At 34.9% G+C, this 66,805-nt stretch overlaps 1 long non-coding RNA gene and 1 pseudogene across 2 annotated transcripts; one reads left to right on the top strand and one right to left on the bottom strand.

The window, feature by feature from the left end:
• The first annotated feature begins 17,239 nt into the window (after window positions 1–17,239).
• Window positions 17,240–27,625, top strand: LOC149055421 (uncharacterized). The gene is made up of 3 exons (XR_016192210.1): window positions 17,240–17,470; window positions 26,831–26,959; window positions 27,323–27,625. It is a non-coding gene; the product is annotated as an uncharacterized LOC149055421 (long non-coding RNA).
• A 2,074-nt stretch (window positions 27,626–29,699) lies between these two features.
• LOC107164217 (toll-like receptor Tollo pseudogene) lies at window positions 29,700–56,200 on the bottom strand (annotated as a pseudogene). Its single transcript, XR_016191862.1, has 2 exons — window positions 51,919–56,200; window positions 29,700–30,696 (listed from the first exon to the last, which is right to left on the bottom strand). The product of XR_016191862.1 is annotated as a toll-like receptor Tollo pseudogene (transcript).
• Between the last annotated feature and the right edge of the window lie 10,605 nt (window positions 56,201–66,805).

The following is a 66,805-nucleotide window of genomic DNA, read 5'->3' on the forward strand; positions in this document are numbered from 1 at the left end:
AAAAGCCTTGAGAAATTCATGAAAATTGTTAGTTTTCAATGTAGGTACATTTAATTAGTACGCTCGCTGTTGTATACACGAAGAGCATTATATCAGATTTTTAATTTATTCACGCGATTCGGTTTGTCTGTATACATAGTAGTATAAAGTATAAAGTATGATGTACACTAGCGGACGTGTAGTTCCTGAAATCATATAATTTCCTACTGGTACGATATTTTAATGGATCACGGTGTAGACAAATTTTTCAGTAGGTTTTTTTCACTAAATTTTTTCAATATTGTCTCCAATTTGTGTCGTATTTAGAGTGAGAGTATCGTTTTTGATTTACTTCGCGTTCATGTGTTTTTCAAATGAATTAAACTTAAATCGTATTATATTTTATAGGCGTAACTGTTCGGAAGCGCATTGCGAGAGGACTTTAACGACCCCTCAAAGTCAGGAAAAGAGGGTTAAGCCCCATAAAATTACAAGGCGAGTTTAAAAGTTCATCCGCTTACCTACATATAGTAATTGTTTTGAAAACTTAACCTTTTTCTAAAAATGAAATACATACAGTTGTATATAATGCAATAACATGTATACCTCTATACCTAATAAATAATGTTCATTTCTATTCGACGAGTTTATTATGTCATAATAGAATTGTTTGGTGCATTTTAAAATTTATTATTTTTCTATTACATTACATTATGTTTGTTGAATATTGATTCAATTTACCTACCTACCGTGCATAGTGTTGGTCCCATTATAACGTGGTGCAGGCCCTCAGCTAAATTTTTTGTGGTTTGTGGATACCTATAGTATATATTAATGAACATAAAATAGTATAATAAAATAAGATAAAATATTAATGCCACCGTGTCAAACCTCATTTCCATCTTATCTTATCTTCTGATAAACTAATCGAATAAGAATTTTTTTTTTTTATTAAATTTTTATCTGCAGCCCTCATAGTTATAGTTTTTCAATATATTTGGCCCGCTCTATACTTTGAGTTTGACATGTCTGACGTAGTGGGTGTAGTGTATATTATTATCGCAATTAAATATCGTAGTCGCAATTAAATTACACACATCACGTTCGTTAAATAACTCAAGAGATCGTGACGTCATAGTACGACTTAACCTCGCGTATATAACACACTTTCCGTATATTATAAAATATCTCATAGGTATCTACGAGAAATTTATCGTTGGAACAACGAAAAACGCAATAAAAAACCGTAATAATATTATGGTTTATATATAGATTGAATTCTGTATTATTATACATTATATATATATATATATAGGTCATATAGGATAAGATAGCTCTCGAAACGTTGCGTTGTAATAAAAGTATACATTTTAGATTACCTATTATATTATATACCTACGTACGGTGATCAATTATTCATTTATTCCCGAAAATCGGTAGTGCTCAATATACGTACATTGAACGGAAATTAATGTAATATATTTATTGTGCACGATATGTATGCCCGACCACCGGCAATCGAACAGAGCGCATTGTTTATTATTTAACGAATCCGCGCGATCGGTTTTAACAGCTCATGAAGTTTATTTCGTTGGAGGGGTATTTCGTTGCTGCTCAGTGCTCACCCGTCCGATAATCCTGCACAGGTATACTGCAGTAACTGTTGTATATAGCAGTTGTAGACTGTAGTGCGCCACAGTGTTGTAAAACTATAAACTCGCAGCGCTTTATACATTGTGTGTGGGCACGTTTTTCGGGTTGGCCGGCGCACGACATTTACACGGAAGTGTGGATTTTAATTCAGAATAACTACGATACGATGGCGGGACGTGTGTGCGCCGTGTGCGTGTGCGGGTGCGGTTCTGGTTTTATTTTATTCTATTTATTTACTTTTTTTTTTGTTCCCTGAAAGATGTCGATTTGACGGACGGTCGGACTCAAAGGGTTGACCGCGTCCGTGCGGTATTATGTTATTATTGTGGTGACGCGATTGACGCTCGATACCGGAATAACAGATACATATAAATATGTTTTGTTGAAAGGAAAGAGGTGTCAGGTCCAACACGATGGTCATCGCATGAATATATATATAGTAGGTAAAACCGCAACGCTGCAGGATCACCCGCGTGGTTGAGAGGAAAAAAATATAACAAAATAAACGAAATAATAGAAAATAATAATGCAACCATTGTGTGTGCCCGCCACAGCGATTCTACAATATGACACGCTTGGTTATACTTTTCCCAGTTCCCAGTGTGCGCGCGCGCGTGTGTGTGTGTGTGTGCTAAGTCTACCACGTGCTTCACGTGCACATCTCTTGGCTTTTATGGTCAAAGCGGTTTTTTTTATTTTTATAATAATAATCTATTTGTTCAAATTCAAATCAGTATTAGAAATTTTTAAGTAGGTAAGATATATTATAATTTATATTTCAGCTACAATTGAATATCAAATGCCTCTAACAACTATAGAGATTTTGATGCGTATTTAGTTTTTGTTAAGTTGCGATTTTACCAAATCAGAACTTTCTTCCTTATTATTAAAAATTGTTAAGTATAGTTTTTAAGTTAGTTGTTGAAAAAATGTTGATGTATAAAAGTATCGAAACTCAAAGAACTTCTTGAATTATTCAAATGTTTGAGTACTTTAACGATATATGTATAAAATAGTCCATGATGATAATATAGGTTTGAAAATATATGGAGAATACGAATAATAACAAAATGATCCGAAAATTATGATAATTCATATTAATGTAATAATGTAATATTAAATTTGTATCGATCGTAAAAACTGTATACGTCGTATACATTTTCAAATTACCTACAATTTAAGTATTATACTATATGTATAGCTTTGAATATTACATCATATAATTTATATTCTTATGTACAACCATGTTATTATCAAGAATTATTAGTGATATAGCTTAAATTTAGATTTAGGTTCATCAATAAGGACAATACTTAAACGATGGTATAGAAAAATCTAAGTGTCTGAAAATATAATTTTTATAACATATAATAGATTCCAAAAATCAAATACAGTTTACATTATTGAAGTAAAAATAGGGGTATACCCGGTGAATCGCTCTGTATAATATTTACTATGTACATTGGGTCCACGATTCGTTCGATTCCCATCGAGTTGTTATAATTCTCTATGGCCGAGTGCTGCAGTAAATGTGGGAACCATTGTAAAGGCGATTCGCGGGGTTCAAGCGATTTCGCTTATTATTCGATAATCTGACAACATGGGAAAACATCCATAGTATAGTGTACGATATCAGAATGTAGATGCACCCAATTATTTAAGCTCACTAATCTATTGTATTTTATTCATGCAAAATTAGCGGACGCAGGTTTTGAAAAAAAAAATAATCTGCAAGCTACGTTCGCTTAAAAATCGTTTAATGCATTTTGATGACGTGGTTATTATTATTTTTTTTTAACTGATTTTCTCCCCCCCTCCCCCATCCAATAAACTAGCCGTCATTATGCAGTTTTATAATATTATTTTTTTCGTATATATATTGCAGGTCGTGCGCTCCTCCCCGAACCGTTCCTCCGGACCACGACTTTAGGTGTTTTATTAAATTTTCTCATTAAACATCTATCAGGTGACGGTCGACGGTACGCCCAAGTCTTATGCATATCATACATTTTTTTCATTCCTTGAAATCACATCTAAACGAGCCACGGGTATATAAAACTCGGCGGCGACATCTCCTCTGCAGGTCTTCATACTTCATTAACTCGTTATGTATTTATATAGCTAATACCCGCCGTTACAGTGTGCGACACTTTCCGCAACTCGATAACAACTAAAGCTATATGTGAGCGTTAAAAAAAAAAACGTTTTGACGATTCTCGCGAAATGAGAGTAAAAAAAAAAAAAAACTTTTACAACCGTCTCCGTACAGCGACGGAAAAATCGAAATCAAAATTGCCAACGACTTCGCAGGGTATATCTGCTGCAGCAGTTATTAATATGCACTTCAAAAAGATGATGAGAAACGAGTTTTGTCGATGATTTCTATTCCACTCCGTTATACGATATAATATTATAGTATGTATATATGTATTGTATTTATATATATATATATATATATATATATATATATATATATATATATATATATATATACGCTGCTTACATAGCGTAGTAGTATCCTATATATTGTCAAGGACGAACGTTAATTATAAACGATGCGATGATTTTCGATCCATAATTATACAAATAATGTAATACATGACTGAAATCGATAATTTTGATCAAATATTACGAGTATATTGACTCGTCGACTGCTGTTATTATAATGAGACTATAGCTATTATCGGAATACTTTTACTTATACAACTATCGTAGTCCGACCGTACAAACCTACAGCACATTTCTTTCTTATATTCATATAGTTATAAATGTTATATATTTATCTCGAAAACTAAAACCATTCAATGAAAAAAAAACCTCATTAAAGCGGACGTATAGATTTTTTGTATAGTTTTTATGACTTGGAAACATATACCCATACAATAATAATTTATACGCTCATCTCCCGACATGCATAATATTGACATTATAATACTTACTTTTCCAACACATAACCGTTAATGACTTTGTAAACACTGCGCCTATAGGTCACAGGTGCTGAGGTGCATTTATATACATACATACAAAGTACCTATACGAGCGTTGTTTTTTAATCTTATCGAACAATATTATTATTTCGTTTCAAATTTTATAATTTTTTTCCTCACACCGTTTCAACAGCGTATGTAGTGTTGCGTACCGGTGTTTTATTATACCACCATATAATACCTAAATCACAATATGTACGTCAGCGTTTTTATATATTTCTGAACGTTTTGATATATACGGGCGGAATTTATAACGATGCATTTTTGATTTCGCTAAGGACTTGTTTTTAGCAAATGCGTTCTAAAAGTCGATATACCAATAAACTTTAATATGAGACAATTCAAAAATCAATCGAATTAATGATCTAAAAAATGCTCAAATGTTTTATTTTCATACCGATGAACCGCAAACAGCAATGCTCATGTAATATCCATTTATAAATGACATGCATTAACGGTTAAGAGTCACAACAACAAAATTGTGAGTACCGAAATTCGAACCATTTTTGAAACTCATTTGTTAATTAATCGTATTTTTTTGAATTTCACAAGACCACGGCGTCCAGACTGTATTCAGCCGCGCAGTGAAGCAGCCACAGTGACCCACTCAAATTAAAAATACATAATATAGGTACAAAGACACTATGCATAGGTGACACTAAGTGAAGGTATTTCTAAACAATTGTATAGGTACTGTCAAAAACAAAACATACTATTATACAGAGGTTAAAGTGAGAAAAAATTCCAGAGGGGACTAATGTCTCCATAAAGTTTTAAGCGTTCCATATATAATTTTATGTATAAAATCCTAATTTGTTAAAGGGGACGCTTTTTAACCATCGTCAGAGGTAAGGGGACTGAGTCCTCCTGCGTCCCCCCACTTTAACCCCTGCTATTATAATGTCGAAAGTTTTCTGAAAATTAAGACTTAGAACCTTACCACCACCCAAAACCATGACTCTGGAGTCACCTCAGACTCTATATTAGACACAAGTGTGAGTAAGACATACAATATACATATTATATAATATAAAAAATGTATACATTGTATACTCATATATAATATATATTACAGCAAATATATGTAATTAAAACAATATAATATTGTTTGAGCACGGCCAGCGTGTTCGAGCCATATCGTATGATATAAGTGTAATATATTATAATATTATCATACCAGTAGTGTCAGTAAGCTTACTATCTGTACCAGTGTACACATAATATAATATACTTTCCAATATAATATATTATTATACTTTATATGTGTACATTATTATAATGTATTGGAAATAATCTATAAACATTGAACGTATTATAATATAATATACAGTTTGATCTAATCTTTTTTTTTCGTAAAATTGAATTTATTACCATTTAAAGCATTGACGTTGTGTGTTATGTATTCAAAAAATTATTCATTATTAAATGATTATTTTATAGCGCACGTGTACACACACGCACACACACACTCACTCGTTTTTGTGTACGAACCGTATATTACCATTAATTTTTATTGCGTCCTATCTCATAAAATTAAATACACCTACCAAATTCCAAATAATAAAATGCAAATTTCCAATATTTTAACTTTTACAATAAATTTAAATATTCGGTTTATCTAAATAAATATAGTCCATGCCTTATAACAACGTTCTGTGGAGTTAATTAATACGTCGTCGTTGTTGTTAGTTAACAACCATCATTCGGTGGAGCGAGTTGTTCTAAATTATTGGTGTCATTGATGGGGAAAAAAACCAGTTCTTGTGATTGGACTGCAGGTTACAATGAGTCGAGGAAACACAAGAGGACACACTTTTAAATAAGGTGAAAGAATTGAATTTTAATTAGACTTGTCAATCAGCTCGGAGTGCGTATGTATTCACACTATATTCACATCCGTTTATCCACACTACGTATACAAAACGTAAAGGAATAAAATAAGGAATAATAACATTTTTTTAAAACTTCAATCGTATCACGTATACCTATAAATTGTATACATATTATTATTATTATTGAGTCAAACGTACGAGAATATCGCTTTTATGCATAATCGGTGAGCACATCAAAACAAATATGTGTTCAGCTCGTCATTAATAAATTAAAAATTTCAAATAGTCATTTATTACAACCACGTGGTGTAAGTATAAAAGAGAACGGACGTATTATCATGATAATGGTACTATATTATACCAAACGAAACGCGTCGTACACAATTAAATATTCATATTTTACGGCGTTCAAAAGTCGATAAACGGACTAAATAAAATTATGGTACCTATTGTGCTCGATAACTTTTTCGTCCGTTTTGTCTGATACATCAACACCATAATATTGTATATTATTAAAAATTATTGTTTTTAACGTCTAAAATAACATACAAATTTCAACACATGTTTGTTTAACCTGCAGTACATGATGTTACTATATGTTATAATTATATATTAAGTAATGTTTCATAGTGCCCGCGAGGCGTTTGTGCATTTTCCGTGAAATATGAACATTAAAACCCCTGCTCGAATGGATCCCGTCAAAAAAAAAATCGAAAAACTTCATGGGCGACCGGAGGTCAATCGGATATTCGAAGTTCAAACGTTCAAAGGTGGGATCGGCCGGAATTCAATAGTATGTATATAACTAACTCGCCGCCGTGTGCTGGTCGACATCCCATCGCGTTGATTTTTTTGATTAGTTATTTTGACTTTATTGACCCACCACCGGGTGACTCAATTTCCCACAGTCCCAACCTGTAAAACTAACTATACCTCATCACCCCGGACCAATCTAACATAATCTAACTCGAACCAGAGGAGGATAAAACAAACACACAGAAAATCGTGCCTAATTGCGCTAGACAAATTATATTTTAGACACAAACATACGCGTTGCACACACACGCATAATATACTCTGTGTGTGTGTGTGTGTGTGTGTGTGTGTGTGTGTGTGTGCGTATATATGCAACCTGGTAGGTAGGCTCCCCCCAAACGAAAAATTAAAATTGTTTGGGCACGATTCCGGTCTGTGCACTTGACCGTCTACATCGTCGTCGTGCCCAGTGCAATTACCGCGTGGAGACCGCGACGTAGGTACCTACATAATATTTATATATACATAAATGTATGTATGTACATTGTACAATGTACATAATATATACCTATATAATACATACAATATTATATGTATACATTTTTTATTCATTCTCTTTATTTTAAGGATCTCATTTCAGACGAGTAACGATAATAACAGGTCAGTGACGGGATAATATCCTCAAGTCTATATACGATGATTCAATGTGTATGTGTGTGTGTATGTGTGTGAGTATGTGTATGTGTGTGTGCTCGCGCGTATACATACCTTGTTAGCGTACCGCCCACAGCCGGTCAGGATTTTTAGGCCACACGTCGCAGTCTTGTTACTTTTTTTTCTGTTTTATAATATAATGATTCCCTGCCCTCATCACATACTTAAATTGGTAAAGGTTTTTTATTTTTTATTTTTTTCTTACAATATTTTTTCTCCGTTTATATTATCTATACTATGTGTGGTGCACACAGGTACACATCACAGCGAAGGACACGATTCGAATTCAATAATCGATTACTCTTGATTGAGCTCAGGTATATATGGTTTTATATATATATATATAATACGTATACGTATATATACGTATGCCGCAGGGTGGCGGTGGTGGACTATATTAACGTAACACATCATGATGACGACTTCCCCGCCGACTCGAGTATATCATATACATCATAATATCATAGTTAAGTATATACACTACACAAACAATGCGCAATTGGAATCGAATCGAAACCGCGGTGTTATTATCATTATCGTCATTACCGCATTATTATTGTTTATTATTATTATTACGGCGGTTTGGATGACGAACGTCAGTTTTGTATATTATTCCGCATTCAACGCGTGTCGTGGTAAACTATCATACTCATAATTCACCTATGGACGTATAGTTAAATAGCATATAGATATATATATATAAATATAATATGTACATAAATATTATACATGGTCGGTCATCGAATATTGCTTGTTATAATATTATTATTATATTAACTATATACAAATATTATAGGCGCGACGCTGCCGGGCCCCGGGCCCCCAACCCCACAGCGATATATTGAATTATTATGCATAATATACGTTAAGAAATAGTATGCACTATGCAGCGCGTAGTATTTGTATAGGTATTAAACGCATTACTATATTTATTATTAAATATTGTATATTACTTTATAAATATAACGTAGTACCTAATCGATAAAGATAGATTTTTTGTTCGGTATACCTATACCGAGAGGATACCATTTTTTTTTTCGAACGCGCTTATAATAGCCCCCGAAAACCCGTATCAAATAAAGTATTATTTTTATGTAAATCGTTCTGCTGTGTAAATTCTTCGGACGTCGTTTGCATAAAATTAGACGACTCTATATGGACACTTATTATATTATATTATGCGAGAATCGTTTAAAAAAAAAATAATAATAATCAACGACTTGAAGTGTTATCGGTAAAGCATTATGTATTATATATATCTGTGATGCCCAATAAAGCAGTGCCATAAAATAAAATTTAAATACAACAATGACATTATTATACAATATTTTGTATAATAAGTAGCTGGTATAATATGATGTAATATTATTATTATATTCGTGTCATCGGTATTTTTCGATATTGTTTTTGATTTTTTATCGGATATCCAGTACATTTTATAATGTTAATATTATTAGTTATTACTTATTATATTATTATAGGTACTTATGTATATGTAGAAGTCGTTTGCATTTCACGAAGCTCCGTCAAGAAAATCGTGGGACGGTTTTATTTTTTAATCGAAATGGCCAGTTTTTCGGAAGATATAATTTCAGACAGATGTCTGCTAAGGGCTTACCGCGGGTATCATTATTAAGTCATTAATATGTATCTCTTTGCTGCGTATATGAGCGAGCGGTATAATAGTATACCATTACAGCCGGCAGTGTAATAACAAAAACGCAATTGAAAAGCCCACCAAGAAGTAGTAATGTCTACATTTTTGAAAAATTAAAAAAATTAAAATAAAGTAAAGGAGAAGATGAAAATTAAAGGAGGGTAGTGGATTACACGCTGTCAACAATTACGATATCAAAATGCAGATGGTGTCTGCGGACGTGTGCAGCGTAGTATAGTCAGTAATTTATATTAATATAGTATGTATGTGTACAGTGTAAAACTCTATCGATTAGACACGTACCTATATATACGAAGGTATTATTATTAGGTATTGGACTATTAGATACATCATCAGGTATATATAGTTAGGAATATATGCATAAAATATGACGTGTCGATCTGTTGTTTAAAGATTTAAGATTTACATTTTTTTTTTTTTTTACCCGGGTAAATTGAGAACGTCGTCCGATACGATCGTTTCGGCGGGTTTAGGAAAAAAAAATTAACTAGACAAACACTACATTATGATGTGTACATGCACAATGTATGAACGTATTAGTTCAAGGTTGCAGTTAGTCAATTTCTGATCACTAACGCGGGTGGTCATAATATTATTATCATCCATTGCGGACGTAACTCGTTATTTCAAATAATAATTAAACCATAGGTAGGTAGGTACTATGCGTATAATATATATATATATATATATGTATAATGTAGCTTTACCTACCTCTTAATTCGAATATATATATATATTACATAGTCTCGACCCTAAAATTATCTGCTGGTTAAAAAAAAAAAAAACACCCAGTTGTATTTTTCTATGTAATTTGAAATTGGTATTTTAGACGATTGGGCGTCGTATAACAAAACGTCATACCCATATTTTACTCGACTGTATGTCCCTTCATCAGAATAACAAAATCACATTGTTTTATTTAGTTTCGCTTGAGAACATTATATCTTTGGTATAACTCATATATATTCCTGTGCAGTACATTGCATAGGTATCTATATATATATATACATACCTACCTATATACATTTATAGACAATGATTTTTAAGTACTATGTACGCGGTTAAACGATTTTGAGTACATTTATTATGTCCATCGTTAAAGGTACTGAATGTTATTATTGTTATTTTTTTTTTTTGTTTTTGTTTTCCAGAAATTTACAATGACCGTAAAATCCAATGAACTGTGTAATTTCGAATGGCGCCGGGATTCTTGTATCTATACTTGTATGTGGAAAAAAACATGCAAAACAACGTCGGACAGAAAAACGGTTTAAATATATATATATTTTTTATTTTTCATCCTAAGTCGTGAGACATTATGTGAACACAAAAATTATTGGTTTGGCTTCTATCCAGACGGTCCCTATATAGTGTGCTCCCAAACTTGACTTTTTTTTCGCATACCTATAAGAAAAAGGAGGTGCTAAAAATTTACGACCGTTTACAGGCAGTGATTTTTGTGTTTTTATTTTTATTCCGCAACCGAAACCGTATATCGATAACATATTCATGCGGCATCGCACGCAACACTTAAAATATAAAGGAATAACTAAGGATAAAGGAACACTTCGAAACGTTTCGAAAATAATGTCGGGAAAATATTCACCTCGTAAGAAATTTAAGTCAATTTTTCTCCGTGGTGGAACATAACCACTATTAGTTAGTTATCGAATACATTAAATGCAAACCGTGAGTTTTACCATTTAGGAAAACTTTCAAAAGTGCTCACACTTATTATGGCAAACTTTCTAAGCGCGTCGCATGTACTAAATGTTTTTTTTAAATTTTCATTCTATGTTAAATTTATGAGGTTTTCATTAAACAATAAAATTTCGAAAAGTATTTTGTATAAAAAATATTATTTACCAACTATACTGCAAATAGTCTACGAGATTTTTTTTTATAAATTTCACATTCATCTTATGATGTATATCAAAAACGACCCATTTTGAAACGTTCAACCATATATAATGCACGTTTACAGATTACAGACTAGATGTATTATATATATACCTAACATATCGATTTCCAGGTAACTATATAACGGTTTCAAAATAAATTTGACTAATTTTAAATAATTTTATAATACATACTATATATAGGTATTAATACCTACAGTTATTATGTTTTTATACAGATACCTACCTCCAAATATAGCGTAGAAACAATATTGCATTAGTCGTTTAATAATTATTATTTTACCAACTCGTTTTCATTCTCGCAATCAGTATAGTATTACCCAAGGCAAAAATGCGTTTGTAAATAGTAGGTACGAATATGTAAATATGAAATATAAATCAAACGTATATTTACAACTTTTACTAATACTTAATAGCATGTACGTATTTAATGTATTATTATTTATTAACGTTTTCCTATTTAATATTTTTGTCAGTATACCTAATAATAATAATACGTTTTCAATGCATCACTTTTGACGTGTAATATTAGGTTAAACAAATTGAAGTAGGTAGTTATTGAATACATTTTTATAATTACTTAAAATTTTAATTTGATAAATAAGGTTTTTTTTTAAAAACGTTTTTCTAGCCCACCTTTTAAGTAAATAAACTTTATAATAACATAGTAGGATTGAATTTAATTTAAAAATAAATAAACAAACCAACTGTACATAAAGTAGAAATTAACTATTTAATTTAATTTTGTGTACGTTGGTAGTTGGTGAAATTATTTATTCAAACCTAAATTTTTTATATATATATATATATATATACAAGTAATTAATTTATTCTATATCGTGTATATATCGTCGCAGAGTCTGATACATCAATCACGTTCCGAATAGTTTTAGATATCACTCTTTTTACTCACTAATTTGGGCAAATATAATCGAAAATATTATAGTTGTTACACTTAAGAGATTTTTTTTAATTATTAGTAATTTAATTAATACATTTTAATAATTTCATAAATATTTAATAACATACTATAGGTGGGCTCATCTGAAAATCAGTCAAATTCAAATCTGGATATTCGAACAATTCTCAGCATATTATCATACACAGACGAAGTACTTGCTTATAATACTTACATATTATATTATATATATATAGGAAATAAGTAACAGCTATTATTGTGAGTGGTAAGAACTAAGAGTTACTGTACGTATACGATATAAATACTGCAGCCATACATATTAAATATATATCAAATTCTGTTTTCTGTGTATATAATATTGTTGTATACTCTTCGTTTTGTATAACTGCCCCGTCAGAAATCAGGTGATTTAATGTTTGACATGGTTTTCATCTATAATAACACCGATTTTCGATAATTACTAATTAGTCGACATCGATGAGCTCCCGGGGGTCTCGGTTATACACGACGATGGTTGGCGCCGAACAAGGGAAGATTAGAAAATACAATACCTATAAAGAGAACACGGTCGTCGTTTAGGACTACTACTATTGGTTTTGGACGGGGGAAAAAATTCAAAATCACGCCCATTAAAATAGGGATTACATATTATATGCGTACATTCATGTAACGAAACTTAATGTGAAGATTCACGTCAGCGGTGAGTCGTAAAAAGGTATAGCTGATGTGTATGCTGCAATCGTGCACTAAATAGTACTAGAAACTCTTATGGTATACGGTAATGTCAATCAAAAAAAAAAAAAAACTTAAATTAAAACGATAACAAGAATCACGAAGCAAACAAATTATGAGGATATCGTTTTTCATTATGGACGATAAAAATTTATTGCGGGATACGCATCATAATATCATGTCTTATAATAATTATAATGTAAATGATACTTATTATAGTGAGAGACGCTGCAGAGTATAACCAATACAAATAATATTTATTTTTATTACGATATTCTTATCAGGAAACAAATTTCACACGGTAAACGTGACCAATTGATTTTAAAAAGTAAGATTCGATTTATATTCATAGATAGGTTTATCGAAATCGATGTTCGGTCATTGTGAGTACCTGTATTATGTATTAGGCACACGTGTTCATAATTATAATTCGTTACATAATTTCTTATAAGTGGCCCCCGCGGCTCGCACCTGCAGGATATTTTGTGGAACATGATGCGCCTTTAAGTTTTTTCCCCGGATTGTTCCGGAAATCGAAAAGTTATTATATAATACATTAATATAATAGTCACTGCCCACAGTGCCACGGTGCCAATCATGTGCCCAAAAATTTGGATCCACTGTCTGGTCGATTGTAGGTATACACTATAAAACGTGATATGTAATGAATTATTTGATTCTAGCGTGAGTCAACCGTCATTAAATTTTGCAGTGAAGCGCACTAATATTATTAATTAATTAAATTTATATATACAACACATATTGGTTTAATCCAGACGACACACATGCCATGGGAAAGCGAAATAAATGCAAAATTTGTCCGTTTTATAATATAATCAGTTCGTTAACTTCATGCAGTCCAGTATATACATATGTAATATTAGGTGTTGTAAAAGAATGGTCAACATACCGCGGTGCAGTCAGTGATGGCACTTACATACATTACATTTTTTATGTCGAGAGTTCGTGGACAAATATCCAACTCTAGTACAAACAAACGGTGTTTTAAAGCATATAATATGTATGATAAAATTCAAAAACGATCATTTGTGCACGAAAAAATAATTTAAGAAAAGAATCAAGCCCCCTCCCCCAAATGCAAAGTCCTATAGTCACATGCGCACTTACGCCTACGTTTATCAAGTTAAATAGAACTACACAAACCTATAATAATAAAAATCTACTATATCATTAAATTGTCACAACTATCTCATTTTATTATCATCATATATGGACCCTGTTTAGCACGTAAGTACCTGTACAATGACCGGACGGCGAAACTGCTGCAGGCAATTAAATTATGTTATTAATAGATTGGATCAATAATTTTATCTTCCATCTTGTGTGCTATAAAAAATAACATAATATACAATATATATATTAGTGTCAATAATACATAATATTTTGTCAATAATTTTGCGAATTTTCTAAAAAAACGAAAAAATATCAAACAAAAACAAGCTCGTGGATCTCACTCCCCGTCATCCATTTTGTGTGTCCGATATGATGCGTGCACACATTATATACACAGCTTTATTAGTACGCGACGCATCGATTCGTCGATAAACGATCACGAAACGTCGTTGCGAACACTCTGTATATATCTTTATACGGCTATTCGGTGGAAAACAGATTTTGGTGTATATCTACCTGTGTACATGTTACTGCTGTGTGATACACAATATCGACTAATTACGTGGATGTAATAAATTAACGTGCACGTTCTTTAAGAACCTAACCTTACCACTCGCATATTATATTATCGCCACTATCAGACAGTCATTACTGTTCCCGGTTACATAATTATTACCGTTTTCCAATTGAAACTCGGGGACCTATATACATACGAGCATTATGTTATCATAATATGTATATTATTATTCTTTTTTATCGATTTCTCATATCACACATGATGTTTCAATGGTAAACACACTAAACGGTATATTAATATTTTAATACACTACTACGTAAGCCCACTTATATTGCTGCTATTGCCCATTATGCGTTCGAACATTGAACGAATGGCTTTTTAAAAAATATGTCTTTATAAGTTTCTATTTTACACGACAATAATATACGCGAGCAGTTGGAGATAAATTATTAGTAAAACGAGTAAGTATTGTATAAGAAAAAATAGGACTGTTGACGTATACTTTAGTGTTCAGACCTTCTATGCTCTATAGTGGGGTGGGTGCATGTGCATTTTTTAAGTTGCTGAAATATCACCGGCACGGCCGTACATATTACGTTTTTAGGGCGTAAATAATTTCTGAAAAATTGCACACGTTTTGTATGATATTTGTTTTGGTATTCGGTTAGACAAATGGGAATTCCCGTTTTTACATTTATAAAGAAAGCATTTTACGGAAAAAGTAATTCCAAACGTATTTTTCTACCGTAAAAAAAAACCAATCTACATGTTGGGTATTTATAAACAATTAATTTTTGTCATACCTATATAATATAATAATTATGACCAAACTCAATTTTTATTCACCATTGTTGTTTTCGCTTTTCAATTTACTATAAGCCCCCATTAAAAAAAAATATTATTTACAAGCCACCTATTGTATTTAGCTGGTTAACCTTTCAGTGCACTATGTAGTGAAGTGTATTGTTTTTTTTAAGCCTAAAATATTCTGTAACATTCATGATATTATATTATAATGTTGAATAACATACATGAATAATGCATTGTTTACTGCTACAGTGTCATGAAGCGAATATTGGTCGTTTCACCTACTTGTTCGATCATTTTTAAGTGTTCTCGAGTGTTCTAGGAAAAGATTATTACTTAATATCCCGATTAAACAACATATTATTACCCAAATATTTATTGTTCAGTAACGGATAAGAATATAAGATAACGCCATATTATGTTAGTTAAACGCATTCGTCTATTGACCTTCTCTAGCTATTTTCTGATATTTATTTTCTAATATAATTTTATTTTTAATATTGTTATTACTTATTAGTAAACCCGACTGCAGTAAGATATTACTCATATACCTAGTTATATACTCGGGAACTTTCCTCGTACTACGTTTTTCATTGTGTCGAACATTAAAAAGATTAACTCCGTGAGTTCGAGTGTCGATTTAAGCATCAGACGATTCCGAACGTTTTCAAATACGATGCTTATATTTGCTTCATGAAGTTTTCAGGGTGTACGCTCGAAGTATTTCGTATATTTGAATATCAAAAATGCAAAATTAATTTTTTTTCCAAACTCGTGTTTGCGGGTTGTTGAAAGTGTTGATAATAATATAATGTGTTTATCGCATCTCATCGTTAGTCATCTCGGGCATATCGCCTCCACCGTCCCTGGCTTTTAATTTTTTTCTTTTCTGTAGGCAACCTAACTTTCACATCGATTTATGTACCTATAATATAAAAGTCATTGCAAATACAATATATTATAATTCACCGTCAGTCGCACACGAAAACAAACTCATACACACGAACGAAACATGCAATAATAATATACGTAAATACTAAATTCGGACGAACACGAGCCTTCAGGATATGCGTATTATCACATCATATAATAAAATAATAATAACATAATAAAACATTCCGCGATTTTCGTGTCGCGCCGTAATTCATATGAATTATTTAGTATAAGGTACCTTGTAATAACATCGCACATGTATTAGGAGGTAGGTAGGTTACCTATACGTAATAATAGTAAAATGTTGAATGTTTTAATATGCGTTTACGTGCAGGCAAGCGAGCAGGCTGTAGACGAGTAGAGTGATTTTGTACGAGAAAACGTTTGCGTCGTCGCACATTGTAATAATATATTATTATTTATTACTTAACTACATGTATACACATACGTCTTAGAAATTCGACGATCGTTTTAGTTAGTATTCAACGCGGCAGATAAAAACATGTGCAGTGTGTACGTTACAATATAAGATATAGGTACCTAATATAATAATATTATATTAAACACAAAACAAAAATCGATTTATCGCTTAGGTATATGTATAGCACACTGCCGATACTGCGCCTATATTTTCGGTATATGGAATTGATAACCGAAAATAATATAGGTCATATTAATTTAGGTATATGTTGGTACCACTCTGGAAACCTCATGTAGAATTATATGTATAAAATAGTGTGTGTGTGTGTACAATTGCAGTATATACAAGTACCTCCTATAAACCGATGCGCGATGTGGTCGATAGGGGAAAACGTCAAAACACAAGTGATTGATAATCAAAAATCGAAATGCGACCAGAACAGTTTTTTTGTCCAATCGATACAACACAAGTATACGTCGTAACTAATACGTAAGCTCCATATAGTTTATAATATTGTTAAAACGGATTTGGAAGGATTTCGGAAATAACTTCCTTTTTCTTTTCACCTATCCGAACAATCTCCCATCATAGGAACTGTTCACAAATCACGAATAATTATATGTATGTATATTATTATAAAAGGTGATGGATGGAAGCTCAACTAAATTTTCCATTTGAATAATGATTTTTTTTCAAATATCTACTCATTTTTCGAATTTTAAGTATGCCTACCTACTTAAATATCATAATATTGTAAATTATTTACATTTTAAACATTTTAAGGAGGCGTGTCTTGTGTCGGAACCAAATTATTATTTTTTTTTTCAAATTAGAACAACCTTTTTTTCTATAAATTACAGTAAGTTAATAAGCTGTTTTGACCGTTTTTAAGTTGTCTATATATTATATGTATAGTAAGATAGAAAATTCGAACGGGTAGTTTTTGAATTATTTAAGTTTATGTAATAAGACTAATACCTAGTACGTTAGGTTAGTATAGGTCCATCATGATAATAGGTTTTAGAAGATTTGAAAATTATATGGTATTTAATACCTATCAACCATCGATATTTTATAGTTTGTAAAAACTATATATACCCTTATGGTGGTCTGTATACCTTATACCTATATAAAAAAAACCGTATATAGATTCCATGTTAAATTTATTTTATTATTTTAAATTATCTTTAAGGACTATTAATTGACCTTGATTAATTTTAATTATTCGGAAACCACTAGGCACTCATAAGAATTTTGATTTAATTATACATTCAAGTTTTCAATAAAATTATCAGCTTATATAATATTAATGTTGGTACAGAAGGTAAAACCTGAATTAATAAATTAATATGATTCTTAAGTGTAGGTACCCACTTGAAATTTTCAAAAGTCAGAATTCGAATTAGTTCACTATATATTAAAGGAAAAATGAGGTGAGCATGTTTATTGGTTAGCTATTGTAATCAGCTTGTACATTTAATGATAGATTCTTGATTATTCGGTTATAAAATAAGAACATAAGTAGTAATAAATTAAAGCCAACACAGTTTTTTGACGTACCATACATAAAAAATAACGGCTCAATTGAAAATTGAGAAATACGCATCCGAACTTCCCGCCGAATTCCAATCCGGATGTCATTGTACCAATAATAATGACATTATGTTTTATGGTTACGTCTCCGTTGGACGCGTTTACCTATACATATAGGTATAATGTATAACATTATATTATAGACAGAGTATATATTATAATTTGGTAAATAACGACGAACCGTTTATTATTATTTCTACTATGGACGTGCGATTTTTCATTTTATTTACACGCGGAGCATACGACACGACGAAAAAAAAAATACCGTACTCGGCGTGTATAGCCCGGTAAAATATTGCATTTTCCAAATAGCAATTTGTACGACGGGGCACCACAGTCACCGAGTGTACGACACGCGCGGCACCGATGGGGGGTAAAAGACAAATTGATAGACGAAAATGGAAATGTCACCGACAACATATTATTATTATTATTTTACTCGCTACAACCGTATGTGTAGTTATATGTATGTGTGACGTTCGTCTTCTATTTCAACGCTGCCAATAATATTTAATATGAAATTTTAATAACGTTTTACGCATACTTGCTTAGGCTTTGAAATCGATTTCAAAACCGATTTTAAATATCAATAGAATCGTAAAAATCATCATCTAAGAAATCAAAAGTAATGTTAAATTCAAACATTTTTTTCACGTTATTCAAAATGCATATTTAAATCGAAAACTATTTATACCAAAATAATAATCGTTTTGTTTTTTTAATAATATATACAAATCAATTAAAAATTAAAAAAAATATATTTAAGTTTAAAATTGTAGATAATATATGAATCGTACACTATGTAGGTATAATGAATGATGATAAATAATTAATGTTTCGTTTTCTTAGAACTGTAACACAGCCGTTGAAGCGATAACGGGTCTCTCTAAGTTAGAAAATCGTAAAAAAGTAAAATTAATATTTTAGATTAAAAAAAAAAGAGAAATTATACCCAAAATCTAATTAAAAATCACAAAATCATATAATATCAATGTAATGTTTTAAATTTTAATATTGATATATCGCTTTGTGATTGGGACTTATTGATATTGAAAAAAGTAACTGGCTGGTAGGGTATTACAACTTAAGATTTCAAATTTCTCATAGTTATAATATTATCTACTTCACTTTTAATATAAATATATAATAATTGTTCTAAATATAAAAATTATTGTGACATAATTATAGTTGTACAGTCAATTTTCTATTTAAGAAATTCTTCGGATTTAACCAGACTCACTGGGTTCACTCCTTAGTTAACATTTAAATGTTTCTTTTAATTCACCCTCGAGTAGGTATATATTGTCCTAATATTATACTAAATATAGCTTAATTTTAGCATACCTACTCGTATATGCAGTGATGTTCACAGGGGAGGGGGGGGGCGATGAAAAAGATCACGAATTCATGTATATTATGACACCTCCTCCCACTTGAAAAAATCACAATATGTACGCCACTGCTATTACATATGTATTATAATTATTATACTAAACTTTCGAACGTGTACAGCTGTAACGTTGCCATTTCCATACATTTATTTCTTCAATCTTATTCGATACACGATTGGTGCAGAGGATTTTGTTAACTGATTTATACAGCATTGATGTTTTATACCACCTAAATTGTATTGTTGAGTAGAAAGAGTCGTTTCATTCACCACATTCGCGATATACATATAAGATCATCCCACGATTTGGTTTACATCACTGAACGTCCGCGTGAATATACCTATATAATATACATGCGTATACTCTAGGAAAAGCAATCAATCGACTCCGGTTTGCGGTTAAACCTTTCTGCTGTTTAAAGACTTTAAGTGCACATCGAACCGATAACTATATTCGAGATATATTTAGCAGATAACCCGGTCTTATTTATATAGATACTGAGTGTAACAAAACGATAATAGTGGACAAAATGTGTTGTTAACTGTATTATAAATCGCGATAACTTTTTTTTAATCCATACGGCAATTTTTTTTTAAATATATTTTTAACAATATTATCATAACATTTTATAATATATATATATATATATATATATAAATTTAAAAATGAATTAAATAATTAAAGTCAAGAATACTGTACAATTATAGTAAATTACATTAACGATTATATATCGGTGTTTTTCTATTACATCCTGTATATAATTTATATTATAATAATAATAAAAATTATATATATATATATATATGCGAGTACCTATATAATACAGTTCACCGATATTGTTCGGATTGGTTTAATAATAATAAAAAATCTTTTGTTCATCTTGCCAGCAGTCTGGTTGGCCGCGCCCGTTACAATGACGACTATGTATTTTAATATATGATTATGATACCTATGAATATTCGATTATCGACAATACTAAAATATACTATTTAGTCTCCGAACAAATCATTTATACAATGTCCAAATACATATATTATAGTGTAACACGAAATTATACGCCAAACAGCTTTTATAACATGTATCGGGTATACCTATGCGCAGCGTATACATTGGACATTTAACTGTTTATATTATTAAAATGTATATTATGTACGCAGTCGATGTATATGAATATGTTATAAAAAAAACATCGTTATTTTATTAAGAAAATACCTAAACAGTATTGCCAAATTCATACAATTAATCTTTTATTATTATAATATTATGTGTATTATTGCAGTTTGTATAATCCTAAGTCTAAGTGTTTAGGTAATGTACGGACAAAAAAACAAAATCAATACTCATGGTTTTTACCTTTATTATTATTATTATTATTATTATTTTGTAGCGACGTGTCATGCCGTCACGGACATATTTACTGTGTTTACAAATAAATAATTTATTTCGAAAAAGCCATCGGGTCATAGATTTCTATTTTGGGCACACTCGTTTGTATTGTATATTTTAGCTCGTTATTCCGGCGCCACATATCATCATTGGCGGTTCAGGATTGTCTTTAATTGGGACGGACTGCATAAACAATTATAATATTATAATACGGTAAACGATCCAGAGCTCAATATTATAATATCAGATTTGCTATAGAAAGTTTACTTGGTTTAAAGATGAGCTTTTAAAGTTTGATGTATAGATGATAGTATTTAATTTAAAAGTTTACACACGAAACTATACCTATAGGTATATTGGAGCAGTCAAAGTGTTTTCTACAAAAATGTAAAATATATATATATATATATATATATATATATATATTGGGTAGGTATACCTAAACATAAAACACATCATCATATTTGTTAAGTCAACAGCTCTGCTCTACAGCTCTCTTTCTCTCGCTCTCTATGGTCCTCTTTCCTCTCTCCCAGAATCTTAAACGACGAGTCGTTAAAAGTTCAACAACAGGTTGTCAAGTAGTGAAATGACATTGTTCTTTTGAAATTCAAACCGAAATTCAAAAAAAAAAAAATTTTAAATTAACAAACAGGCGGACATCTCTGCAGCGAACGATATATTATATTTCTCGTGTTCTTATAATATTCGGCGATAGCGTCGAAAACACGAAAAGAGCACTGCCGCAGCTGCACTAGTGATCGTCGTATATACATATATATTTTATATAAACGAACGTATACGCAATATTAATATATATATTAAACGCGAGCTCGCAGTATGGCACTGTACGTGTCTCAAGTGTGTTGGCAGCTTATTGACGCGTATAGTACACGCAGACAACTATTATACAGCTAGTAAATTGGCAATGGAACAGAAAAAAAAAAATTAGAGGAGCGAAAAACCACTAGTCCCAATTATCCCGGCAGCGGTGGCTGCGCCGTGTGCCACGTCGTAATTGGCTGAAAATGACTTAACCAGACAGTACATAACATGACGCGGCCTGCAGGAGCATGTATATATATATATACATCAGCAATAAATATATATATATATATATTGATGTGAGAAACGAGAATACATCATCACGGCGATTGCGTGTAGTAATAATATAATATAAACACTAAATATATATGTATAAATGTATATTTGCATCGTCTGGCACGGACGAGCAATGATGTTTTACAGCCGACCCCCTCCCCCCCAGGGGAAGAAAAAATAACGATATCCATATACACCTATGTAGTCCTTTTTGTATGTATATAATTATTAAGATCAGATGTATATAATATATATACACATAATATGTGTGTATATGTGTAAATCTGTATGTGTTTATTAAGTACCTATATTATTCGAGCAATGGCCATCATACAATAACTATATTGATAACTTTGATAAATCTTGTTTGTTATTTGCATTTTTATACATATACAAATTAAATATTTCTGACGTTATGTATCTACAGATATAAAATAGTTCTGAATAATAATAATACGATATCCATAGTCTCAAAATAACCAGAGGATAATATGTTTAAAAAAAAACATGTAAATAGTAATTGGGTATATTTTTATTTTGAGATGTCTGCGATGGTCGTGCAGGTTTTGTTTTTCCATCCGCAAACGCTGTGTGTCATATATACACGTTTCGCTAATTGCAGGCCAAACATATACGTTATCGATCCAGGTCGGTATGCGGATGGTCTAGGGAATTATTATTATAGTGAGACATTTTGGATATTGCCCAAATTTATCGGAAATTAAATTATGTGCAGTGCTGTGAGACCCTAGCTTGTGAACAAGTCCGAAACTTCCTAAACTTAATAATATTATTATGTCAATATGTCATTTGATAATAAATTGTATTGATTTATTCTGTACATTTATAATACAGACGATGCCGCTTAATAAGGACAACCAATTAATCGCGACAATTCTTCAATTACGAAAACAAATATATAGTTGTACACAGTGTGAACGTTCACCGCTTATTTGGGCCAAAAATCCGGACATATTCATCCCATTTTATCGCATATATACTTTTTATGGGACAATTGTTTTAAATAAGATGAAAAATATTTTATTAAATAATTAATGTAGGCATACCATATTTCCATGTATTAATAAATAGTTTATATAATATGTATGTATATGTATACATAAAAAATCAGTTTTTCTACAAATTTGTATGTTCTTTTTTTATTCTCGTGGTTTATTGGGACAACCGCTTATTTGGGACAAATTAACACTATATCGTCTATAACCAATGTGTCCTAATAAAACGGAGTCGACTGTATATGTAACCTATATAAGGATTGTTTATTATCGTGCAGTATTTAATATTCAACGAGTAATATATTTTCTAGACACCGAATTTATCCTTGTGGACTAATGGTATAATTATAAATGAAAAACTGAATAAAAGGAGATTAAGAAGATTTTGTGTTGGTAATATTATAGTGTTATACAATTCAAAAATTAATATCCTGTTCCGGAATTAACTGCTGATTAGGCCACAGTTTAGTGCTTATATTATTTAACTATAAGCCAAATCAGATAAAGCTTTCCTGCAGATATCCTCATCAATTATCACTGCTTTTCGAAACGCAATTAAGAAACAAATCAACTATATCAATATGCCCGAGAATAATACCGCCGTTACAAAAAAATAAATACCAAAAAGGGGATGGGCAATGCATACGTCACAACCCTCCCCACTGGTCTCGAGTACCCTAACAGGTCATCAACAGAGGTATATAGTTACCATTTAATATTATACATATTTTTTTTAAATATATTTTCCTTCGTTGCATTGTTATCAATTAACAGCGGCATTTCTAAAAAATCTGAGTACCTACTTCCTCGCGATAATGCTACGCTTTTGACTCGGTGGTCATAAATAACTGGCGACGATTATTGTCGGAACAATAATTATAAAGTGATCAAGAGTGCGGACCGGAATGTCCGGAATATTATTGTTGCCCATGCGAAGTGCATATATAGTTACACAATATACGTATTACGTATAGAAACCTATAACTGCAGCACCGGACGAGAATCCATGAGAACTGTCTCGACCGAACGAGTTACGTTTTTTTCTTCTTTTTTATCATATACTATAGATAATCGAGTTTCTGCGCCGATATTCGCACAAACGCCGACAAAAAAAAATAAATCTAAAACGTAACTCGTATCGTAATATATTAATAATAATCATAATAATAATAGTAATATTGTATGATTATGTACGCATCTAACATTTGACGAAATTTTATTACGAAATGGTTACTTCTGCGGTACCTAATAATAATAATTAATAATAATGATAAGTGATAACATACGTTTGCAGGTGTATTATACACCAGTTATAGGTATACGGATAATAGAAAAGTTTACCTATTACGTTTACGTTATTATAGCATCTTTTAAGAACATTAACCTTCGTAAATATACTACGTATATTATATTTTTAATATTATATTATATGAATCATATCGAAAGAGATAAATACAAATATTTATACATGTCTTAACAAAGAAATACGTCTACTATTACTACAACAGTCTACAGTAGAATTCAAGTAATATCGCCTGGTGGAACGTGTTAACATGAAATATACCTATACTTTTTTTGTACCTACTCGAAAAGCCGTCGTGTATAAGTATTTTTTATTTTTTATTCAGATACGATTTTCGCGTTTAACGTTTAATCAAGTATTAATTAATCATTATTTAAGCGAATTATTATTACCTGTCAATCGAATGCTTAATAGTAATACGTCAAACTTTAATCCACACTGCAGTGACGTCCGTCGCCTCCCGCGCATAAAAGTGGGTAAAATAAAACATTTTTCCACAATCATATTATTATGACAAACGATAAAATAATAGGCTAGCCCAGTCATATTATGTTGACGATGACGACGTTGACGTTAAATAGTACATCATCAAATTTATTAGAAAATATTGTACGATATAAATATCATATATTACGTCGACTCCAATGTAATATCACGTTGCGACATCGTCTGAACGTTTCACCATATTTTAATATTCCAAACCGATGAAGGGTCTAAAAGTCGCACGATAAAACATTTACCTTTGAGCATTTTTTTTTCGCCTTTCGTGTATCATTATGTATAGTAGTAGTATTATCAATCAATTACGAATAACAATTTGTTATTTATTGCGAGTAATAAATTCAACCCAAAACGGTATATTGATGGGTTCGTCACTTTTGTATCGAGTCAACAAAATGTGACGAGAAAACGTAATTATTATATCATTATTTTGTTTTTATTAAAAATGCGTAGGTATATGGTAGGTACCCAACCATTATGCAGGTAATTGGTATACTTATTATTATTATTAAATATAATTGAAATGTATATGGCCACCATCACGTGCTGTCGTCAAATAATATTATTATATGTCCAAACTGTCGGCGTAAAAAATTGAAAAACTAATCATTGTACCTTAATGACGATCTTGACATTTGTGCTAGTATATTTTTTCCGGGTTAATTCGAGTTTGTCCGTTCGTTAACGTTAATTATTATAATAAAATATCGCGTTTTTTCACGTTGTAATCATCGTCGTCGTACTTACCGAGAAATTATATTATACTATAAGGATGATCCTCAAAATACATACCTATACACAATCACAACAAGGTTGAACAAATATAGTACAATTCCGTTATATTGATGTATAGACGTGGGTAATACACTAATACCCGCTGTAAATCATACCATATAGATATAGTCTATAATTAGGTAGGTAATAAGCCGGTCGTTTCAATCTGATTTTCAAGATCAAAAAACCGTGCAATAGGTTTTTGCATCGTTTAAAAATAATGCCGCCGGAACGTTAGCCAAGAATAATTTTACCGTCTCAGGAATACTATATATGCGATAGTGTCTCGTAGAAAAAGCAAACATTATGGGTATAAATCAATCGGATGCGATAACAATAAGCAGATGTTATAATATGCGCAGGGACTGGCGACTAAGGGCGGGATACTTAAATAAAAGTGGCATTTTGATACTAGCAAGGTAGATTCATTTTTATCTTTAAAATACAAGATACATTCAACATTTTTTTTTTTTTTTTTTTTGAAAAGCCACCAACTATATAAATACCTACTTATTTTTTACCTTTGAGTATAATAATAAGGTATATACAAGATACGTTTTTATAAATTATTTAGTAGTTATTTAGTATAAGTAGATTATTGCCAATATGTAAAATATTCTTCAATATTAGATAAGTATTTACAAAACTTGAAGGAAACTTATAGATCTGAACCGAATCCTCTCCTAACACCTTAATCCGGCAGGCTTGCCAATACCTAAATGGCCATCTCTTAAACGGCTATTTTTGCGTTTATCGATAATACACCATGCACGGTTTTCTTTAGTGTTACAGATTCAAAAATGTACGCAATACTGGCATACTGCAGTGCTCTGAAAAGTGAAAACTATTTTTAAATGGTTTACTGTTTAGTTTTGTGATTCAGTCAATCTGCCATGTACAGGAATCACACGAGGTAATTTTATAAACTAATTGACATGATATGATAATGATGCTTTGAAAAAAAAAATCCTCCTTTATACCTATATAACCTATTCGATAGAAAACAAAAAACAGAAAAAAAATATTTAGATATGCAAGAAAAACCTATGCTATATTATACATAGTAACAACTGTATATCGACAAAAAATGTCAAAAGATCGAAAAATACGTACCAAGGACAAATTATTATTTCAAACACTGAATCATATCGTATAATGATCTGTCGAACTCATTTCGTATCAAATAATAGATAATAATATAGGAGACAAGCATAAACATGACATATTATTATTAATAATGAGCTTTCGTTAATCTTTGAATCTTTCCTTTTTGCAGCTAACCCCGCCCCGAGGGTCACGCTCGTTTTAGGCCTATTATAAGAGGTTACAAAAAAACACGAATCGCTAAGTATTCACATCTTCTCCGGAGCACATCGTCGTCGTCATGACCTCATCAATTCCATCGGTCCGATTGCAGCAGCTGCGACCTATATAAACCGAGACGAAGCACAGGAGCTATAATATGTGCGCTGGCCGTTGCGAAACTCGGAGACTTTTTTTTTTTTTAAGTAGCTGAAACAGAAACTTTTTACATTGAAGGCTTATTGGACTACACTGCGGCACGTGTAAACCCGCCACGGCCTACAACCTACCTATATATAATAATAATAATATAATACATTATTATGACGGCCGTTTGTATAAATATTACGTGTTTATGTAACATGCCAATATTGTGTACCCACCGTGGCGTTATAATATGTACCCACTATCTATAAAGTGGACATTACAATAATGATAATAATAATAATATATTGTACATTTTTTCATCATAATGTCAATCTCCGTACTACACTTACTTGTATACGACTCGTTCTCAAACATAATATTATCCGTATTTTAATATACACCTAACATAATATAATCGTAGGTGAAACGGTCACGGCAATATTTTATAAACAACGATATAACAATATTGTAATACAGTAATATCGTTAATTGCGCCGCAGGGTCGTATATAATATAGTGGCCGGCTGATGTACATATTATTATTAATATATTACACACACACACACACGTGTTTTATTATATTACGTATAAGATTCGTTATTGCATCGTTGTTATAAAGCCGCGTTAACTCCGCCGGAGGCCAACCCCCGGACAATGATACAGCAATAATAACGCTCGTGTAATAACATTGTATATGTAATATTATTATTAAATGCGTGTGTTCACAAATCAAAAAAAAAAAAAAAAAAAAACGCCCGGAAGCCGAAGAATCGACGATTGTTATGTAGTTGGGCTTATACACCCAAGTACAGTGTTCTACGGGCATTATATAGTGCATGCGCGACTGATGAGATACGACGTCCAATATCGGTGAGAAACACGGCTCCCGGTCCCCTTGGGCTCCGAGACTGATATTACGACTGTCGCGACGAATAACCTCTGCTGCAGGATACAAAAAAAAAATGGAATTATAATATTATTATTATGGCGAGGATATAGTTTTTAATGTCACGGACGGACACGCCGATAATCTCCTGCACGTATACAGGGTGATATTTTAAACATGCTCACCATCATTATATCACATATAATATGTATGCTCTTATATACCTACTATAATATGCATATTGTTCTGATTTTTTGGAATTTTTAAATACACTCTTGATCACCATCATATTTTCGAATACTTGAAATTTGCTTTTACCAATTAAGGATCATGCCAGCAGGTGTCCTTGCAACCTTTTGTTTTTCAAATAGGAACCTCCTTTTTAAATTTTGATTACTTAATAGCAGATATTTTGACGTACCTAAATCGAAATTTGCACGAGTAGTTTTTGAGTTGTAAAACTTAGTGTACTATATAAGGATTATAGGTCCATGATAGTAATGGATTAAGTAGGTAGACCATTTAGGGCGATATATTATTTTAAAACGTTAGTTATTACTATCAATATAAGCAATCTGTAAAAATTATCCGAGTTACTGTCCGAGTTAATAAATACTGCATCTAATAATAGGTGTATGAGATTGGTATAGTTTATATTTTTGTAAAACCATTTTAAGGACTGCTATCCTCAGTAAAAATATTTTAATCACTCGGAAACTACTTATTAAAATTTCGATTTAAAATGTTTTAAACATAAAAACATTTTGAAAAAATCATCCACTTAACTATTTACAGAAAAACGGAGCATTCTTATTTGAAAAATAGAAGTTGGTAACGCCACAGGACACTCATCCTTGACTCTTATGTGTCTTATGTATTACGAAAAACCGGAAAAACATCAAAAATTGGAAAAACAATGATTTTTGAGGTATATCTTAAAAATTCTAAAAATCAGATTTTGAATAAAAAAAAAAAAAAATGAAAGCGAGGATGCTCAAAAATCATCCTGTATACTGTTGTAGCAATTTTCCTTAACACCCGCCATCATGATATATACATAGTAAATTTTTTAGGTATCATTGACCATTGTATACCATGAACATTCTTCAAGTGTCATCTCTGCTCAGTCGGTACAACCGCGTGAATCGGTAAATCGTTTTTTTTTTGCCTTTGGTGTGATGACACTGTATATGATAGAAACAAAGCCCAATTGGATGAGGATTGTGAGGGGGAGGAGCAGGAGAAGGTCAATTTTTCAAATCTGCCCAAAAGACCAAAATGACGTAGTGATAATTTAAGTAAAAATGCAAACACAAACTTTGAGCATTATAAATTATGACTTTTTATTAAAGCTATTGTTTTTTTGTACACATCATTAAATACATCATTAAATGTGCGTCTAATATATATAATACAAAATAAATCACATAAAGACTAAACACTTATAATACAATAACAGAGGGAAATATAGTTACACGAGGGGAGAATAGGTTTCCCATATCTGTTAAGCATTTAGAGCCAGTCTGTTCTTTTTAAGTACACGCTGGGTTAGTATAAAAAAATGTACAAAAAAATTCGATAACAGTATAATAATAATAATAATGATTTAATAATAATAATAATAATAATAATAATTACACAACGTCGAGCTATAGTTTTAGGTCGCTAGACTCTAAAAAGCACCGGTTTATGTTTAAATGTTTAATTTTAAATTTTTTTTTCAAATATTTTTTACTATTATAGAAGATATTAAAATTACAGGAACTTTTCAACGCCGACAATCCGGCCGAGCCTATACATTAACATCATCAAAATAACAGACGAACAGGATAAATAATTGAAAATTTAACCGACGACGGTTAACCTATCGAGTGCATCATATTAAGCGCTAACAATTTTATATAATACAAAAAAAAAGGATAATGTCCCCCGAATACATTGTATTTTTTTTTCATTATAAAAATATGGCTTATTATTAGCTACAAGGAAAAATGAAACCCCTCAAGGCCATTTCAGTCTTTTAAAAAAATGTCTCTAGCCTGTATGTCATTTTTAACGAAGGTTATTAAAAAAAAATATTAAATGAATATTTTTTGAAAAAAAATAGGCTTGTATAAAATCTATATAAAATTAAAACAAAACGTAAATGAAATAACAACGGAGGTTATTTACAAAATAATTCGATTTACACAATACATTATAATTACACGTGGTATTTATCGTTTAAAATTACAGACAAGAAGAAGCAGATGGGTGTCGTACAGCATTTGCACTCCACTACGATTGCGGCGGCAGTTGGTAATTTTCTGGTTTATCTGTAACAATAAATAAATAAAAATTCGTAATTAGTACAAACGAATCGGAAGAGAGCGCGTTAATAAAACAACAGCAAAACAAATATTATAAAATATGGCTAATAAGATTTTATGGTCGAAGGGAGGCGGGCGACGTGATGATGCAGTTAGTCAGTAGTTATATAGTAGTGTAATTTTTTCCCCCAATTTCACTATATATTCTAATATACAATATAATGTATTTAGCATATATACAATAAACGGTTTGCAAATAAGATAACGGGCTGTGATAATATTATTATACGATCATTAAGAAGAAGACGGCAATTTTCGCGGGCGTCTCTTATTATGTATATCATTCATTATACATATATTATACCTATAGATATGTAATAATATAAAATACGACAATTGGGCGTGGTGGGAGGACAAACGGTATAAATATGGGGAGAATATTTTAAAATTGCGGAGACGCCGTCGGTATTAATAATAAATTCCCATCGGGTATTCAAGAGGCGGAAAAAGTAGTTTTCTTCTTGTGGAAAACAGGCGGAATCGGCGAGGGGCGACAGCGGCGCGGTGGCGGAATGAGACGATTTGTATGAAAAACAACGACGGCTCGTAAGAAGAACCCCGTCCTGCTGCACCTCGTCTCATCCTATAAATCTCTCTCGTTTCCCCTACTCTTCTATCCTTTTCTTTCACCGTCACTGTCTCTCTTTCTCAATCATTTTTTCTCTTTTTATAAAATATCTCTATCTATAGTACACCGACTCTTGTCGATGCAGTCTCTCGCTCGCCCGTTCACACGTCGACTGACACTCCACTCCTTTCTTTTCACCCCCTCAGCAGGTAGCGGGGGAACGTACGTACATAACACAACGACGACGTGGTGGCGAAAACAAACACAACACCATAAAGCGAAGATAGGTGCGGTAAGTTTATGTAGGTTTTCGTTTATAATATATTATATAGGCAAGCGTATAAGCATAATATAATAATACACCTCTATTATTATATAAATAAATGTATACGCAGAGGGGGCAAAATAAGACTATATTATAGTAATATTATTATAGTATAAAGACCGCCGTTTCGTATCGGTTTCTCGAGTGAAACACAACACCACTTATGTATATATAATTTAAGACAGTGCCTATATAGACAACCGACAATGTAAAGCATATACCTATCTAGGGGAGCAATTGTGGTTTAACGGCGGTGTCATAACGTGCCGAGAGTATACGTGATTCGTATTTTTTTCAAGAAATTTTTTTTTAATAGTGAAATAAAATCGTTTTCGAATATGTTTTGCGAAACGGAAATTTGACCGGAGCGCGTGATACGCGTATAGGTGCTCTTGCGGCGACCACCACAGGGGAGGGGACACCCACTCGGAGACGGCAGCCATGGCCGGACTTCCGGTCGGTGCACCATTGGCGGACACCATTTTGCCGTGGAAACGACGAAAGCAAAAACAACACAAAATATACCGACAAAAAGGTCTAAATTAAATTTATTTTAATATGTCTGTCTTAATGGATGTTTTCCCATGGGCCGGCGAAGACGACGCTGGTTCCCGCACGCTTTTTTTTTTGTTGGCAACTGAGGGCTAAAAAAGTTTCCCTTCCGAATTTCTATTACGCGCTCTGCACTGTTATGAACGATGCTGGTAAATCACCCGCCGTTGAGAGCTATGTATAACAACAATATTTTGCGCACCACAACCATGGTATGAGGGACATTTATTTTAACACAACAGTCGAATAAACGTATAGGTACTGTACAACAATATTACCTATGACATTAATAAATTCAACAAGTCCGAGACAGACAACGAATAACAATAATAAAACTCCATACGATTATACCGTATTAATGCAATTATGTATAATATTATAATATTACGTTATCCAGAACTATATATATAGATATATACGAATAATTTATGTAAATATATTGATAGCGCGTTATTATTTCAGTGACTCGTGTAACACGCCGACCAAAAAATAAAAGAAGAGAACGCGACATTTGTCACCTGGGTGCAAGGTGTTCGTGCCGAGTAATAAAATTTTAGAATAATAATCATTATACATCTATGGAAACGAAAAATACGTGAAAAAAATATTCTTGATCATTGTTATTGTATAGGGGCTAAGCAGAACGAGTCCATCAAAGACGAGGGGGAGGGGTGAATGGGGAGACGGTCACCTCTCGTATATAGCGCGACGATAAACACTCTGTGTGTCACGCGTAGAGAAGACAAAAATAATATTTAAAATCGTACCACAGTTAAGGGACACAATAGTGATAATAATATGACGTGTGACGTGTTTTACCCAAGTCGTCTAACCGCGTGTCTTTATATTTTATAATATTATTATTATTATGGTAAACAGTAAGCACGTTCGTACCGTGGTAGCTGTCCTCGAAACCGTTATCCATCTATACGACATATTATTATTAAACCAACGATAAAACTCCGTCTTGCTAGTCTATGCGCGTGCGTAATCATAAATCGACTTAATGTTATTATTACGTCAACACTGCCGCCGATAAGTCTATTCGTACCAGTCCGTTTAGGATCTGGAACTCTGATAAATTTAGGATTAAAACCTTAAAACTGTCTATATTATTATTATTATTATTATTATTGTTGTTGCACCAATATTTCTGTCCCAGAGATTAGAACGATTTAATTTAAATAATTTAATTTTGTGACCGTTGTGATTAGCATATTTGTGTACGCTGGAGATTAAATAAGTCGGATAATTTCGTAAAAACGAATATCTAACACAATAACGGGCTGAAAAAAAGACTAAACCGCTTACTTAAAACTTCTTATGTGTATAATATTATTATTATAACATGTATTTCAATTAAAATTAAATTTTTTTTTTATTTCAACAGATCTAATGACAGACTCGAGTGCATAAATGCGTATATAACATATTACAGTATATTATGCATTATAATATTATTGTATAGGTGCACGTTCGTCGACTACTATTATTTTTTATGTGGCTTTTGTGTGCATATAGTACGTAGTTCTTACCTATTTTTTTTTAATTTTTTTTTTACAACCCAATCGTTCTACAAACGTATTATATTATATTATACGGGTACCATCCTACGACAGCGGCGGTGGCGGCGGCGGCGGCGAAGGCGCCATCATGGGCTTTTATAATAATATTATATACATAGAATAATAACGCGTCGTCGGATAAAATACTAGAAAACTAGTTATGCGTACCTACGATAATATAATTCACCGTCGTAAACTGTGTTCAATGGCAAGTTGTGTGTGTGTGTGTATTAAATCTCCTCTTCCCATTGAAGTGTACTGCTACGGAATTTTTACCGTAGTCGGCCGCAGCAGCACAATAATAATGTAATAATAATAATATATTATAAGGTAGGTGTATATTATATACATCGCACACACGATATTGTTAAAACGAAATGCGCGCTCCTACCGTCGGCGTAACTCGCGTTCGTGTGCATTAAATAATATTTATATGTATATCGTATGCGAGCGGGAATAATGTGAGGTGAAGTAGATAAATCGGACGTTTGGCATTTCCGTGAGCAGCATATGAAGCAGCAACGAAGATCCGTATAGGTACAGGTAAATAAAACGTTTCTGCTCCCGCGGACGTCGATGACGTTTAAAAAATACCACCGAATATAATCAGATAATATACCTATTACCTAATAACATATTGTGCGTCGGACGGATTTACACAATTAATAGTGAAACATTTCGTTAATACGCTACAAAAGTACGCCGCCGCCGGTCAAAATAATGTGATGTCCGATAAAATTAAACAAACAATGTCCAAGCCAAGAGAAAGCGCATTCTAATTTTAGAGTCCGGAACGAGTGAAAAACCAATGTTATTGTATGATGTAAACTAGACAACACGTGTCCACAAAGACACCTATACTTAAAAGATAATAATTTATATGAGGCGCAATAATTCGAGTGGACCGTTCGCCAAATCTGTTGAAGAAGAACGCGGCAACAAACTAAAATGCACGCAATATAAATCCAAGCCAATGTGATGGTTTTTAACCACGGGTGAGGGGGGGAGGGAGGGGGGAGCACTTTAACCCTATAACGCGACCGGGGTGTCGTTGAGCTGGTAAAGTCGGAAAAGGTCGACCGTGACGGGCGTCGTGGTTTATTAGTAAAACGGCAGAAAAAAAAAAAAAACAATAAAAACTTCGACGACAACAATGAACTATCATAACGTTAATAATGATAATTATTATCAGTACCTATTATTATTATTATTATCATTGTTATTTATTACCATACCTCGTCGTCGATTCAGCGTTTACGGTACTCGTGATAATCGGAAAGGAAAGTCCACAGGTATAATAATAATATTATATTATTTTCAGGCGTAACATGGTTGTAACGCGGCAAGAAGCGTACACACAGTCGGACAATATTATATTATTATACTCGCGAACCATTTTACGATATTTTTTTGTCGGTTTGCCTCAGAAAGTAATAATATTATTCTCTGACGACTCGGCAACGTGTTGTAAATCGGTATATTATGTTTGAATTCGTAGACGGACTAAAGCACAAGATGTCAACCCTTTTATCAACCATTTCGGTGCGAGCTATTTCGAAAACGTTTTTTTATCGAAATGATAATGTTTCATATTGTTGTTATTCGGACGTAATGTCAGACGACGATTCGTCAAATCGGCATTCGTTCACATGGAGTACGTAGATAATATAATATTATGGATTAAATCACATTATTTTCTCCCCGACGTACAGCAGCAGTTCGAGAGTGCTCAGCAGCAACAGCAACGACGGCGGAATTACACTCCACTCGAACGGGGAAGTTACCTTCCTACCACCGGCGCGCGGGGAGGGGGGGGCGGAGTGTACCTATGCTGATTTCGAAAAAAAGGTCAAGTGCATGTGTCGTACAAACCAAACGAACGTGTACAAACGCATTCGATTAATTCGAACGTAAAAAAAAGAAATAATAATAAAATAGCTTATATTTCTATATATGTTTTTTCCCGTCGAGTTATTCTTCACATTTACGATTTTTTTTTTTCATTCATTTTATTACGCGTCCACGCTGTGTGAATCGGCGGCAGTGCGGAGAAAATATTTATAAAAAAAAAAAAAAAAAAATTATAAAATAATAATACAATACAGGCATATTCGGAATTATTATTATTATTATAATGATATTCTAATCTCGCGTGTGCATGTGTCCGTTTCACGGCGCGTCGAGGATGCACGGTATAACGCGGTAATTGCAAAACATCGTATTTTCAGTGAAAATATTATAATATTAATATCGGTCTGTCGGAGGATCGTATTATTATTTCTTCGACGTCCGACGACGAGGATCAGGACGTCGGAGATCTTGGGCTACTCTCGCATAATAATATTATTATAGTAATGATGTTCTCGTGTAAATTCCGTCGTTCGTCGTCGTCGTTTTTCTTCCACATAGCATAAAATACGGTTTACATAATATCATTATAATAATAATAATAATATAACATAAACTGCGGGCAGTCGGTGTGCCCACGTCCCAATAGTGCCCGTCCGTTCCAGATTAAAATAGCTGTCGGGTTCGTTTATCTTTCTCACGAACGATACCGGTCACGTTACTCCGTAATAATAATAATAATAATAATGTGCTATGCTATAATATTATCGTCAGTGGTGATATCGCCCGTCGTCGCCACTGCAGCTGGACAGTGGTGGCAGTGGCGCCATTAAACATAATAATATTACAATGTATAATTATTTTAATATTATATTATAAGACGCCGCGTCGGTATCGTTGTAAATCAGTTGCCTATCGATCGACATGACGATATTGCGATATTTACGGTTTGTGCGCAGTAATAACTAATATCGATAATAATTATTATCATTATCGTTATTATTATTATCATAAGGTCGTTGTGATTTCGATGCATAGCAGTTATGCGCAACGACCGTCGCATAATTTATAAAATCTATAATGCGAGCTCTGAGCAGTGAAAACCTCGAGCGAGAACGTTGATCTGCCAGTGGCCGTCACATTGATTTACATTTTTTAAAACACGAGTCCTGCATTCATGGCAAAGACGAATCATTATTAATTATGTCGTTTCAGTATTTACATATTTTTGGAATGTGTACGGGTTTTTTTTTTTTTTTTTTACAACGATAATCTAATTCATTCGAGTTTGGGAAAAAATATATTTTTATCATAGAATATTGGGAAGCGATGTAAACACGCTTGTAAACAGTTGTGCAGGGCGTCGTTGGTTAGACCTTGCGTTTATTTATGACGGATAACTAGTCGTGTCACTGTCGTTCAACGCTACAGCCGAAAAAAAATTGTATTGCCGACCGTCGATACTAGGAACCACTGGATTTTATAATAATAATAATATACGCAAAACCCACGAAACAATTAACCGATTTTGTCGGCGACTTGTTTAAACTCGAATTGAGTTGTTAATTGACGATTATTGTTTTCGTTAAACGGATTGCGGCCCGACGAGTCGAACAAAATGCCGCGGGCGTGCCACCGCCGCCCAACTTTTGAGCGTTAATCGCGTTATAGTCGGTTCGCTCGTATTTTGCGTACGTCGTGCAACAATATTTTACAACCGAATCGACCGTAAAACTCGCAGAGCGTGGTTTATAATAGTAATAATAATGATAAAATTGTTATTGTTATTTCGCAAACGTTAAATTTAGATGGCCATAAGTTCGCGGAGCGCACGCGGTATGCATTTTAAACGATTGGTACTGCGCGAGAAAATATAACGTGATTACCGGTACCCACGTTTCGTAAATATATATATACACAGGGTGATTCGGCAAATACGCTTTTTCCTCCAATGATGCAGTCATTCAAAATGTCCGTTTAACAGAAGTTTTAGCTTGAAAAAACAGGAATTTGGTCGTAAAAATCAGAAATCGAATAGCTGACTCGATTACTGCCGCAAATTAAGAAGAGACGAACATGCTCGGCGGATCGTCCTGTAGAGAACGGCTTGGAATCATTCTAAATACACTGCAGCCGTGTTATTATTTTCGTTGCAATCCGCGTTCGGCGTACCGCGTATGTAATATTTTAGACAAATAGTGTGTATGTGTGTATGTGTACATATTATATTATTATTATTATACGGTTACGTGTTTCGGGCCGTGTATATTGTTAATGAGCGCTGTACACATAGCGGAGGTTAGGCTATGTTCTATCTTCGTATAATAATAATAATAATAATAATAACATATAGTAATCCCGTTTTAACGAACTCGTTCGAATTGCACGGTCAAGAAACGAGCACCACCGCGGGCCAATCGCCGTGAAAAATCACGCGAGAATATTATATACTTATGGAAGTACCTATATTTTCACATTTGTTCGGCGAATAAAAAAGCAAAAAAAATAAATAACCGTTTAATAAATGCGTGTATCGGACGCCAGTAAAAACAAGTAGTGTAGTGCTGCGCGGTTCGTATCGCCAATAAGGATGGAAAAAAAAATTATAATAATTATGTAGGTACAGGTTACCTATTGTGTTCAGAAATTAACTCGGCGGATTAAACGGTCTCCGTCTCTAACACCCCACCCCGCCACCTACACGCGTCGGCCGCTTTCGTAAAACTAAATTTCATTATCGAAACATCATTAACTACATACTAGGTATATTATACAATAAAATCGTTAACAATGGGTGCCACGAAATATTGGTATATATATATTATTAAGGTAGGTAGGTAAACGATGCGGGCCGATTTCTAAAAAAGTAATAAAAATATAAAATATAAATATAAATAAATAACCATTGTGTAACCAGTGGAAAAACAAGAATAAGCACAATACCATTCCAATGTACGTGAGTACTTCGGCGTGAGTTATAGATTTATATTCGTTTTGATTTGATAGGCGACACTCATAAAATTATACTTGGCGATAATTCAATTAATATTGTCATAATATTGGTATATGTTATCGTGGCATCCAGTGACGGTCTTATTATGGTCGTCTACCAAATGGACACTTCATTCGGTCAAATCATGAACACATTCATACCTATATAATAATATTATACGATTGGTACCTTACAGCGCGGCCTATAAACATAATATAGTGAATAGTGATGATGATAATATTATAATAACAATATCACATAATATGTACGCCTACGACGTGAACGCCGCGCTAATGGCGCAATAAAACAAGTGGCGAGTGGCGATTCCAAGCCGAGTACTTTATATACCTACTACACTGGGTGTGAAAACCGAAATGCATATACGATTTAATAGGATTTTTTTTTTTGATTTTTTCGTTATCGCACGACCTTGCAGCGGAATATAATATATTTTATAAAAACCGAAAACAGACCGCACTAAAACCAACACACAACGCACAGCCGCACGTAGTCTCTACTATTTTATACCCTTCGGTCTTCGTGCGGTTTGCCGCAATTGAAGCAGCAGCAGCAAAGTATATAATAAACACGACGACGCTTATCCACACATATATATATATGTATATAATACTTAACGAGTCGGCAAACCGACGAAGATTGCCAGGGGATTATTATTATTGTTACGCGGCTAACAACTCGTGTGCGTGGTGTGTGTTTATTTACTGTTTTTTTTTGTTCTTTCCACTTCGTCATTATATTATTATTATTATTTGCGAGGAGAGCCATCGTCATCGTCGTCTTAGGTTAGGCGCACGCGGTCGAAAATTATAGGCTTCGCTAGCGGCCGAGGGGTGCTGTTGTCTATCTCTCCTCCTTCGCCGTCAGTCTTTGGAAATCGTGTTCCCGAAGGTGCATGTACGCGGCTTCGCAGACCGAGCATCCGGCCCCTGACCGGACATGTGATAATGCGTTTGCGGAGACGCATTTTCGACAAACAACGCGTGGTATATTTTACGATATAATAATTTAATACATAATATTTCCCGCATCTTCCGGTAAAGCCGTACGTACACACCACTTCGGGGGGAGTTGAACGGCGCCCCGGACGGAACGAGGTTTGAATCGAATTCTTATATGGACGTAATATCGATTTACGGTCGTTGGCGAGTGTTCAGCGATGACGCACAAACCCAGTGTAATGATGGTAATAATAATATTACTCGTGATGGGTATATATTCAGCGGTTTAAAAGGTAAAAGGTTTCGACGGGAAGATTGTGTTTTGGTGGGAGCCGGGTCGGTCGCCTCCTATTATTGTGTATTGTGTTATTCATCGGAACTTTCGTGTTATATAATTATGAAAAATACGATGATGATAATATTATGCTTTCCGTGTGGGCGACACGAGCATTCCTAATGACCGTTTAATTATTGCTATCGATACGTTCACGATTTAATATTATTTTTAGATATGGAAAATAATAATTTATAATAATATACCGAGATGATATTGTTACGAGGCTCGCAGAGGAGTAATTATAATATATACGTCTCATTGTTCTTCCATAAACGCGCATAATATTATTGTTATAAAAAAAAAACTGGTACCTACGTGAGCGCTGCATACACAGCCACACCACCGCACAGGTTTGCGGGAAGAGAAGACGACACGACGACGAAGACTCAACCGCCGCACGTATTGTTTATATCTTTTTTCTCGTCGTCGTACCTACATTTTATGTATTATTTTTTGTTTATATGCAAATCGTTTTGGAGGCGACCCAAAGAATTTATTATTAACTCCCCCGATTTACACGGTACCTATGTGTTTGTGGACGTAGTAATAGGTATATTTTATAGTTACCAAATATTGTAATAATATTATGCATATCGGCCGATTACTGCTGCACACGATTATGCGCGAGTTTTACAATAAATTGTATAGCGTAGGTATACATTATGCGAATAAATAATATTATTATTATGTACGAGCATGTAGAAATATATACCAACGAGGCAACGACCGATGAATATTTGATGGGCGCGATCGTTCGTATATCATCGCGGTATCTGTGTGTAGACATATTTTAGCGAACGTTAAACGGTTTGCGCATCTATATGCGTAGGTAATAGGAATGCATTGAAAACGTCGCAAAAATTAAAATCCATTTATTATTATTACTATCATCATTATCATATTATCGCGTATCTCTGATTTCGACTTAATATGCACACTAGTACACTACGCGTTTCGCGTATCTAAACGTACGTTTTCGTGACTTTATATTATATATATATAGGCAGCAGTGTGTGTGTGTGTACGTTTATGACTTATCTGATGCGGCCATCTCGTACACGGACGACACGTGTTGGCGCATTCGGTTACGCCACAAATATTATGTTATTATTACAGTTCACATAGAACTATTCGACTTATAGTCTCCGAAGCAGAACTTTTCAATTTCCTAGCCGAGCCAGCTCTCAAAGATAATATACAAAATGTATCATAACAATAATATACGCCTAATAATCATTATATCATATAAAGTATATATAGGGTCTGCGCAGTTATCGTCATTATTATATACATACCTATATAATATATATATATACACATAAATCGTCTAGGTGCGCGGTATCGTAACAATCGTAACTGAACAGTACCGCCAACTATGAACAGGAAACTAGGTACTGTGGTATAATATTCTTATTTATAATCGTGAACTGTGGGCGTACGATGTGACAGTAGCTTGTGCTCGTCCGACTATAATATACAATAGACTTACTCCACCACTCCCGCCCCTCGCAAAGTACACCCCCTCCACGACCATTCCGCCCGTCGTGCCCCGTCGAAACAGCCTAGTTCCGGTCAAGTGAAATAAATTGTAATATGCGTGACACGGCCCAACAATGCTTTTTTCTTCACTCTCTCAAATTACCGCACACTGTCCTCTTCCCGCCCCGCTCGTTTAATGCACTGCGAGGTATACACAATACACTGCGGCAGCAGCATAGAACATGTACAGGTATAGTATATAGGTATACCTATAACATAATAATATATAGGACATAAGGTTAGCGCACGTTTATTGTCTCTATACATTACGTTATTATTATTTTATTATGAGATACTATTATTTTCGTTGTTACTCTTCGATTAGACCCCGGGGAGAGATACGACCTTGTGACTGAATAGTTGTAATTATATTATTATATTATATTGAATTCTGGACGATGAAATAATGATAATAATACCGTAGTGTTGGGAGCTCTAGAATAGTTTCTGCACTCTATAGCTCAAAGATTATAATATTAATTACTATAATTTATCTTATTTTTTATATCCGAGGGATTTTGCGGAGGTCCGTCAAAATTTATGAACGATTCTGGAAAAATAAAAGAATCTTACACGATGTCCATGATAGTAAAATGTTTCTCAAGATTCCAGATCCCAATTCATGCGAACGGTGTGTAAAAGAAAATTAGTTAATAGATCCAGTATAGCCTGGCTTAAGCGTGTACATAATTTAAAATGCATTTCGTTTTATTTGCATATAAAATTAAACGTTAATTATAGTTTTTAACCACTCAAAATCTGTTGAAATCAACCACGTATGCCATGTAAAAGAGTTAACGCGTGATAAACATCTCTCAGTGTTCTTAACATCAAAAACAATATAGGTACACTAATATTATAGGTGTATAGTATAAATTCATTGATTAGGTATACTTGAATTTATGATGTATGTACATGTTATATTCAGATGGGACGCCTTGTATTACTTATAACATGAAATCTATGGAATATTGATTATCTATAATAATTATAATTGGAGGGAAGTGGATTTTTTTTCGGATGACGGATGTGCGTGATTGTACCAAAATGTATCTATATTTTTTTTCTATCGAGACACAAAATGAGTAATGACATTAGAAATTGGCCAAGGATTAAATGTAAAAATCGATATATATAGGTACCTATATTATATATTTTAGCGTATACTTACATAGTTTTTTATTAAATCCTTCGACTACGCACAGATGACGCGAAGAATAGGTATTCCCTATTCGGTATTATATACCGTTGCCAATTCGCCATGCACAACAGCCGTTATTTTTCATTAAAAATTCAATATCAATGTTTTTAGGCGGAAAAAAAATATTCGAAGACAGATTTTTATGATTGAAATTCGTCGATATTTAACTTCACGGTTGCTCGCGTCATGCCATGATATACTATATACCTATAGAATATTATATATACTATTACTAACTATTACTGCTATACCGCGGTTAAAGTAATAAAACAATTATTAATTACTTTATTATATATTGTTTATATGTAGGTCTATTGTGGCGGGCACGTGCATGACTTTGACATCGATCGCCGGCAATTACTAATTAAGCGTTGACACCGAAATTTCTCGATTTCCAAAAACGATTAGGGTAACTGTGTATCTACAGAGAGCAAAGAGAGAGTGAGGGCATTTGTAGTTATCATAATATATGGATGGCGGTGAAAAGGCGATGTATGAAAATTAAAAAAAAAATCGTTACGTTTCGCGAACTCGGGCGGGTGTTTGTCCCGCAGACTGTTGTAGGTACCAGTTGTTATATAATATATAAGGTTTAATAATGTATTGTATACTTTTTGTATAGAATCGCGGTATTGTGGTTACAGCACTTGAATGTCCGAAAACCAATCGCAATATGCCATCCGAAAGAAAGAAATAAAAAGAGAGAGAGTGAGAGAGAGCGCGAGGGACCGAGTGTGCTATGGAGAGTGACAGAGCAACTTTCCCACTCGAGGGGATGGGACGTAGGTGCGAAAATTCTAGGACAATAAATTATAAATTATCATTGACGTGTACGGACTGACGCGGACGACCGCGCAATACTCGTAATTTGAACAATATGCACGCGAGGGCGACAATGGACAAGAACCACCGGACAAATTTCTGTTTCTAAGAATCCACACCACCGCGGCAGCCACCCGATCCTTGTCCATCAGTGGCTCAGCTGTTCTCTCTCCCCGTGTCCACACGTCGAATAAAATACTAAGAGTGCGCACAAAAACCGGACGGCGGGTCCGATTACCGCAGACGTAATGTGGTCATTCGCGGCAGTGGCGGCGGTGGTTTATCATCATATTTCACATTTTCAACCGAAACACCTCGCGACGATACACAAACAATAATAATTGTAACCGGGTAACCGAAAACCAACAATATTATAATAATACCGTATACGCCGCTAATAAGACGCGCTCAGAGCTGGAACCAGTTTACCTCTGCAGACACACATACCTTCAGTTTAGGTATACTTATAACCATACATACCTGAGTAAACCAACCAACCAACCTTCCTACCACTCTACTCCGGCTGGGTGGTGTTTGCGTGTATGTGCACGCGCTGTAGGTATAGTTTCTCATTTAGCCACTGCAGCCACCTAACTCTAACCCACCACATAATATTGTAAGTATAATACAAGACCAGTGTGATAATAATATTATTATTATACATTATGCCGGTATACATATCATAAATGTGTGTAAACTCGTCGATGATTTATGCGCAGAAATAATGACCAATTATTCCAAAGCCGACAGGTGCGCGTAAACACACTACACATACGCGCTTACGTTGAGACTGAGGATACCTCCCCCCTCGGTATTTATTGATTGCACATAAAATTTATTGGTACCGCCGTCATCACGTCGAATATACAACGATTTTTATAACATATTTTAAAAGTAATATGAATATTGGTGAAATGGATAAACGAGTATTTTCATATTACAAACGTGTGGAAAGAGAGACGATAGGATGAGAGAGAGAGTGTATTGCCGTATTATATTCCTCTTTTCATACGTATATTATAATTAAAAATAGTAAATACGGTCGCAGGAGGCCTTCGTCGCGGCGGAGAGAAACAATTATCTATACTACCATTATAAAAATATTTATTATTATTATTATTATTAAATACGAGTGTGTTATGACTTTATGAGAATTTTTCTCGCGGTTTTCTATTTTTTTTTTTTTTACCTACTGTAATTATTTGATATTTTCAACAGTTGTATAATATAGTGTGGCGGTTGCAATCGCACGCGGTCGTGTTTGTTTACCAGAGCTGAGTATTATAATAATATGATACGTACACACTATACCTATATGCTCGTATACGTGTGTGTAAATTGAACGGCTCGTTAATTCGGACCAGAGATAATTACGTGCGTGCCCAGTTATTGTGTGCTGTGCCCGAACAACCGTCGTCGTGGTAATTTCATACGCATAAAATACATGGTAATATATTATTTTATGCAGTATAAAATTATTATATTAAAATATTATATTACGGTGAAGTACTGAAGTAGTATGACATGAGGTATTTAATAGTGGAAACGCGCTTCCGTGTGCAGATGACGGGCGACACGGACGTGAATATTGTTTATTATTACAACGATCATTGTACTAAACAGCCGAAATTCAACAAAATATTATCTACTGATGCGCCGGGCACATTGTAACGTGCAGATAAATCGACGAACTGATTGCGCCGACGACAAGGTCATGACGTGTTGTTACGAGAAAAAAATCGTTTGGATTTATTGTTATTACCGTACTTCTCCCACGGTTAATTTTTCCTTTTTTTTATTATACCCATATATGCCTACCATATTATATTGACGAGTTTCGGCGTCGAACATTTAAACGACAACGTAAAGTGCAACGCACACGGTCGCGATAATAGAATGACGGATTTAACGGTCCAGAGATATTATATTATAATTACGACTATAATTTTAAAAATATGAGAAAAATACATGAGTGTATCAGATTTCACATTTACATTTTTATTTTACGACAGCGTATAGTTATATAGGTTTATTTATATAAATATATATGTATGTGCGTGTATGTATTAAACAATATCATGAACACTATTCAGTATAATATACCGACGAAGTGAATACACCATTAAACGCGCGAGCTCATCAAAAAATATAATGTCATTAATTATTAACGTTTTAAATATCACGAGCGGTATATTATTATAACGAGGATTTGGAGATGTTTTTTTTTTTTTTTTGTACTTATTATGTAAATAAATAACACACACCGTGCGTTTAATCGGACGGACTACTGGTAATTGAGATATAAAGATGAGACGATAGCGTGGAATCGGCAGATTTTGTGTTCGTTCTCCCAGTGTATTACGGTAGATACCTACTAGATAGGATATATAGATAGTATAAGATGTTATCGTGTACCAATCGAGTAAAAATGCGAGTTGCACGGCCTTCGTCTATACTATAGAGCAGTATAGACTCTACACAAACGAGACTTCAACGCCACGGCCACGGCGCGACAAAAACGAATACGCACACGGCACACCTATAATACAACAACACACGATCTTATAGAGATCGATACGTAGTACCTATAATATAGGAAACTAAACGGGCAATATTATAGTGTATTATCTCTATGGGTGTGTTAATAATATTCGCGCACGCAAGATATACGCGGAGATTTTTCCGTTAAGCGCAAACCGTGCTACGATCGTTGTCCGATTAAACTACCTGTATGTGAAATAGCGCGTGCGCTAGGGACCAACGCAAATGACTATATTATTATAATGGAGAGGCGACGACGATATTATAGCAATAATTACTCGGGGAATCGCACGAAAACACGGTAATTTAAAAATAAATGGAAAAGGAAAATAAGAAAAAAAAGCCCCGCAAATCGGCTACATTGTTTCCCGCGACGGTGCCTGCGATAGAAATCGGCGAAAAACCTTTTGCGATGAGCATACCTCATTAGGGCCCTATTCGGGATCACGACCGACTTCACGTATATATTATATGAAGGAACATTATATATATATACAGGAAAACGAGTCTCAAATTGACATATCAATTAAGCTGCACGGCGTACGGCAGTAGTGGGAAGGGGATCTAATCACACACACACAAACTCAATACCAATCCCCGCCGCCACTGATGTCCTTAATTGCGAAATGTCGGTATATTGAGTCACGCGTGGTGAGAGGGAGGAAGAGGATGATTTACGAAGGAAAAAGGTATAGACAAAAAAAATGTATATACATATATATGTGTGTGTGTATAATACATAATATATATAATAGAAGTATGTATATGGACGATCAAAGGGAGGGAAACTGTTAATTTTAACGTCAGGACGTTAACGAGACGTTAAAAAGATAGAACATAACTCGGTAATAATTATGTACACCCGTCCTCCCTGTCGGCGGCCGCACCGCATATAATATATACGAGAATATATAGTATACATACATTGGCGCTCGTCGCTAGTCACGGTTTCGAGAACATTTTTTATTTTTATTTTTTCTGTTTGTTTTGTTTTCGCCAGAGACTGCAGCTAAGCTCGCTAGTCGCTGCTAATTGCAGGGAGGATACCGTATTATTATATTAGATGCGTACAATGTGTAGTGTGTATATACGTTCTATCTTTTTTCTTTATTACTTTTTAGTATTTTCCCTTCTTCCCGGTCGGTCGACTCAATAGTACCTATGGGTCGTATATGTGTTGTTTTTTTATCGACCCCCCACACACACACATACACGCGCGAGCGCGAGCAATGGGAAAATTCGTCCTCGTCCGCATACCGTCCCGCGGTCTTTCGTATAATCGAATTGACCGCCGCCTCCCCACGGAAATTTCAATTAACAAACAATCCAATTCGGCCGTAGATAGGCCCCTCCGAGTAGTGTACGCCTTCGTGTCTACTGTCTAGACGGCAAGACTTTGGAATTTTCAAGACGATTCTACAGAATATTAATTTAAAAAAAAAAATAAAACCGACCGTCTTAAAGTAAATGATGTTATGCAACGGAAAACGTTGATTAACAATTCTACAATTTTCATTTATTCTGTCAATTGACGAATTGGTGATTTTATGACAGTACCAATTTTTTCTATATGATAAAAACAGCTTGTACCTAATACATCAATATTAATTTCAATGATTTAGGAGGAAATTATAATTTTTTTTTTGTCCACTAAAAGACTATACTATTAAAAAGGAAAAAACTCGATTTCCACACGACTTATACATAAGCAAATAGGGATTTTTTTTATGAGATTAGCCGAGTTTGGTTAATTTATAATACAAATTAGGTTATATTAATTGAACGACCTCGTTTAAAAAAATGTCGTTCACGCCATACATCAGCCGCCAAGTTAGTGAGCACACGTGTAGAAGACGATTACATTATTATTTTGCATTTAAATTATTGTGCGCCTAAACTCGTTAAGTAACATAAAATATGTAATTGACATTTTGGGAGTGCTTGGCTCGTTGAATTTCAAGTCAAGTATACCGGCGATGTCTGTACAAAATTATAAATAAGATGGTTAGCAGTTAGCTGCAGGTATGTGTACATATATATAATATATTATAAACATATAGTATATGTTAACTATATATGCAGCGGCAGCGTCAACAACAAGAAGCCCCTGGGAGGGGAAGTTAATAAAAATTACACGGTCGAGAAAGTAGCGTGGAAATCCGGTGTTCTTTTTGTTTATTATTATTATTATTTTTTTTATTTTATTAAGTATACCTACTGACAAGCCCACTTAAGGTATATCCGAGGGCCCGAGGGCGACCGGTACATGTATAATCATAATTCGTGCGTTGTTCGCGAAGAACGAAATCGAAAATATCTCGACGACGGGACCGCGCGCGCGCGCGTCGAGACTATAACATCATATAATATAATAACAAGACGAGGTATATAATATAGGTAGGTTACACGGACGATGAAACGACGGTGGGTAGGCAGGAGAAGAGTGAAACACGTGGTGCGGGCAACTCGCACATTAGGGTCACATTCTTATTGAATGGACGATCGAAAAAAGCACCCACGATTTCACACGGACAAAAACCGACGGGAATCGCGTTTTCACGGTCAAAATTATATTATCGTCGTCGTTATCGATGGGCGATGCAAATAGTGATTTTTTTTGTTAGGTCCTTTTTTCTGAATATTTTGTTGCCGAACAGCATCGTGCGTGCGTATATGTGTGTATATTATTATTATTTCTTGAAGAGTATACGTATAACAGGTAAGAAAGAAAAAAAATGCCCTTATTGTAAATAGGTAGCCGCCGTGTGCACACGGCGCAGACCGTTACTAATCGTCCGTTCGTCATAATAACAGTAATTTTCATCACGGGTACCCTATACAAGTATTACACATAAACAATATGTATATATATATACATATACATATACATAAATACATAGGAATTGGAAACTGATCCAGCCGCCGGCCATTCACACACACACACAGACAAGACTGCAGACAAGAGACAACAGTGGACGAGGAAACATTTTTACGCTCCACGTGCATATATAATATATACTTATATTATAATATTATTTATGTATAACTATTACAGCTGTATATATGTATATGTATATTATACCGACGCGGATGCTAACAAGACGTGCACGACCGGGCGGTGGAAGAAAAAACAAACAGAACGACGGGAGGAGAAAGCTATTATACGTCGTACAGCGCAAAGGATGCGTCGCGCAAGAAAGGTGTTTTTTCGTATTTCTCCTGTTCGCCGCCGATCACTACACCGTATTACGGCGATGCGATTTTTTCACAACCTGCGAACGACGTGGTCAACATGTGGAGGAATCAAATTTAAAAAAAAATTAATCCATCAAATTGAAGACTTTGATTACCCCCGAAACCGGTGATTATCTATTACATTAACGAGCATATTATACGATGTTATTTACTCACGGTTAATTGAATGTTACATAGAATGAATAAAAATCGGTATATATTTTGAAAACCTATACTATAAAATCAAAAGTGTATTATCATTTATCAGTAAGCATTAGGCACTTTTAAACAGGTATCATACATAATTGTTATTTATCACAATCGCATTGTGACATTGTTTTTTGCCCATCTCCTTGTACGATGAAAAACGTCGAACTTGACTATCAACATTTCATAGAATGTCACAACTATTTTTTGTTCGTGTAAATCACACGAACTATAAACTCAAACCACTAGTTTTTTTTCACAGTGTTCAAATTCCAGGATAACAACATAATAGTTATACCAGCCATTAATGACTGCACGAATATTGCATATTATCGTTCTAGATTGGTATATACTCGACAATGATACAAATAATATTTATTTGTACGAAACAGGAAAAAAGCAACGTTAAGATATAATGTTATTATATATTACGTAAAAAAAATTACTTGAAAGAAAAAGGCACATGTGTACTATGGATAGATTTATATCCACCAACCAGCAGGTATTACATAGAAAAAAATCCTATACGTTACACCGTTGTGTTGGACAAAGATATGAATTCTGGGTTCATAAGTACCGTAGGGTCAGAGGACATTGCAGCATACTCAATGTTTAATTTCTTTTTGTGCTCATAAAATGAATAGAAATATATATATTTTTTTTTATTATCATTTAACAACAAATAACTGCTTATCGGAACGACGTGTTACCGTTACACGATCCTTCGCCACGGGGAGCCAGTCGCATCTTTTTTTCATAGGTTCATATTTGTACGTTTTCAACAATTCGGCGAGCAGTGAGTACCTATATCCGAAAAAAATTAGAGGGCCTTGACAAGTCACCTCATTTGTGTAAAACGGTAAGGTACCACATGTAATCGCCGTCCATTTAGCTATACAGTAATCATTCATTTTGGCTACTTGACGTTTCGTTAGTTTGTTTAAGTACCTATCCATTTCCCATACTAATATAGGTACAATATTCAGCGTGTAACAACGAATCATTTACGTATACTCAAATTATTTTTGTGCAAGGGGTGGAGTGTGGGAAGAGTTATCGGCCAAACATAATATATAATAAGAATATTATATTATAACTTACAAAACCTACAGCATAATATATAATATATATTTTAAATTAATATTTGATCAGAGAGAACCTAAGTAATCGGTAAAAAAACAGGATTGGGGCAATTAACGTTGGGCGTATATCGTTAAAAAATAAAAATAACGATCTACGGGCAAAAGCGAAATTTCCGAAGGAAAAAAAATGGTGGTGAAGAAAAAAAAATAATATGTAGAGAAACCGGTTCGACGTAAAACCAATAATTTCCGAACTATGTGCCGTCGATGTATAGGTACATGGACGTAAACTGTTGTGTAGATATTCGGGATTAGTCGTGTTGGTTTATTTAATTTTTTTTATCATTTCACTCCTGCTCGTACCAGCCGAGTATCTTATGCACGCGCTTTACTGCCCACACACTTTATCGTTTTTTGATTTTTGTCGTGCGTGTTGTTTGGCATGACCGCCTCCCGCGGTCGTGATTGCCGGAAATTATGTGCCGGAGACGAATCGTCGTCGTCGCCGTCGTGGCTGTCGCGACGGTTTGCGCGCATCTCCTCCGCGTCGCTTTTAATTATGTCAATAATTATTATTTATTATATTAACGACTCGTACCACGCAATACGTACACACGTGTACTACCATTATCCACCTGTAAGTTTCCGAGGAAATGGCTTATTTATAATTTAACATACAAATGTTATATGTATGTAATGTTGTAATGCAACGGTTATTATAAACGACCGTGTGGTACACGACGAACGGAGCGGAATAAAAATAGAAAAATGCTTAAAGATCGGTTAAAATTGAACGGGACGATGCGCGACGAACAATAAAAAATAATAATTAACCGTTCGTCGTGCAAATACACCGTTTGACTATACATAGATAAACGCTTTGTCATGTGTGCTGGCGCGCACGCGAATCGTGGCAATTAGAATGTGGTTTTTTCCACGTAAATTATACGATTTTAGCGAGACATCCGAGTACCTACCTATACTACCATAATAATATTGTGTGAGTGTGTTTGTTTTTGTTTTATATATACGAATATAAAAAAATAATAATAATAATAATATTACGACCTCGGCGTCAACGTTATTGGATTTTCTCTATCGGCGTAATATGATTTTTTTTTTATCCCGTCTGCTCACAGAATATCCGAGGAAAAGATATTTCGCGAGGTGCAGACAGAACACATATATAAAATATAAATAAATGAATAAGAACGTGACTTCGAGACCGCAAATTATCGAGCTCCGCAGTTTCCTGTATAAGGTAATCAACTCGAACTAGACTGTCGTAGTCGTTTGGTATCATTATTATCGTTATATTATTATTATAGCTGTTGTACCTACCTAATTATTATATTATCATACGATTAAAATACTTAAAAGTTATCATTTTACTCACCGACTTAAACGAAATAAGTCCTTCCTCCGGGTTGATTATAAATCGGGTCCGGTATGCTGCTGTACACGTGGTGCAGCTTATGCCTCTGCTGGTAATCGATGGACACGTAACTGTGGTTGGACGGGTCCTCGTCCTCGTCAGTGGTCCTCTGCGACGACTCTTCAGACATGCACGAGCTCTGCGTGGGCGCCTGCGACTGCGTCACCGACGCTGGACTCATGCGAATCCACGCCTCGAGCGATGTCGGAGCCGCCGTGTACCTGGCCACGGGTCGGCCGTCGCAAATCACCTTCTTCAGGTCACCGCCGGCGCTGGTCATAGGCTTCGGGTCGGGCATCAGGTACCGGAGTCGGTCCCAGAACCGCTTCTCGCCCCAGGTGACCACGTCGCACGACTTGAGCAGTGCCTGTAGCTCCCGGTCTGGCGTGATCGTGGTGGTCAGCAACACGACCACCGACTGATTTTTCGTCTTGGCCCGCTCCAGGCACGCCTGGAACGCCGTCCGGAACACCGGTTTCTCCCATTCGTTTTGCAGGAACGACAGCGACAGCACGACGATTATCCGCTTGGACGCGTCCGACGCACCGAGGAAACTGTCCATCAGGTACGCGGGGCTGATGACGTGTATGTCCCGGTAGTGCAGGCACAGGCTGTACCCGAACCGTTCTAGGCTGGTGGACAGTATGTGGTTGACGAACTCCTCGTCCTTGATGCTGTACACCATGTACGCGTCATACAGCTTGTCGTTCTCGTTCGACGACGGCGACTTGCAAACGCGCACGCCGTACCGGGAATGCGCCCACAGGCACAGATCTTCGCGGAACACCAGGGCCAGGGCCACCAGTACGAATACGACGATGAACAGTGCCAGGCTGGCGGCCACAAACGGCACGTAGTCGGTTCCCAGCACGGACGTGTTGTAGAACGGCCGGTGGATGCTGGGCCCGGTGTCGCGTTCCGACTGGCACTTTTGTATGGCCGCGGCCACCGGCGTCATTTTGTCCGAGCACAGCATCGTCGACGGCGGATAATCGTTGTTCTTTAGCCACCCTTCGAGCCCGACGATAACGTCGCAGTCGCACAGCCACGTGTTGCCGGCCAGCGAGACGGACGTCAGCGTGTTGGCCGCGTTCAGCTGCTGCCACGGCCGGAATTCGTTGATCTGATTGTTCTCCAGGTGCAGCACTTGCAACGACTTGAGTGGAGCGAACGACCGGTTCGCCACGCTCGTGATATGGTTGTCGTTCAGGTACAGCTCGGCGAGCTTGGGCAGCGTCTCGAACTCGCCGCCGTTGAGCCGGTCCAGCTGGTTGTTCTCGATGTGCAACACCCGCAGGTCGGGCACTCCGTTGAACGTCTTGTTGTGCAGCGACACCACGTTGCTGTTGTTCATGTACAACACTTGCAGTTTCTTTTTGCCGAGGAAAACGTGGCTGGACAGCTCGCCCAGGTCGTTGCCGTCCAAGTATATTTCGGTCGCGTCCATCGGGATCCGAGCCGGTATGAATTTGTACCCGGCGTTCGAGCAGTCCACGATGTTGGATGACCAAACGTGATCGTGGTAACATGTGCAGTTGTCGGGGCACGTCATCTCGCAATCGCACGCGTCAAAGTCGCAACACTCGCACACGGAAAAACAGTGTGACTCGTACTCGCACAGGAACTGCGACGGTTTCAGGTCCAACAGCGGTTTGTACTTTTCGGTCTTCGAGTGCACCAGCCGGCACATGATAGAGTCCATATCCATTATGCGGGGGTGTTGGCGCTGCACGCTCAGTTGGTTGATGCGCTGCAGCCATTCGGTGGTGCAGTCGCATTTCAGCGGGTTGTCGCCGATGTAGAACTGCGGCAGTTCCTTGTTCTCCGGCACCGGGTCGAGTCGTAAACTGGCGATATCGATGTACTCCATTTTGTTGGCGTACAATACCACCCGGGACAGGTTGGCCTTCCGCAGGAACGTGTTGATTTTGATTTTGTGTATCAGGTTGTTGTTGAGAAACACGTTTTCCACGCTGTCGGGTATCGACGTGTCCGTGATCTCGGTAAGGCGGTTGAAACTGGCGTCCAACATTTTGATTTGTATCGTATCGCGTTGCACGTAATAGTTGCCCAGGTTGCTGATGGCGTTTTTGTGCATGTCCAACCACTCCACGCTGGACGGCAAGTACGAATAATCGAAATTGGCGATTTGGTTGTCGGACACGTTGAGCCACACCAGTTTGGACAGACCGTCAAACATACCGTTTATATCTGACAGTGCGTTTCCGTCCAGCCGGATGGCGTGCAGCTTATTGGACGTGCCGAACGCTTGCTGGTCTACGTGCGTCAGTCGGTTGAAGGCCAGGTTCAGCACCTGGAGCAGAGGCATCGTGGAAAACGTGTTCGCGGTCAGGTTGCCGATTTCGTTGTTGGACAATATTAGATTGTACAGCAAGTCGAGTCCGTCGAACGACGCGTTTTTCACGTGCCTGATAAAGTTACCACCAAGATCGAGCGTCTTGAGCATGTGCAGCTTGGACAGAGCGGCGGGCACTTGCCGGAGAGCATTACCGTACAGGCCCAGGTCGTGTAGGTTCGTGCAATTTTGGAACGCGTGTTCGTCCACCGTATCGATGCGGTTCCTGTCTAAGAACAGTTGATTGATGACGTACAGCCCGGAAAAGTGCAGTGGTTCGATGTGCTTGAGTTTGTTGAACGACAACGTGAGCGCGTGCAGGTTGCTGAGCGCGATGAACGCCTGGTCCGCCAGTATTTCGATGTTGTTGTGCTCGAGATTAAGTATCTGCAAGCTGTACAGGTCCTGGAACACATGTGAGTCGATTTTCGTCAGCTGATTGTGGCCGAGGTTGAGGACCACCAGCCGGACGAGACCGGAGAACGTGTCGCGGTTCACCCAGGTACTGGTCAACTCGTTGTGCGACATGTCCAACACGAGCAACTGGTCGAGTCCCTCGAGTAATCCCGGCGCTAGTACGTTTATCGAGTTGTTGTGCAGGTAAATTTCGCGCAGATAACGGGTGGAATGGAACAGTTCGGGCGGCAGCGCCGAAAGCCGGTTGCTCGACACGTTCAGCACGTTCAGGGACGTGAGTCCGACGAACGCGCGGTCCGCGATCTGATTGATCTGGTTCTCTTGCAGGTATAATTTTTTCAACGCCCTGAGGCTGGTCAGTCCGTTATCGGGCATCGATATGATGTCGTTGTTGGCCAAGTTCAAGTCTTCGAGCGCGGTGTTGCACGTCTTGCCCGGCGCCGTCGGACCGTTTCCCCAGTCCGAGAAGCCCAGCTCGAACACGTCCTGCAGCCGATTTTTGGTCAGGTTGAGGTTTGCGAGTCCGACTAACGGGCAGAAAAGCTCTTTCGGCAGGTTCCAGATGTTGTTGTCGGACAGGTCGAGTTCCCGGAGCTGAACGAGCCCGCGCAGGCTGTCCGAATGAAAATCCATGGTCATGGCGGACCAGTCGGTGTTATGGGTGCGGATGCGCAATTTTTTTAGTTCCCTGGACGTGCTGAGCACCGCGGGCGGCACGTATTTTATTTTGCAGTACTCTAGGTCCAGATGGTTGAGGCGCCGGAGTTGCGTGAGGAAGCTGTTCTCCAGGCTACTCTCGAAAAATATTACGTCGCTGCACTTGAGCGTCAGGCTGGTGATCATGTCCATTTGGGCGGACGTCAGATTAGATATGACGCTGTCCGCGTTGTTGATTGTTCGCAACGAGCACTTGAGCACGACGCGCAGCGGCTGCGCCTCATCCACGGCCATCACGCGCTGCCAGTCGCACACCGGGTCGCCGTTGTTGGCGCACGCGGTGCCCGACAGCAACAGCAGCACCGACATCAGCAGCCACGGCAACGGGCCGGCGGCGTATCGTCGACGGTACGTCATCGTCGGCGGTATACAGTTTTCGGCGGCACTTGGTCGTTCGGGTGGGTCAAAAAAAAAAAAAAATCACTCCAGAGACCGTCACCGGACGCACATCGCGTGAGGAAGACGGGAAAAAAAATTGTACGGTTTTTTTTAATTCCGATTTTCCCCAAAAAAATAAAAAATAAAAATAAAAACGACAGTAATAATAATATTATTAATTTTTTTGACACTTAGGAGTGTCTCCGTTCCCTTACGGCAAAAAAATCACAAACGCGTAAAACGACGAACGCACATAAAACACACACACGGACACGGAAAAAAAAACGGACACTCGCAATACTCGCGGCGCGCGCAAGATCGAGCAAAACGTTTGCAGACCGAACGGTACGGTCGACGGCGAGAAACTGTCGCGGCGATCGGTGGCGGCTGTGTGTGACGGCCAGTGTACGGCCACAGCGTTTCGGCCCCCAGAGTGCGCGGCAGACGACCGCCGTAGTCTGTGCCGTCGCCGCCGTCGAGCGCTGGCGCGCGAAGTGCAACCACTTGTTTGGCGGCCACCCCACCGGGATTCGGCGGCGGCGGCGGCGGCGGCTTCTGTGCATAAGTAACTGCGGTGGTTGCGCCGCCGCCGAGTGATATTATTCTTTCGGTTCTGTATTTTTTTTTTCTCTTTCGCTCTCTTCTTTTCCCACCCTCCCACACGGGCCTTCGAAAATATGTGTCGCGCCGACAATAGACACAGGGGTCGGTCGTATAACGCAGGGTCACACAATGGGCTCTCTTCGGATAACATTATGTTTTCTTTCGGGGGTTTTTTTTTTCTTCATCACTACCACTACTACATGACCCGACGGTTTTAGCTACAAATATATGTAATAAAAACAACAATAAAAATACAATATACAATATTATATTATTATATGATAGTATTATTGACCACGGCCGCCACCTGATTTCGAGTCGTGGTACAAGGGCACATCATCGTGAATCCGCCACAACAACAATATCGTTGTACGTCTCTTTGTGTCTGGAATTTCTTTTACTCTCGCCGAACGCGGGTATAGGTACCATCGGAAGATCGCATCGTTTTTCGAAATCGATCTGCCCATAACCGTGTTTCCGGAACGCACATTTCCCATCATGTCGATACAATAATGATTGTTCGTTGTCGCTGTTTTCGATGTTTTTAAAATAATTATTCCACCACGCAATCTCAACGACGTTCTATAAATATTAGGTTGAACGTAATTCTAATAATATTAATAACTTTCGATAGTAGTAATACTTAAATAACGTTATTATGCGGTCAGGGAAACAACGTTACCGTGCCCTGTTCGAACGTGCACCTACGTCGTACAGTAACATTACAGTAGTTATTTATATTTTCTTTAAAGTTTTATCCACACGCCCACACCAACCACCGGGTTGTCGTAGGGCGCGTGTGTGCTCGTGTGTCAATATTGTATTATTATTTGTGAAACGTTGGAATTGGCGTGCGGCCCCTTGTAATTTGCGGTCACGCAACCAAACGCGCGCACGAACCTCTCGAACGTCGGAATAACGCGCCCGGTCGGCACAGAGTCGAAACTTTTACCACCGGCGGTATCCGGTTGAAGGGTTAATGAAAAACACTATTAATCTGTCGCGAAACGTCCACGATGTTGTTTTATGAAATAAAATATTAGATTATAAATTATTATTAACGTTGTCGTTACAACGTTTGTCGTATTATTGGGCATAATATTATTGGGACCGTCGGTTTTTCCGTTTCATCTTCAACGAGTTTTCAATATACGATGTTTGTTGGTGACATTTGCCTGCCATTGTCGTCGACAGTCCGTTATTATTACTATTATTATCATCATCATCATTATTGTTATTTATTTTCATTCATACAAGAATGGATACGAAACGAAATGGCAATTTCAAAAAAAAAAAAGAAAAAAAAGTATAATATTATAAAAAGCAGCTTCGGAATCGACAACATATAAATGAATGATAAGTGGTGTGTTATTATTTTTTTTTTTTTCAATTTAGGGACGATTGTTGCGCAGATGTCACGATTCGCGACCATTATATATTAGTTTAGAAAATCGGAAACGTATACCTACTCTGACAAAAGAGTACCACATATCGTGTGTACAGCTGCGCCACTACTCTCTCGTATGTCAAATATTGTACGCACGTGGTGAGTGGTGATTTTTTTTCATTTTTCTTATTCTTTCGCGCATAAAGATATTTCGTAAAGTTGATCTTAATCGGTGATGCACAATATATATATTTATACATTGATTGCAAAATATATATTGTATAAAACGTAATATTATTATTATAACTTAACAGAATTCGTTTGAAAACAAACCGTGTGCTCGTCTAATGTACTTATTCGTTTTGCACTCAGACATCTGCTGGTCCCAATTTCAAAACAATAAACGAGACACGCAATATTGCAATCATGTCTGACGAGTTTATTGAAACGATTTCTATAATATATTTCTATAAGTACTATTGCTGGAATAGCTTCATAACATTTAACAGTTAAATGATATTTTCTTCTAATTGTTTTATAATATATTATTTAATATTTTACCGTTGTCACTACCTTTTTCAAAAACAAAAAACAAAGGAAATAAAATATCAAGAAAAACGTGTAGAAACTATTGTTTTACTATAAATATATTTAATAAAACAACTTTTCTCCATCATCGTGACCTTCTATTTTACAAACGCAGTGCTGCACAGTGCTGTATAGGTACAAAATTTTTAGCTTAGAAATATGTTTTACGTTTGATTGGTTTTTTCAATAACGATATAATATAGGTCACATTGATCTGGGTTTCGTATATTTTATATTTATATATCCAATACAAAAAAATAAATTCTGATATTACGATAATACAAATTAGAATAAATTCAAAAGTTGATCAACCAGGAAGATATATTATGTAAAATTCGTCGGAGTATCATATCAAATGTCAGTAGAAAAAAACGTTTAAAGATTCTCTTCCGAAGAACCATTTTATGTTTAAGTTGTATACAGACGAAAAGATAGTAAATAAAATAATAAAACACTCATACCAAAGTAAACACTTAAATGTAGTGAGCATTTTTTTATTTATAGTGGTACATTTAGTATAGGTGCCTTTTACATGAAAAACCATCGACATTTTAGTGGTTTACCAACGGGTGGGTAGCGTATGTGTGTTGTGTGTATACTTGTTGTCATTAATTTCAAACTTTTTTATCTACAGAACTATATAAATAAAATACACCACAGTATCTCATTATGGAACTATTTTCCCGAATCGTCGGCTGACACGCGAAAACAAAACCACGTGGTGGCGATGGAAGGGTGCAGGGTGTGTATAAAATATATATTAGGTTTTTCATATTCCAAAAATATCCTACATTATAAATAATAAAATATTATACTACATGCATTTATTATGTACAAATAAACGAAAAAAATATATTATTGAAAAATTAACTAAAGAATAAAATATATAATAATAGGTATATTGCATGATGTATTAAAACATTCAGCAAAAAAAGTATTAGAAATCAAAATAAAATATTGATTTGTTGAATCTAGTTTTGTATAATTAATAATTAAGGTATCTAGTAATTGGCGTATAATACTTAGGATTATCTGAATAAAATATGCGAGTAAGATCATGCCATGTAACGGCAGATACTTAAGTATTGAGGAAATGCAAAAAAATATTGAACTATTTGTGAGTTATGTTTATTTCTCGCAATCATAAACCATCTGGTCATGAAATTTAAAGAGCTTGAAAATAAAATAGCATCTGAGTTCAAACAATACAATATTGCACGACTTTCAATATTTCTAAATTTCTCAACAAATATTATGACAATATACGGCGTTTTAGATAGGCAATAAACGTACTCTTATACTCGTGTATCGTAAGTTCGTCTTTTCAATAAGTTTAAAATCAATATTATTAATTATCATGTAATTATTATGACGTAGAGGTGACAATTTTGAAAAAAAAATCAAGACAAAAGTTATGATTGACTTATTTAACTTTATTGCACTTTTTGTACATATTTGCATTTTAGTGGACGTGTACTGCTGACCAGTCGAAGTTGTTCCACGTCAACTAGCTAAATTATGTCACTCAAACCACGTTGCGTTGAAACAAGATTTTCGTTTGGATAATAAAGTTTTATTATACGTTGGTATTTTGATATTATTCCGATCGATGTTTGACTCGTATAATAACATAATATTATAATGCATATTATTTAAACGTGAGTAGGCGACAAATAGCGGAGTATAGGCAGGTGACTTTCTTTTTAATAAGGATTCATTATTAATTTCTAGTTGTAGTCTTTGATATACATAGTGTGTTGTCTATATATATAATATCACATTATATATCGCGGGGTGCACACACGAACGACGATCATTTTATATAAGAAGAACGAATGACGGCGAAGGTTGCGACGACAACGCAGTCGTATAATAAATTCTTTTTAAAAATGTACCGCGCCTGGTCTATTCCCTGCGACCAGTATACGCTTATCTCGCGATTATTCTCCACCCCTCATGCACGCACATAGTATATAATATGTAACCATGATGTATATACTCTTGAGACATTAAATATTAAATCCAATTTGTCTGTGGCCATTGATTTGCAGTATCGTTCGAAGTCAATCAGTCAGCCACACCTCTACAATACGTACGAATGCAATATTATAACCATATTTCGAACATGTGTGTCATCATTATCAAGACATATTATTTGTATTTTTATCTTAATATTTTTGTATACATAATATGAAATACTGTAGGGTCCCACTGAGAAGATTCGTGATATTCGAGCTCCGATCACGTTTATTTAATTTTTGAAAAATTCGTCAATACTATCCATCTTATTTTTAGATAACAAAATGGGCTATATTTTAATATTATTTAATAATTAAAATAATTCTTTACATATTTTTCTTATACCTGCCGAGAATTCCCTAATAATAAAATTATCAACTATATCAAACAGTTAATATAATGATGTTGGTGCTTTTATACACATGATGTTAAAATAAATGTTGTAAAATTATTCATGTATTTTCATATATTGTAGCTAAATATAATTTTAGATAGATTTGTGATATTGTTGAAAAACGTTGTGTAAAACAAAATGTAAAATATAAATGTATAACATTTCAATTTCAAGTAAGTATTATTTTTATAACCAAATATTAAAGTTATTTTGAAAATGATTTATTAGTAGATATTCTTTTAATAATTGTATTTAACTTGATCTAGTATATATTATCTAGATAACTATTTAATTGACTAAGCCTAACGCTGGACTGGTTATTTTATTATTCTCAATGTACTATACATAGAAGACCCAAGATTTGGTCAACATAATTATAGTAATAAAAAATAATAACGGTATGAAATAAAGACGATTGATTTGATAACCAATTGATACCAATCGGCAATCACACAAGTGCTTGGCCACAGTTTTCATACACAGGAAAGTGCATATTATATAAAATATTAGTATGTTTCATCAATAATGCTGTGTACAAAAATACAATATAAAAAATCGAGTAAGTCGTGGATGTCGCTCTGTTGTACAGTAGGTCACAAGTGGGTTACTGTAATGGATGCAGGAATTAAATTTGAATTCAATGATATTATATCATTGTATACGAAAAACGATTCTGAGTGGAGATGGTTTATCTGTTAAGGATATAATATTATAGATTAATAAAAATTTTCAAATCTTAGATTTAAACATAAAAATTGTATGAATTTCTAGCTTAAAATAATTTGCGAATATTTGTGATTTTTAGATATTTTGTCAAAATTCAAACTTTGAATGCTTATAAAATTGTGACCATGAATTCCTAAATTTCTTTTCTTTTTCAACTACTATTGTAAAAATATGTTAGGAGCCTTGTATTAAATTTTCAAGCTTTTCTACCCAACAAATAAATTTTGATCGATATTAATTTAAAAAAAACTAAATCGCATATGTCTATAAATAGTTAAACTTAAATCGAAATTTTTTGAAAATGGCATGGTGGATAGAATATATTTATATAAACATTCGGTGAAAATTGCGTGTATCTTTGGTCGTTTTTTTTAAAGTTACATCAAAAACCAAAATTGATTTTGTCGAAAACTGATTGTGCGTAAAAATTCTCGTTTTTTCCTTAATTTTTAGTTTTTTATCCCGGTTATTTAGGAAAAGATTAAGAATATTTTACTTTTGACCTCCCAAAGTACCAACTAGATTCGCTTTCTGATCGAACGAGGTACTGAAGTCGAACATCGAAGCACTTTGACTGCCCTAAAACGTGCGATGGCAGACACAAAAAAAACACATCATGGTAAAATCAATACATTCCACATCGCTCCGCTCAGAATCTAAAAATAGTATTTAATATAATATGACGTATAAGTTTTTAGTGGTGAAAAATATAGATTTTCGATGTTGACTAATGACTACGGCCGTATTAATTACGTATTATTAACAAGAGCGTCAAGAGCGCCCACGAAACTCAATTTTGGACCTTGACTAGATTTTTATCGCTGCCAACAAAAAATTTTTTTTTTCTATTGACATGTTAAATAAAATTGTAATATATTTTTGAAATTTTATGGCTATATTTAAATTTGTCTTAAAAATAATATTAATGATTTTAGATTTTCGCTAGGTATTTCCAACCAAATATAGTGCAAAGTCTGAGAATAATAAATTTAGTGACAACAAACTGATGAGAATGAGAACCAATATCATGTATTATTTAATATAAATATAATATTAGTGAGATCTAAATGTGGTTCTCACAGCAATGTTAAAAAATTCACCGCAAACTAAATTTGGATCTCATGGCAACACTGAAAAAAAACTGTACAAAAGCCCACTTGGCGATCAACCTTTTTCAACATGTTTCGATTGACTTTGGAAGTTTGGAGTGCTTTAAAAATGTGAGGCCCTTTTCTCAGCGTCCTATACGTGTACCAATACAATATTTAATATAATATGCGTGGACGGAAGTTTGGTCAGCTATTATTCTATGAACTCTGCAAAAGTGATTTACTCGTTGGTTGAAAAAAGGTACATAAATAAAAAAAATACAGCTCATAATAATATAATACACACAAACTTCTCGCGCAGCACATGACGTGGGCCATCACGCGGAACGGTACATCTACAGCAGCGACGGAACGCACTTACAAAAAGTCGGTTTTCCTAAAGTTTTTCGACGAGACAGAACATGATAAAAAATTGAAAACGATTCGAATACCTCCGAAATCGTATTCCGGGACCATGCCGCAATATAATATAATCTCTATCGCAGCAGCGAATTTGGGGATTCCGCGGAAGGATATAGTTTTGAAATATTCACTAAATTAATATACCAAGTCGTCTTGCAGAACCGTATACATCTAAACATGCGTATATACGTACCACCTGAACATATATTCACATTATATACTATGTATAAACTATACCTATATAACTGCACACCTGAAAATCGCGTGACACATAAACAATGCGTATTTCTAAATTAGCCACGTATAGTACTTACTAGGCAGTTATATATATAATATAGTGAAATACCACCGCAGCTGCGCATATTTCATATTATATATCGTTGCGTTCGCCTATTATGGCCGACTTGCCCCACAATATATAATAAGGTTTCGACGAAAAAAAAAACGTTTTTGCAGATTTTAGTAGGAACGTTTTATAATATATTACATTAAAGAAGACTGTTACAGCTGCACAATACAATATAAATATATAATATTATGTTATCGTTTATATACAGAGCGATTCACCAATGAAGCACACCTCGTTTTTGCCTTTAATAATACATGTATATTCAACTCTCATTTTTGACATTTTTAAGCATAGTTTATTATAATAAGGATCATATTATTATATATTTTCAAATACCGAGATTCGTATATAGCCATATAGATACTGTGCTCGTGACGATATAAACTTCTTTTTTCAAACGTGTCGGAACCAACCATTTTATAGAAATTCTTTAAGTGTAAGTATCATTTAAAAAATAATATTAGTCGTTGGATTTTTCAATCTATTATATCCCCTATCCCCCATATCTTCTAAACCTAAATCTTCAAGGACCTATATGATATAGCCGTCCTAAGTAAACAAAGTTAAGTTACTCAAAAATATTATCCGTTTATATTTCGATTTAGTTACATCGACATTTCCAAAAATGTATCTGCTTGACGATTTAAAACAGAAGAATGACGATCCTCATTTGAATGGAGTAAGTTTTAGTGGTATTCGCCATGACCAAGACTGCAGGTCTTCTTAAATGATATAAGAATTCCAAGTATGTTGGAAAAGAAGGCCCTTAAAATTAGGTAGGTACTTAGAAACTTCAGAAATCTGATTTCGAACGCATATTGTTGAAAACGTTGTGAGCATTTGGTAGGTAAATAACCCTGTATGCTGGATGATATACCTACCGTGAATTCCCATAAAAGGACAATATTGGTTGCGTGTTACATTATTATTATTGCGATTATTGTTCGTACATTATAGCAGTACAATACCGTGGCAATTATTATATTATTTCCGCCCGTTTTCAAAATTGACGTTTCATAGAATCCTGTGCGCGGACGCAGTTTTCCTTGTGCAGTTGAATAACATATAGGTAAAGTAAGTCGCGTCGCATTGATAGAAAACCGGAAACTGTTTTTTTAATTTCTTTTTTTTTATAACGCGCCATGTGTTTTTATATACAGACGTTGTGTACTAGTGTATATTATATTTTTATCATCGTTCATAATAATAAACATGCAGGCAAGGTATGATGTTATTACCATCATACCTGTACACACTATAATATAACCACTACCTACCTACATATCATATATCGTATTAATTCGTATATATAATACGACGTATACAGTATACACTACATATACGACCACCGCTTCTCGGTTCAAGCACATAACACCGAGTGTGTGTACACTATATAATATAATATTAATATCGTACTATACTTGCGGCGGTGCGGCTATATAGTGTGTGTACAATATAATATTATAATATTATGATACATAGCGTACCGGTACCTACTAAAACAATACAATATAATATTTAAATCATTATCATCATGGTTATTATTGTTCACCGACAAAAAAAAAAAAATGACTGGACGAAAATCGTCTCTACAACCTAACTGTTCTATGCTACAACCGCGACGGTGGAATCGTTATCATTAATTCGATACCGCATTATTATTACTACCGCAGTATATACGAGTATATATGTATATATACATATATATATATATATATATATATATATATATATATATATATATATATATATATATATATATATATATATATATATATATTATATATTTATATAATGTTATTATATATATTTTACGATGCTTGTGTGAGTACGAACCGACGTATATACCTATATAGAATATATACCGCCGGATTTATCGCCGGGTCCGACGTTGTTATCGCGCGATTACCAGGCGAGTGTCGTTTTTCCGACGTAAATTTTAATTAATTTCGAACGCGAATACTCGATGTACATATTTTCCGTTTATTGTATATACATATTTCACGAACAAAATATAATATGTATATACACATGATATATTGTGTATGTATTATATTATTATTATAGTAGTCATCGTTCGGTTTAAATCATTTGTGAAATTCAACGCCTGCAGTGACGTCTACCCTCTCCTGCAGTGTGTTGCAGGCGCGCGGTACATATATATGTATATACCGTACGAGGACCTGTTCGTGTGGCTCGTTTAGACGACAAAAAATTGAAAAAATAAAAATACCGTCCTTGTTTTATGGGGTGCGCTAATTAGGTTGACAGAATTCCGAGGGCTCTCGTATCAAAGGTTCATAAACGCGACGCCGCTACCGCCAAAAATGCGGTAAAATGAAAAAAAATATATATAATAGAAATAATAAAAAAAAAATAACTGGTTTTTTTTATGTTTTATTTGTTTTTTTTTACCGTCCGGTTATTTAACTTTGAAACGATTTCGCCGTGCTAAAAACCTCGTGAAGTATAATAGATGTTATAAGGATGTAATTTTATTAAAATTTAATATTATATTGCTTATTATACAATAATACATTAATATTTAATACAGTTGAAGCTACGAGACAACTGCATGCAGTGGACTATATAGGTAGCACGGTTATCTGAACGATATTAGATATTATCTAGATGACCGTGATAGGTAGTCTTCAAGTTTCGTATCGTGTTATCGTCATGATATAAATTTTGTATTAACATTGTTTAACACAAAATCCGATGATATAATTTTGCCTGCAATTTTATGCGCAAAACGATTTGTTTCAATATTTTTTTTTATTGAAGTTCAAAATGTATTTATAATCTATACATACAGTGTATAATAAGTAAGTTTGGTGACTTAAAAAGAAAAAGAAAAAAAAATAACATTAATTACAGAAAAGGAAGGCTCCCAGCAGTGCCACCTGACAAGAAATTAGGGTTTGAGTTTATTTATTTTATTATTATTTTATTTTTTATAATTAGGGTTTTTAATTTTTTTTTTTTTTTTAAATTATGTATTGAGCAGATCTCTTGGCCATTGCCTTTTTAACCTTCTAGGAATGATTGAGGTAGAGGATAAACTTTTAATTATGGGGTTTGAATGAGTGCGGAGTGTTGAGTGGAATTTTGAGTAATAGGATTTGGCTAAGTCGTTGAGGGTTGGTATATTCAGGTCTTTATGTAGGTTTTTTTTGGTAACATACCAAGGGGCAGAGGTTATTATAGCCGTAGGCATATGGATTGGAATGCTTGGAGGGTTTTAGTGTTTGATGGTTTAGCTGACCCCAAAGTTGAATGCCGTAGAGCCAAGTCGGACGAATTATCGATTTGTATATCATAAGTTACCGACAAGGTTAAAGAAAGTTTTGATTTTAATAGGGGTCTCAAAAGATGAAGTCTTGAGTTCACTGATTTGCGTTTT

The sequence above is a fragment of the Diuraphis noxia genome, unplaced genomic scaffold (genome assembly GCF_037042655.1).
Source record: "Diuraphis noxia isolate RWA-SAM2 unplaced genomic scaffold, SU_Dnox_SAM2 contig0005, whole genome shotgun sequence".
In the NCBI taxonomy this organism is placed as follows: domain Eukaryota; kingdom Metazoa; phylum Arthropoda; class Insecta; order Hemiptera; family Aphididae; genus Diuraphis; species Diuraphis noxia.